At 48.3% G+C, this 72,089-nt stretch overlaps 1 protein-coding gene across 1 annotated transcript; it reads left to right on the top strand.

Moving 5' to 3' along the window:
• Window positions 1–12,159: 12,159 nt before the first annotated feature.
• Window positions 12,160–41,681, top strand: LOC149361062 (cytochrome P450 3A4-like). The gene is made up of 4 exons (XM_089572582.1): window positions 12,160–12,359; window positions 13,567–13,756; window positions 16,707–16,918; window positions 40,684–41,681. The coding sequence occupies exons 1-4, from the start codon at window positions 12,177–12,179 to the stop codon at window positions 41,659–41,661; spliced, it is 1,563 nt and encodes a 520-aa protein (XP_089428708.1). The 5' UTR covers window positions 12,160–12,176; the 3' UTR covers window positions 41,662–41,681.
• Window positions 41,682–72,089: the final 30,408 nt, after the last annotated feature.

Here is a 72,089-nt window from a genome sequence, read left to right as displayed (position 1 = left end):
TCCTTTTTGAGGAAAGGAAAATGGCAAAACATCTGTCTCTCATATCTCATCTGTCTCTCATATCTCGGCGGACACCTGAACCGCGCCGTAAGGGAAGGGGGGAAGGTGGGATTGAAAGAAGAAAGAGAGAAAGAGGTACCGTAGTGGAGGTCTGCGGAATAATTTCGACCACCTGGTGTGCTTTAACGTGCGCTGATATCGCACAGCGCACGGGCGCCTTTTGCCTTTCACCTGCATCGAAGTGCGGCCGCCGCGGTCGGATTCGAACCCGGGTACTCTGGCTCGGTAGACGAGCGTCTTAACCAATGAGCCACCACGGCAGTGCTCTGATGATCAGTTTTGATTTTGATGCATTCCTTCTCTCCAGTTTCCGAAACAATTAAACGAAACGGGTACCCGCGTTTCGGCTCCTAGCGTTCAGAATAAGGGCCGCCATACCGAATCTGTGTGTCCTTCATTAGCGCATCGTTTCGATGCTCACAATGAGTTGGCGGCGTTTCACCAAAAACTTCCTATACCGCGTTGGTGGCTCTCGACCCATATTGTTCCGAAGGTGGTAGCACTCGGAGTTTCACCGTGCTTTAAGCTTCCAGCGTGCAGTTGGGCTGGCAGTAACTGACTCTGCGACTACTCGACTTGTATTTAAAATGCTACTTCGTCAGCTGGGATTCCGAGGTACTTAAAAAAAAGGAAATGACTATAATCTCCAGTGCAGCGGCTACTTCAAGTGAACTCGTTTATGATGGCACACTGCCATAACGGGTTTCAGGATGCTGTTTCATTATTAAGGTGTTTCGCTTTTTAGACGACTACCTCGCCCTAGTAGCATGCAGTAACGGTGGTCCCAAGAGAGGCCTCTGAGATTCTTTGTATTCTGAATCAATGGCCGCAAGCTCGTATATGGCACCTCAGTCCTCTGAAGACAGCTGGAGAGAATCCGTCGACGTGTGCTTCCATTTTTCTAGTAGGCGTACCTGCTAGTTTCGTGAGGTTAAAACGCGAGGTTAGAACAACTCCTTCCTTTCTCTTCTGCACCCAAAAAGCTTCTGAACCAAGGAATAAAGAACTAGTGTTTCCGAAACGTTTTAAAAAAAAAAGTCTTGCGAGCCCCTGCTTCAAGCAGGTTCAACTAAAAGAACTGTTTTCTGGCAGTAAACTAACTCCTGCCTTCTATGATTTCAGTAGTCGGCATATTCAAGAAATGTGGAAGGGAGCATTTATCTGCTTATAACTGGAAGGAATGTAGTACCGGTAGCATATAAGCAGAAAGCAGGTCGTTGTCTAAAAAATCTAGAATACACGCAAGCGTGGAAATAACTTTCCCGCTCCAAACAAGATTCCAAAGCTCTGTTTCAAAGTTTACAAGAAAACCAACAAGAATGTGGACAGATGCATTGTGATAAATATGTCGCTTGCGTCAGAGATGTTTTCTGTATTGTGGCATTGTCATGTTAGGGCAGATATATCGAACAAACAAGAGGGGAATTAGTGTTATACGAGGTCACTGTAACAATGCCAGCATCGATGTAACGTCTGGGCGCCTCGCCAGACACTCAGAGAAATGAGGCTGCATCCTTTGCAAGCGTCTCTATCGAAAAGGACCAGATAGATAATTGACGAACGCAAATCAAGCCTTAGAAATTTATTGCGCAAGAAAATATCGCATAAGGGAGATTTGCTTTCTTTTTGCTTATCACGGAGAGAGCTGTAGACCGTGGAAACACCTCGGGGTGCGCAGTAAGTTTGGCCGTTTCTCTCGTGGCTGGCGCGTACTTCATGTTTCGTATTTATAATATGGTATTATCATTGGTGATAAGGTGGCCTCGTCTCACTTTAGAAGTCCAATGTCTCTAAAAGGTTGTCTTTGATCCGACGTTTTGCGGAGACTTTACGTTGTGTCTACTTTTACCTTGCCCCATTGGCCAAGTTTGGTTTTTTCGAATATTGTAACTTTTCTTTCCAGTGTTTGTATGGCATGGAGGATAAATTATTAGACTTCTTCATTAGCTTTTAATCATTAATTAGCCCATAACTTTTCTTCGACGAATACTAACAGCTGAAATCCCGCGGTTGCGAAATATTTGTTTTTTCCACCCGGTTTATGTTTTCTTCCTATATATTTCCTTGTCCAGCACAATAAATTGCAGTTGGAAGCTGGGCTTATTGGTATTTCCTGCTCTCCGTCTCTGCTCCGTCTGACAATCAGTCAAGTGATTTTATAGGCGCAATACAAGCCTTAAACAAGTTTCCCTAATCTCTGATGTTGAAAAATGTAACTTACGTACTTTTATAGGTCGCCGTCATCATTTTCTTTATCCGCGCAGTTACGTTCAATGCATCCACTAATCTCCGATTAATCCTTTCCTGCGCCTGCTGAGGCCGGCTATCGCCGTCAACTTTCCAATCTCATCAGCCCATCTGCCGCCCCTGCTGCGTTTGTCTTTCCATAACTACAGCGCGACGAACGGGACATCGAAGAAAGGAACACGTAAGGAGAAACCACAGCGGTGACTCACAACTGATATCTTTATTGGCTGACTAGCCGGAATCCAACTGGCGACTATGAAAGGAAAGTGATGCACACAAGTCGTGCGCAAAAAAAAAAATCTCAAACTACTGAAGGTAGGTGTCCACATTCGCAATCAAGGTTGCACATTTGTTTTTGCGACAAAGCTATAGAGGTTGCGGTAACGAATTCTCCGGGAGCATTGCTATCTTATGTGCTTCTGTATTTTCCATTGCCACAAACTCGCAGTTCCTGCCTAGTCATGGAATGACGTCACCAACTCGCCCAACAAATTACCTTTTCGGATGTTTGTCTTGTCTTGAAATCCGCTTCATTACCTCGTGCGACCTACAATTATCGACTCTGAGTATAGGGAATAAACAGCGCTCAATACGAGGACGAAGAGCAAACAGGACGAGCGCTTACTCGTAACTAACGTTTGTTGAGGGAAGTACAGAATATATACAACCAAGCCGCACCAAAAGCTCACAATCATCAAAAACCAAAAACCATGTCATGACGATCCCCTACATATGCCCTGTTCAAGACATCTAGCCTCATTATCTGTTAAATCAATGGAAGGGTCACTGACACATTCTTCCTCTAATTTCATGTTATGCTTGGCCTCTATGGTTTCCCGGTTCATCTTTGCCGAATGGGCATCCAAAATAGCTGTCTGCGATAGAAAAGGATGGCTGTCATCACACCCAAGGAGGTGTGACGGCCACCACAGCCGTGGCCTTGTTGTAATAAAGAAAAAAAAAGCAGCCGTGGCCTCGTGGTAAAACACCCGCCTCGGCTTCGTGAGGTGCTGGGTTTGATCCCCAGAGCCGTCGAGTACCCACCGGTTTCTTTAATGGCTGCAATATTTCCCCTTTCCTGGTGCTCGGCTCTTCTAGGGTGAGATGCTTGGGAAAAGGGAATTAGATTACATTTGCCCTGACGGATCAGAGATAAGTTCCGCCGTCGAGCAACCCTAAATCCACCTCGTGCGGTAGAAGCCCATCGTGTGGCCCTTTTTCCGCTTTTTTCACCGTCACACCCCAAGGGGGTGTTATGGCGGCCATCCTTTTCTATCACAAACAGTTATTTTAGATGCCCATTCGACAAAGATCAACCGGGAAATCATAGAGGCGAAACATATCATGATATTAGGCGAAGAATGTGTCCGTGACCCTTATATTGCTTTGACAAACAATGAGGCTAGATTTCTTGAACAGGGCATGTGTAGGGGGTTGTCATGACATGGGTTTTGGTATTTGATGGTTGTGCGGTTTTGGTGCTGCTTGGCTTAGATATATTCTGTATTTTCCTCAATAAACTTTAGTTGCGAGTCAACGCTCGGCCTGTTTGCTCTTCGCCCTTGTCTTTAGCACTGTTTATTGATTATGTCATCGTACCAACAAGCCCAGATATCTCTTCTCTGAGTATATGGCCCGGCTATTCGATTTATTATATTCGATTTCAGCTAAAACGTCACAAACGAGTGTCCTCGTAAACCAGTCGCAAACGCCATCGGCTCTCTTCCTGTACCTTAACGTTACCCCCAACACATTTCTTTCGATAGTTAGCCTTGCTGTCCTAAATTTAATTTCGGGCCTATTGCTTAGCCTGCAAGTTCCGACCCTGTAGGTAATCATCGGCAAGATAAAACTGTTACCGTTTCTGGTATGTTATGGGTTATGTTATAAAAGCTTCTATTCATGACCGGACAGTGGCTTCCCGGTGCACTCCACCAACTTGTATTCTCCTACTCTGATGTTCATAGGCTTTGGTACGTATTTACGTGCAACTAGCCCAGGGTAAGGAGGGCCAACCGTTGAGCCACCGCAGCGAACAGTATCGGTGTTTTACACGATCGACAATTTTCAACAAGCCCTGCGCTGAACCTAAAGGAAGCACACAAGGCGGGTACTAAAGGACACGCACAAGATGGTTTCTACGCCAGCTTTGGTCCGTAGCTTGTTAAAAAATGCTGCCCATATGAGCAGACGCTGCAGCAAAGACAGTTGTCATTTTGCGCACAAAGCTCCCGCTAGGCGCGTGTGGACGTCATTGGACGTTCGGCACTCGTGTGGTTGGCAGCCTACATTCCGGTCGTTATACTTTTGCGCAGGTGGGTCGTCTATTTTTATCTTCCAGCCAGTACTGAGTGGCGTGAAGTGCGTCGGAAATAATTTATAAGCAATTAGGAAAAAAAAAACACGTTGTACAGGCTCTGTCGTTCAGCGCAACAGTGTCTGGCGTCCTTGGACCTTCGCCGTTCACTTGTTTTCTCATTCTGCGTGCGGTGTATAGCTGTACTGACTTGACGTGCGGCATTTGTGCTTCTACCAAGTATCGCACTGTTCGCAGAAGTTGCCAGCGTCGTTATGTTAAAAGCTGTACCGCACTCGAATGCACGGGTACGTGCGGGTGACCGTGTGTGCTCGCAGAGGTGTCTGGCTGCGTTGGCATCTCGAAGAAGTTTCAATGCGAAAGCATTATATGGTTAATCGGCGACAAAACCCGACGTTGTCGTCATTGGCCGCTAAAGTCACGAAAAATCCCTGGCGTCGTCACTGGGGAATAATTTAAAAAAAAACCTTCCGAAGGTGCGCGAAACTGACCCATGGACATTGAGGCTACAAGGCGAGCGCGCGAATCATGGGCAACATGACCGCATTGCTACTTAGCGAAGAAAGGTAAATCGATAATATGCGTTCGACTGGGTGCTGATGAGTAGCTGTGCTTATACTACGGTTTATGGGCGTTTAACGTTCCAAAGCGACTCATTCTATGAGGGACGCCTTTATGGAGGGCTCCAGCAATTTCGACCACCTGGGGTTTTAACGTGCGCTTACATGGCACATTTTACGGTCCTCTAGAATTTCGCCTCCAACGAAATTAGATCACAGCGGCCAGGATCGAACTCACGCCTTTCGGGTCAGCAGCCAAGCGCCATAACCACTGAGCCACCGCGGCGGCGATGAGTGTTTCAGTAGGAAGGAAGAAAAAAATAAAAAACAATGCTTTCGCGTCCAAAGCACGTAAGTGCCCTCCGTAATTGTTATTCATGTGTTTGCACAAGCAACTACCCGAAGAAAGTAGTCACTGGTGTTAGGGATTCGTTTAGTTTTTCCTGAGACAAGATGTTAAGACAAGGGTCTCTTACGAGTCCCATAGAGAACACCGATATACGGCATTACATCGTACCAGCCTGGCACTGTAAAAAGGTAGTGAGGTGGAGGGGGGGGGGGAAGCTAGCCTGCTATAGGAAGGATGAGAGGCTCTGATGTGATGAATTAGTGGAGTTCAGCTGAGCACAGTTGCTGTTAGCTACTGGTGGCGAACGTTAGCCTTGTAATTATTCTGCTAGCGTATTTCTCCACGTAGCGACACTTTAATATTAATTGCGAATGTTTTGGCACAGACTTGTGATCGCCAAGCACACAAACACCCACAATACTAATTATTCGCTTCTGTCACCGTTCTGAGTCCAGATCAGTGTCCTCAAGGAAGTGTCCTCAAGAAGAGAGCGGGAAGCCTTCTTAGTATAGGAGCGCTTTCCGCGCTGGTAAATAATGTCTTGAAGATAACCGTGCGACACTCCTGCCCTAGTGACACCTCTCCGCGTTGTAATTTTGGGAGCATATGAGGTAATCATATGATCGCTACGGAGCGCTGACGTGACGAAACTCGTATTACGCATCCACGCTTGGGTGCGAGCGCAGTCCGTACGAATACGGTGCGGCAGAGTAGCTTAAAACCCTTTGTGGGACAGCGGGACTCATATGTCCCACTTTTTTTTTGGTAATGTTTTGTTTTTTGAGCTGAAAACCGATAAATTAATTTCGCTTAAATTTTCACTGCAACTTCTTGGATGTCCAAGGAAGCTGTTTTAATAGCAATGTGGTATTCAGTGGCGCACTTACCACACAGGTGTGCGTCTCAAGCGAACTGTTTTACTTGCGCGCGGTGCATGCTATTTTCAGCAGATTTTGGCACTCTGTCCAGCCGGTTGATTATGAACGACAAGTTTCAAAAGTTTTCTTTTTACTGACTAGTTCTTAAATGTGCTTTATACATCATTTTCGTTTGTCCTGTGTGTACTGTTTGCAAAAAAGTTTTGCATAGTCAAATTCAGCATTCCTCATCCATATATTTCAGGAAGCATATCCAGTCTAAAGCTCTTTTGCCGCTCATCGGTTGATGGGAGTTTCATTCTCTTTCATGCACGGAAGTCTCTGTCCATACAGGAAGTAGTTGAGCTGGTATTTAGACTCCTGGACGACTTACGTGGTAATGAAATACATGCCGACAGGGCGGAGAATCAGGATGATGCAAATCCATCGTTAGCGACTCATATGTCCCACTTTTTTCGTGGTTACACTGACTTTTGTGGTTAAAACCGCTCGAATCAATTTCGTTTTTGCTTTTACTGCCATCTCGTGGACGTTCAAAGAAGCTGTCTTGATGGCTCTTTACAAGAGCGCCGAGCGGAGGCAGCACATACCTGTGCCTCAAGCGAACCGATCCTCTTGCGTGCGTTGCGTGCGGTTTTCAGTAGATTTTGGCGCGCTTTTCAGCCGGTATTCGCCATGAAGGGTAAATTTCAACCTTTCTTTTTACTGACGAAATCTGCAAATAATGCCCTTTTGTGCTATGCCCTTTTGTGCTATGTTCATTCTCTGAAAGTGACTGAGTGGTTGACATAGATCGATATTTTTAGATTTTTTATCATAGAAAGTAGGCTTTTGTATTTTCCGTACTTTGTTGTTGGTATGCGCACCCTTCTGTAAAAAATAAAATTACTTTTTTTCTTGAGCGACTGTGCTTCAGAGGTCAGCGGGACACATATGTCCCACTTTCTCAAACGCACTCATGGTGCGGTGGGACTCCTGTGTCCCACTTTTATCTCGAAAACCGCTAACTCTAGAGAACTCAAAATTTGCATATTTCATAAAAAGCTGATAAGAAAAAGAATCCCGCCCTGAACAGCCGGTGTGCATTGCTCACAACTTTATGTCTCATAAAGGGTTAAAGTTTGCTTAGAACAGACAAGGTTCATTATTTGGTCACCACAGGGATCCTAAATGATTTCCTACTGTATCTATGAGCCCCGCCGCGGTGGCTCAGCGGTTACGGCGCTCGGCTGCTGACCCGAAAGACGCGGGTTCGATCCCGGCCGCCAGGTGGTCGAAATTTCCGGAGCCCTTCTCTACGGCGTCCCTCATAGCCTGAGTTGCTTCGGGACGTTAAACCTCAATAAACCAAACCAAACCAAACTGTTTCTATGAAGAATCTTGTTTTATCTAGAGCGGCCTTTATTTGTGGATCCGGAAACAGGGCTTCATGGGCGAGTCTGTCCGTCACCCGGTAGCCCAAGACACCTATGTGCGAAGGGACCACTGGAAATGTAAAAAGAAGCCTCTGCGGTGCAGCTGCTGCACTAAGTGCAGAGAACTCAAGGGTCAGCCTTGCAGAGGAGGGAGACCTCACTCTCTAACCATTTTCAATTTTTATTTTCCATTAAACGCGGACTGCAAAGCAAGACACAGTTTTATAGAGGTGTCACCAAATGCAGGAAGGTCATTTACATAGAAAATGTAAGGGACATAACACAGGGCCCTGAGGTACACCAGATTTTACTAAACAAGGTGTAAGGACCTCTCATTGGCTACTACGTACTGAGAATGATTAGTTAGAAAGCATTCAGTACATCTTAGTACTCCGTGATAAGTATATATGCGCTGATCTTTAGTAAGAGCAAATGAGTGACCTTATCAAATCCTTCGTTGAAGTCGAGAAAAATGCAGTCAATGCGTGAATCACAGAGAAGGTCTGAAGCTATCTGATAACTAAAAGAAAAAGTTGGGCTTCACAGAAGAAGTACTTTCGAAAACTGTAATAAGCGGAGCAAAAAATGACTCATTCCCGAAAAGAGAGAATATTTGATGTGTTCTCAAAGTTTACAGACAACGGTAATTTATGAGATCGTCTTTAATTAAGTGGGCATTTTGCATTGCCTGATTTATATACAGGGGCTGCCTTCCACCTTTCCAACCGTGCGGCAAAGTGGAGCACTGGATTGGCTGCGTGAAAATGTGCCTTAAAAGTATAGATGAGAAAACTTCAGTACTTTTCGTGAACTTGGAATTAATTTCGTCGCTGCCGGAACATGAGGAAAGTTTTAGTTCGCGAATTAATTTCATTATTCCAACAGAGTCGATGACAGTGGAATCCATAGCGAAAAATTCGCGGTTGCACAAAGGAGTTTCAGCAGTCGTTGAGTAATCATTGAACGCGTTTGCAAATACAGCATTTAGCATGGGTTGGTTATTTCGGTCAACAAGTGATATGACAGTTTTCACTAACGGTTCACAAAGTTTCAAAAACTTTGATTATATTAAAAAGTGACGGTACCGTTTTCTGAAAAAAACAAATACATGATTGGCTTCTTTGACAGCTAGGTGATAAGAATGCAGGATTTCGCGATAAGCGTGCCAGCGGTCCGGTTTATTTGGTCGTTTTGCTGAATGAAAATGTGCTTTTTTAATTGAGTAGTCCTTTCAGTCTTACGGTAAACCATGACGATCGCTGCTTCCCGGAGATTTTTTGCAGTGGTGCGTATCTGGTCAGCAGAGATACGACTTTATTCTTCAATAGTATCCAATTGCCTTCTACTGTGCGGTCAAAGAAGCCTGGCAAGTATGGTTCAGGAAAAAATTCCCGGTATCGGCTAAGTCAAGTAAAGGTGGCTTTACTGTAGGTTCTGATGGTCTTGGAAGAAGTAATTCGAGGAGAAATGGGACTCTATACGTTGCAATTCAGGCAGCAATGGTCGCCTAAGGCAGCAAAAAGCCATGATAAATATGCAATCTCTGGCTCTATGGGGAGAAGTAAACCTAGCCCATTAGGGGAAGTAGGGCCCAATTTGGTAGGTTTATCACCTAGCTTCGTGAGACTGCATAAATAAATAGATAATAAACTTTCAGGCGACGGTTGAAAGACAGTACGGCAGTTCGTTGTGTAGCTGATTTTTGGAAAGTTAAAATCGCCGAGCAGTGTTAGTGGAGTGAGCAGAAACAGCAAATTAGATTGTACAGAACGTCTTGGAAATAATCATTAGCTCTGCATTCAGAACTAGCTAATCGGTGGCATGCACACTCCAATAAATCATGATGGTTGTATTGGATATTCACACAAATGAGTTCCAGGGGAGTGCCTATCACGATCATCTCTGAGAGAAATTTATAAGCCACGCAAGTTAATACGTCTCCTTTAGTCCTGATCTTCCTATCATAGCGGCAAACAGAGAAATTATTTTCAGAGTTAAATAAATATGGATGAACAAAGAAAACTCAAAATCAGGAAAGTGCGTCGTTGTATTCAATGTCATTTGCCTCATGAGTATAATGCGGAATGTTCTTGCACTTCGTAGACAGCAAGTGCAGCGCGTCCTAGAATATTTTTTTTACAACAGAATTTGTTCCCTAGTCAACGGAAGTGGGCTCAGTCTAGGACACTGTAAATATTTTAGACCGCAGTTCGCAGGCGCGCGTTCCTGTATTTCGCACTGTCATCGGCGTTGTCGGTGAAACCGGTGGTTCAAGTCATGTCGAAGTCGCAGAGCAAAACGTCCCCTTGAAGGCGGTTGCCACGCAAAAGAATGGTGGCCAGCAGCGTAACCTGTCATCTGCCAGCTGCGGAAGGTGGCATGTGAAGAGCTGTGCTCAAATTTCGCACTGCCGACCATCGTAATCATCTATCAACGTTTTCCTGAAAAGTACAGAAACTCTCTGGCAGCTGCGTTGCCAGAAATTTTCTGTAGTGCTTTGTTTTCTGTTGTGAGCATTCGAAATTTTTTTTGTGGTTTTACTCATAGAAAATGGTTATGAAAAGTCTGTTTTCTGCTTACGCTTTTTCTACTGTTTCAAGGATTTCTGTTCTTGGTTCACTGATGTCTTCTGTAAATGTTTTCTTTTTTATTTCATTGTTCTTGTACGTTAGACGTTGCATTATGCCCCATAGGTGGTTAGTGCAATATCATGTTTAGGTGAAGAAAACAGCCTAGGAAATATTGAAAATATCATGTTCAAAGTGGGATTATCGCAAGAGCTTCCGATGCCATGCCGTGCAGATCCTTGCGGGCTCCTCCTTGGTGCCGCTGCCCAAACTCCATAACTTCAATGGCTTGAAGGAAAAGAAAGGCTTACGATTAGCATAGTAAAGCTATCTAAACCACTTAGGCGAGGTAGTAGAAGTTTAATAGTAGGCGCCTCTTTCAATGTGCATGAATACAACAATGCACTCGTTTGGAACCGCTCTCAGAGTTACCAAGATTAGGTATCAAAAAACGACGTTTGCAAATTTACATGTAACAACCAACTATTAAGGCCCTTATCGTTAACGACAGCACCCCATGTTCTCTGTCAGCACGATTTTTGTGCACGCGTCGGCAGGCGTCAGCTGCGGAGAACATGAAAGGTTCTTTGCGAAAGCTCCACAGGGCGAGGTGGTCGCGCGCATGTCGCGCGCTGGTCATAGACACGAAGGGCTTCACTAAAATTTCCAGCACTTTGGCTTCCATTCCACTAAAGATAGTACGCTTCGATCGAGCCCTTCAGCGTGTACTCCCTCCTTGCATTCCCGGATAGACGACGCGCGTACCTTCAACGCCACTTGCCTCCATACCTTAATAGCGGGCGAAGGCACCCGGACGGCTAGCAGCGCCACGCACTTTTATGTTTCCTTTCGTACTGCAAGCAGTTCTACTCGTATTACAAGAGCGCGTACGTACACTGATCGCCCTGGGTGCATGCTCTCGAATACCGGATCTCTTCTGAATTGCGTCGTCATGAAGTGTATTCTTGCACACCGCAAGAAATATTTGATAAAGATAACGGCCACAATTTCTAGCGTGCACGCATGTGCTATGTGTGGTTAGTGTCCAGTGACAACAAATTCAGTCGGGCAGGATCACGTGGTGCCTACACAATAACAGTACCAGCTGGCAACAAGTCGCTTAGGAAAAGAAGAATAGCACGTTATTCATACTAAAAATGAGGAACTGGCACCGCTTTGCTTTTTTCGCAAATGGTCCGATCGGGAAAACCATGCACAAAACGCACCGGCTATGTGGCTAGTACGACGGCGGCTATCTTGAGTGCAGGATCGTAGCGAAGGAAGAGACCTCAGAGTCACTGCATAATAATTCAACCCGAATATTCCCTGTGCTCGCTCTCGCTCTTTTGACCGCCTTGGTGTATAATCAGCTAGACACTAACTCAGCCGGCATTGTTCGTTGACTAATAAAAAGATCTTCATAAGCCCATAAGCAATAGGCACTAGCTCATAAGAAAAATATAACATGCGGCAAATACTGTACCGGCCAATCTGGTACGTGACAACTCATCACTGCTGCTATTTTCTCGGAGGCTTTGAGTCTCCATGTGTGTTGTCCGGTATACTTGAATCTGTAACGGCACACATTGTGCAACAGGCGTGGTACGACTAGCACTCGCCTGTTCATGTGGCGTCGCATCAAATCTCAATTCTTATTCTGAGCGATGGATTAGACTGAAAGAATCTGTTTATTGAAGAGCTGCAGTAAGTGCACTTCAGCTTGGTTTCTGGTGGTGAACAGTGCGCCCCACTGTTCTCGCAGATCAAGCAAATCCTCTGTGAAATGGAGCTGAGTGCTTGCAGCGTGGTGGCCGCTCTCCTAACCGTCATGGTCGTCGGTGTGATGGCTTGGCTCCGAGAAAGACGCCGACAACAGCGCCTCTTCCAGCGGTATGGGATACCGGGACCCGAACCTAGCAGCATATTATTCGGGAACTGGAAAGACTTTCGAAGAGACCCTCTTGAGGTAGGAGCACCTGATGGACACAATAATGCAGAAGGTGTCTGGTTAAATACTAAGAACTCAAAACAGCTGGTTGTTAGAAGTAGTGCCCAATTTATGGAGCGAAAAACAATTCGCTAGTTACCGGTAGTCAATGCGGATCATAGTCGTTCAGGCGTTCACAAAGGCACAATTTTATGTGCATGACTTGCAGAATGAACACTCCTGGCATTTTAGTATTCGTGCTTATACATGCAGCCTGAGTTCAGCCAGAAAACCGCGCATGCATATTCATATTGGAAGTTCACACTCTAAGACCTCTCGCGGCTGCCAAACCACTTTCACACTGCCTTCAATTGATCGTGTTGCAAGCAACGACGACGCAGAACATATGTTTTGAAATGGTTATGCAAATCTCCGCCCTGTTTACGAATGGGTGACTATATACACAGATTTAACGCCATTGTACAGAGGCAAAAAAATCGAAACATAAATCTAATCGGCAGTGAAAGTAGCTAAGCTATGAGGCTTTTGCTGCGACATCAATTCATTATAACTCTCAATCTCTAAGCGCTCGCGGGAGCAGCTGCAGTAACCGTTCTGTGTAAAATATTCCTCACTGCTGTTACATAAACTTCCACTTTAATCTCATCGTTCGAACTGTAGGAAATATATAGGAAACAATCTATTGCTTATCGGCCACCGCTGTCAAGAACTGCTTTCTTCTGTCTGCGCAGTCCATGCGAGCGATGTGGTTGATGGTTGAGAGAGAGCATTCGTCCGCATGAGACTGCTTGTTCAGACTACGGGATTGTACGTACGCAAGGGTGTAACACTCGTGCTATCAGAAACTACTTGGTGTCGTGGCTATGTATTCATTTCTGCCACAATATGCCTAGTACTTAGCACCGCCTGGCTCTCGTTCCCCTAATCGCGTACGCGTTGGTTGCGCATCGCGGTGTTGGGAGTATCGCCTTCAGACCTCTCCATGAGCCTCGGAGCCACCGGTTTTTGCGCTGTGGGTTGGACATGGTGGGGCTTAATCGTCAACATTCTCCTGTACTGCGAGCACAGCCCGGTGTCCTATATGGAAGCGTATTCCACTCTCATTTTCAAAAGGTCTATACGTATGTTGCAGTTTTGTTATCTCTATAATTTTTAGGTGCCTGAAGAAAAAGCGCAAACTGATTAGTAACTATGTTGTCCAATCTTCACTGTTTTCTCACTGCAGGTGACAGCCGAATGGATTCGAAAATACGGGAGCTTTTTTGGTTTCTACCTCGGTGAACTGCCGTGCATCGTAATGACCGACCTGGAAATGATCAAGCAGTGTTTTATCAGGGAAGCTCATATTTTTCGTGATCGGATGCCTATGATATTGGAAGTGGAAACCTTCAACAGCAGTCTGGTGGGACTGAAAGGTACACCGAATATTGTACTAGAATGTTGGTGACATTATTTATGCTGCAGCGTTAAGCCCCCCATTCAGAGCAAAAAGAAAATGCGGATTCGTCGAAGAGGTGGTGACATCACACGCGGAGGGGCGGGTTTGGTTTATTGCGGTTTAACGTCCCAAAGCAACTCAGCCTATGAGGGACGCCGTTGTGAAGGCCTCCGGAAATTTCGACCACCCGGGGTTCTGTAACATGCACTGACATCGCACAGCACACGGGACTCTAGAATTTCGCCTCCATCGAAATTCGGCCGCCGCGACCGGGATCGAACCCGTGTCTTTCGGGTCAGCAGCCGAGCGCCGTAGCCATTGAGCCACCGCGGAGGAGCTAGGAAGGGCGGATTTGAAAAGTGATTAAAACATCGCATAAATTGTGAATATATGGTCGGAACATTACTCTACTACATTATGACATGTAATAACGCGAAGAAAAATAATTTCACTCAAAATAAACCTGGGGTGAGATGGGAATAAAACCTGTGTCCGTTGGATCTCGAGGCAGACATGCTGCCCCGAGGCGATTAAGGCATGTTTGATTTGGCTTTAGCGTGGCCTTCGTGCCTTGTTCGAAAGCGTCCGTACCTGCGAAGATATATGCGAAAATTACTTCAAGCCGCTGAAGGGACCCATACACTCTATCGTACCATGCCCTTAAGGAGGCACTTGAGTACCCCGGAACTTTTTCGCCCTTGAATAGCCGATATGTGCATTTGTCTTTTATTCCTTGGATCTAGATGCGTCATACCCACATGAATTTTTAAGCACCAGGCAGTTTGCAAAACGCCGTGGATCAGAAACAATGACGGTACATGGTAATGAGATATGAGATTTCGAGAAATTTGCTGCAAAGCTATTGATCGAAAGAACGCATACAAATACGTGTATGTCGGGCAAGTGAAGCGATTATTTTTCACAATGCGCTCAGGGATCGGCACGCTGTATTTCATCCAGTAATGTAATTCGTTGCAAATGGTTGCAGATGCGCGCCTAGTTCACTCTCGTTGCAAACATGTACACATACAATTACAAGAAAGGTTAAATATGCACCTTCAAGATATATACTTAGTATTCCAGCATGTCCTTTCAAAAATTAGTTCACATAGGATGGTTCAATCTGCAGAAAAATCGTTTCTGATACGAACTGTCAGACACGACTGGCTTTATTTAATTTGAAAATCGTTCTAATTATGAAACTTATCACCTAACGTTAACTTGTCGAGTTTTTAATTGCCATAGTCTTGTTGTAAGGACCGACAGGGGAGTTCGTAGCCATAGAGAAGTCGATTCTATATAAGCTTTTGAAACGAAGAAAAAGTCGCCAGCGCGACGAAATTCAGTGCTTTTTTTTTGCCCAGTAAACCGAAACTGATTCATAAGTCACGCAGGAAGTTTAGTGCCTACGCAACTTGAGCTAGTGAAAGGTCCGTACTACGCTATATTCGAGCTTCCTGCGGCGTTTTACCATAGTATACACTGCCAGGATAGTCATCGCTAAATAAGTGGCATTCAATTTAGCGTACACTTTCTTCAATGTAGCATTGTACACGGGAGCGAACGTCAGCAAACAGCTGAGACGGGTTAAGTAGCAAGCCGGTTAACTGTGTCATATTTAACTTCCTGAGTATTGCAATCAGACACCTCATTCACTCATGTATTTGTATCTCGTCACATGTAATACAAATATTAGTTTTTAGATTTTCGAAAAAGCGGCAGTCATCGGCGCTACCGCGCTTGCAATTTCCCGCCAGCGCAGGCGTCAAATCGCAACAGCGGAGTTAAGGAGCTTCCTTGTGTAATTTTTAGCCGCCCATTTCTCACTACATGCCTAAGACTGCGAGAGCGAATCCGAAATACCAAAACACCTTCGTGCATTGCGATGTAACTGCCCGTGAAAGAACCTCAGTTGAAGGAATTGGTGAGCGCTATAAAAACGCGGAAAAGGGACGAACACACAGGACGAAGCGCTTTCTAACAACTGTTTATTCTCTGAAGGAACATGACTATATGCCCACATTTGACGTCATATCATACACAGAAGACGGAGGAACGCACGCGCTGACAAGAACGGAGGAAAAAAATTCGTTCGCTTACAACAGCCGAAGATTACTATTCTTGAGGTACGATAATTAAGTTCCCCCTAACATCACCGAATGGGAGCTGACGCATTGCTTATCTGGAGCAACGTGCATTGCGAAAGCTTCGATAATTTCTCGCTACTAATACCAGAAATCCTGCTGCGCTTCGTGATAAAATAACCGCAATGCTCGCCTTGTGTCTCAGTTCAGTTTTCTTGCGAAAAATCTTTTATTGCTGCTTAGTGTGAACTGACTTGTGCACTTTTTAGCCTCACTGCCAAATCGTGTTCCGTTTCCATGTTGCCACATTTTGAAACTTATGTAATTATTGTTTATTATATTACTTTTGTATTCTACTCAGTGCCTCTTTCTAACTATTGTATAACGTTTCTCTTGAGTCGTGTTTTTTTGCGCTGTTCTCTAACTTCTATGTACTGACCCACTCACACAATGCTCCAATGTAAAGGAGTCTGTGAGTAACTTGAATAAATAAATAAAAATTAAACTACCATTTCTAGGTATGAATATCACAAATCCTGGAATTATGTTAAGGCAGTTTCCAGCGGTTCTGAAAGTTTGTAATAAATTTTGCACATGCGTGTAAACAATTATCCATTGCTATGCTCCTCTGAAAAAAAAAAGGGGGGGGGGGGGGGGGGAATTGGCTTTGTTATGGCCTGGCTATGCTATTTATTTTGAATCCAAATGATGAATGGCACGCTAAATGGTCAAACCGCTGATAACATAGCAGAAGATTACATTTCGTACTACGCGGCACAATTGGGAACCTCGCAAAGTGACCGCGTTCAAGGCGAAATGACGATGCCCACCGTTCTCGCGCAGGAGACCAATGGAGGAAAGTGCGGAGCGTGATGAACCCGAGTTTCTCGGGCGCCAAGTTGAAGTTGATATCGAAAATAATGAACGGCTGTGTGAACGACATGCTGGAAGTGCTGGACGAACGGCTGGCGAAGAGCGAGACCGGCGCGGACGTGTCACTCATGACCCAGGGGCTCACCATGGACGTCATCGCAAAATGTGTTCTTGCATGGGAGGTGCGTTGTTTAAAGCAGCCCGTTCTCAATCATTACTTGCTTTTGCTTTCCCGAAAACAAAAACGCCTTGGTGTTGCATTATAATACTTCACAAAATAAGAGAACAATGCAAGGCTCGCTGGTTTTGAAAGTTCGGTGTAAGGCTTGTTTTGTAATGAGCATTGGCGCTTTTGCTGTCAATCGATGAGTGGTACCTAATTGTCGTGCGTGCTGGAGGAGTTTAAAACAGAAAATTTCCGTTTACATGGATCAAGGATAAGAATTCTAGTGAAGACTTGTCTTTAAGAGCAAGATATCGGCACTCATACATTCGGGCTGACGGAGTGATCTACCGGTACAAAGGTCTGCTGACGAGAAGCTGTATAAAGGAACAGATCGCTAATTCAGCTAAAAGGTGGCACCACTCATTCCATGAAGTGTCCAATTCGCACTGGTCAAAATATTCCCATTGGTGGAGGACATCCCCTTTTAGCCGAGTGTTGGCACATGAATCTGCGGCGCAGTGGTGTGTTCTCTAAAAACAAGAGGTGGGGTGGGGGGCGTGAACAATTCATGGTAATTAAAAAGGCGAAAACAAAAATCGTTTTTAAAGCTCCCTTCTTTTTTGCTGCTACACATTTGGGTTGATAACGCAGAGTCAAATATGCCGCAAGTCTTGAAATTAGAACGTGTGAACTTTGGCAGCCAGTACTTAACTTGCTGACTTAATAACGCGTAGCATACATGGCGAGCTCAATAATATGCCAACTATAATTTAGTTGGCAGGCGACGAGGAAACGCTGTGAAATCAACACATTTTTACCAGCACCTACGGGCCAGATTAAGTAATCCCGTGGCGTTAGTTTTGTTACTAGCCATGAAAATAGTTTCACGCTCGGTACCATCAAGAGCCTACGCGTACTTTTTATTCCTTACATTTTAGCAGCACACATCACGGGCAGCGGCCATCAACTCAGAAAGAGGTTGAGAGGCCGGCATCGCAGATTTACTCCAGCTGCTTTGCTGCTGTTTTAAGGTCTGTAAATCTTCATGAGCAGTAATGCCACCGAATACCGCCTGTTTACTGGTGGTGTTCAGAGACCTGAATTTGGAAGAGTTGGGGAGAAGAGTTAATGGAGAATGACGGATTAGCTGATTATTCGCTGATTATATTGCCTTACTAAACATGACGGAAGCCAACAGTCAGAGAAACCAAGGAGCATAGGGGATTTTTCAAAAAGTTTCTGGTGTTCATCAATGGGAGATTAAGAGAGTAATTATTCGAACCCAAGTCCTCCGACTTTTCACGTCCGGTGCCCTATTCAGTTACTCAGGAGGAGAACTCCAAGACAAGAATAATAAGTCAGGCAGAGCAGTACGGTTTGTCTAAAATTTAATATGATGATAACCAAAGTAACGTCGTAGAGTCTACTAAAGGAACAGCAGCTTCCAAATGGTAGAGATGTGCTGGAAGTGGCAAGAGGGTGCTTCTGCTTAGGGCAGGCACTAAGCCCCTATCCGGATCATGAGGGTGGATTACGGAAAAGGATAAAAATGGGGTGGCGTGCATTTGGCAGGTTCTGTGAAATCATTATAGGCAGTTTCCCAATATCACTCAAGGGTAAATAATATAGCAGTTTTATCTTACCGGTACTCAGCTATGGTGCAGAAACCTCGAGGCTAACTAAAAGGGTTCAGCTTAAGGACAACGCAGCGAGCTATGGAAAGGAAAATAATAGGTGTAAAGCTAAGGGGCAGGAAGAGGACAGAGTGAGTCAGAGAACAAACGCGGGTTAATGACATCTTATTCGAAATCAAGACGAGAGAGAGAGAGACCTTCTAATCAAAAAAACAGAGAATTTGGTCATCGTTTAAAAATCGATGTCATGCTACTCTATGTGGGAAAGGACATTCGGTAGGTAAAGGCGGAACCATAAGTGTGCAGAAAGGGTAAAAAAAAGAAAAAGAGAACATAAAATGTGTCCACGAACTACGTACTAAGGTGCATCGGCGAGAAATTATGTAACTTGAAATGATGAAATGCATAGACGTAAAAATCGGTAAACAAAGTTCATAGCTTGAACAATGCATGAGGGTAACACGCGAGGTAAAATCAGAGCGAGCTTGTTAAGACGTCCAGTGCATTTTAAATGCACTGCCTGCATTTTAATTGCATGGCTCTGTTGCCCAGGGCAGGCAAAGGGACTTTAACACTGTTAGCTGTCAGAGGCACTGGGGAGAGCTTCTCAATGCAATGTTCATAGTACGCACGCTCGTTAGCATATGCAGGGCACTCAGGTAGGATATGTTCCACGGTTTCGATCGAGCCGCAGCTGTGGCAGAGCGGACTCTCTACTTGACCGAAACGGTATCGCAAGCTGTTCGTAAATGCAGTGTTAAGGCAAAGTCTGTGCTAAAGTTTTTACAAATGAGTAATCCTGAGTTGGAGTTTTGATCTGATATGTGGGTCGACAAGTGATGAAATTGGTAGTGATGTGTCGGTAAGCCCCAGAGCCCACACGCTTCTTCTCAATGAAATATTTGAGCCATTTTGGACGCATAACATTTCGTGAACAAAGTCCGAATGGGTCTACTATGTTAGTGGCCTTCACGGGCTGCTTCATGTGCTTTTTCAGTGGCCAGAATGTCACAGTGTGCTGGTATCCACTGAAATGATATGCCGTCACCTGCGGCAATAGCCGAATGATGTATATATCCAATGTCAGGGAGCAGTAAAGCAGAAAGTTACGCTAGTTGGTAACGATCCATCTAAAAATGGCGCACAAAAAAAAAACGCGGAAAACACAGGGAGAACGAACAGGTCCTGTCCTGTCCGTTCTCCCGGTTTTTTCTGTGTTTTTCTGTGCGCCGTTCCCAGATGAATTTCAAGGGAAACGAGCCATGAATTGGTTTTCTTTGGCAGATAGGACAGGATATGCAGAGATTCTTTTCAGTCCGTGAAGACAACCCATCGGCTAAGTGCTCGGTTCAGGATATAGGAAACAGCATCTTTAATGCCGTGAAGCTCAGCTGTCGTTGAGGATGTCCCCGCTGTAGCCGGTAAGAAAGGACACGGCTTGTTGCGGGCATATAAATGCCACAGGGAGAAGTTTCTTCAGTAGTTGAACCGTCGTTGAAGGTATGGGTATGCTGCATATATTCCTCGGTCAATTAGGCGAAAGTAGCTTTTAGGTACGACTCCTGCGGCATGCGGCTCTTTGGATGCATTCCTGGAACAGACATCTTTACCTTTAGAGGCGAGAGTGCCCAGGGGGAAAGGTTAGAGGTAGCAGTTTCTTAAACTGATTAATAGTAGAGAGGGGGAGGAGCTGCACGACATGGCCACAGCTAGAGCTACAAAGTGCTAAGTGAACACGGTGTAGGAAGTGCTCCTTCCCTTGGAGGACATGGCAGAGATGGGTACACAGTCTCCTGGGAGGCAATCACACCTAGCGGGAGACAGCCTGCTTCCCCTACTGTTCCTGATGCAGAAGAACCCCTTGAGAGGCCAGGGCATATCCGCAGGCAGTTGTTCAGCGCGGCCTCAAGAATCTTCCTGCTTGTTGGAGATAGTCTTTGAAGCACCGGTAGACAGTAGTGGAAGGTTCCTTCAATGTAGGCAGGGCATGTAATGCGAAGGCAAGATAACCCATGCTCCTAAATAGTTACTGACAGGTTCAAGCCGTCCGTGGCTCTTGTGTCGCTGCGACGCCGACGTCCTCCCTTGTTGGTTAACGTAACTGGGAAGCCGCATCGCGGGGAAGCCCCCCCCGCCCCCACCCGAGCTTAAAAAGACCCACGCGCCTGAAAGTACATGCTATGGAAGAGTCTCCTGGTCTTCATGCACTTGAGAAACGTGTCAGCGGGCTACCCCTTGTCGGTCGTGACTTCTGTTGCAGAAGCTTGCCTGAAAAAAGTGAAGGCACGCACAGCGAACTCCAAGAAGAAAGAGAGGAACATGAACCTGCGACCGGAAGTTGCCCCCTACCTACACAAGGTGTCGCATAACATGAAGAAGGTTGCGAACAGGTATGGGGTGCCGCTCGTTTTTTCGGCTCCGATGGAGCTGTCAAAGTTGTGCCCTCGTATTTCCGGAAGCGAAACAAGGAGAAGCGCGTGTGGAAAAAAGCACACTACGCCCTATGTGCAATGCGCTTCTGAGATGGTATACGAGCTGCCACTTTCATCTGGAAAAGTGTACATCGGTCAAACGGGGCGATGTATTAACGACCGGCTAGGGGAGCACCAAAGGATTTTAAAGAACAAAGAGAATGTGCACTTGGTTAGTCACTGCCAGTCATGCGTGACATGTTCGCCACGTTTCGATAGTGTTCGAATCCTAGGCAGAAGCAAGTATAAAACGGCACGTGAACTCCTGGAGGCCTTTCATATAAAGGAAAAAGCAGATTGCTGCATTAGTGATGCATCCCTTTTTTGTACGCTTCGGAATTCAACCTTTTTGCGGCATTATGATAAGATGTTATTTCTTGGCACGTGTTTGTTATGGTTTTCTTTCTGTAGTGCGCAGATGCGTGAGCCATTTTGAGCTCGAAATCTGTTCGCAGTAAACCAGTTGTGAGTACAGCGTTCGTCCGTGTTTTTTGTGTGTTCCTTCTACGTGTGTTTGTACTTCTTCGCTGCAATATGAATAAAAAAATACGTATGTATGTATGTATGTATACGTACGTATGCACGTATGTATGTATGTATGTGTGTACGTACGTACGTATGTATGTATGTACCTATGTGGTTTGGTTTGGTTTATGGGGTTTAACGTCCCAAAGCGACTGAGGCTATGAGAGACGCCGTAGTGAAGGGCTCCGGAAATTTCGACCACCTGGGGTTCTTTAACGTGCACTGACATCGCACAGTACACGGGCCTCTAGAATTTCTCCTCCAAAGAAATTCCAGCCGCAGCGGCCGGGATCGAACCCGCGTCTTTTGGGACAGCAGCCGAGCACCATAGCCACTGAGCCACCGCGGCGGCCTGTATGTACCTATGTATTTATGTACGTATGTACGTATGCATGTATGTACGTATGTACGTACGTACGTATGTATGTTTGTACGTATCTATGTATGTACGTACGTATGTACGTACGTACGTGTGTGTGTATGTATGTATGTATGTATGTATGTATGTATGTATGTATGTATGTATGTATGTATGTATGTATGTATGTATGTATGTATGTATGTATGTATGTATGTATGTATGTATGTATGTATGTATGTACTGTTGGGACTTTGGCATCCCACCGCTGCCACCACTGTTGGGACTGGGTGTCCGAGCCAGGAAACGGTCGAGGCGACGGTGAGTAAAAGGACGTTTATGTACAGTATGTACAAGGGCTTTTACATGATACAAGGGCCAAGAGCACCACGGGCGAGCACAAAGAAGAAGGGCGGCCCCGGCGGCGAGCGTAGCTCCGGCGTGATGGCTCTTCTGCTGCCCGTCTGCTGCTCGGGTTCAGCGCGGCTCCGTTTTTATAGCCGCTGGTAACGGTTACGGCAGCCAGCCGTTCAAACCCTCCAATCACTGGCCACCGTTCAAATTAGACCAATGGTCGAGAGCCGGCGAGCGTCGGAGGAATTCGCACCGACGGAGAGGAGGAGAGGAGGAAGGGTCCGTGTCGGCGCCGCGGCGGGGGGATGAGTCACGCTGCATGTCGCGACTTGTCCGAGAAAGTCTGGGCCTGCTTTGAGCGCCGGCGGGCGCGCAGCGCTGGTTTAGACAGGCCCGCCAGCGAAATAGGAGCTCCGGCACTACAGCACCACCGCCGCCAGACAATGCGCCACGAAGACGAGCTACTTCCGCGTGGCTCGGATGCGGGGCGCGCTCGTACGCCAGGCTCCTCCAAGTTCTCGTCCGGTGTTCAGCCGCAGGTAGCTCCAGGCTCCTTTCCATGAACAGGTCTCGCTCGTCAGGACAGGATCACTGCTCCGCAGCTTTGTCGCCCAGGTGACTGGATCAGCTTCGCTCGGTCCTTCGGAAGAGCTTGCTTCACAGCATCAGTCGTTGATCGTTCTGCAGGTTGCAAAGAACCGACCGACAACAGGCAACACCCAACACGAGCAAGTGCCTTCTGTCACCCGTCAATACACCAGACTTCAAGTAAAAAAAAACTCTGCTGGCTATATTTCTGTCCCCTTTTGTTCCCTCCTCTACAAGAGACACATGTGGGATACAAGAACTCCAAAGTAATTAACTCAGACAAAGTGTCAAACACATGAAACTCTCGGAATGAAATGAATGCAAAATAAATTCGCTTTCTTGAGATCACTCGGCCAGAAGACACTCAGCTGAGGCCGCAAATGAGGATATCAATTTTTCCCCGATCTACGAGCGAACTTAACAGCTGTTCGCGAAGAGACAAAATGTAGGTCACGAGGAGACGAAGGCAGCCTTGCTTAGAACACACGGCTTAGTGCGTCCACGTTCGCGTTTTCCTTGCTTCTAACGGACGGTAAACGACACCCGCTACAGCGGAAACTAGTGACTCTGCCTCTTTCGCTGTGCTGCGCTTTTCTCTCTCTCTCTCTACTACCGTGGTAGCTAATGTCTCTGCCTCTTTCGCGGTATACGCGTTTTTCTTTCTGTACTTGTCTTTCCAGTTTCTACGGGAGCTACAGTACGAGAGCGATTCGCTTTCATAGACTGGCAACTTGTCCCTTTCTTTGCGCTTCGCGCGCCAGTCGCGACGTCCCATAGCGAGTGCGCAACGCTTCCGATGGGGCCGTTCTTTCTTTCTCTCTGTTCGTGGGGGCAAGTCAGACATTGCACGAGTCTTGACTTTCTCGCGCATCCGTTTGCCTTTCCGCTTGGTGTGTAGTTCGCCTCTACACGGCCTTTTGATTTTACGCCTACTAAGTGGCGTCATTTCGAATCGCGGCTTTCTATCGCGATAAATGTGCTTGGCTGAGCGCTTAGACGGTTTCTTCTTGGCAATTTTCTTGCCCCTGTCACTGCGGCCTCGTACAATCTTTCGCTCTTTGAGCCGTACACGCGCTTTCCTTCCGCGCGCGTGACGCTTTCTATGGGAGCGCGGTTTCTCCCGTGAATGCAGCGGAAAGCGAGAGCCCGCATGAGAGCACGTGCCTTTGCGCGTCTCGCTCTCTCTGTGCTGGCGGCAAGATTCACACTTGTCCCGCTCCTTAATTTTTCGCCTCCCGGGCAGCGCTCTCTTGAATCTCGGTTTGGTGCCTTGGTGCACTTTTCCGCGCGAAAGTTTGCACGATTTCTTTTTGCAGTTTATTCTACTGCCCAGACCTATGTGCCCCGACACACTTATGCGCTTCGCTTTGCGCGATAGTAATGCCTCGCACATTTCTTTAGCTCTGGTTCTGACGCTAGTTTCAGGGCTGACAACGTGAGTGACTTTACTGGTCATTTTGCCGGCGACGCTGGCGCTTCCGATGGTGGCAACCCGTTTTCGCGCGTTTGCCCTTTCTCTCTTTTCGGCGGCGACCGTCTTTCTTATGCCTTCCTTTCATCTTTCGGCGGCACCACTCTTTCTTTTGCCTGCCTTTCATCGTCTTTCGGTGACAGCTCTCTCTCTCGAGCTTGCCTTTACTGTCCTTTCGGCGGCAGCACTGTTTGTCGGTCACCTTGTGGTGATAGCTCACTTTTCGGAACTGGCTGTTACTTTCCTTCCGGTTGCAGCTTTCTTTCTTGTGCTTTCCTATCATTTTCTCCTGAGGAAGCACATGCTGCTTCCGTCGTCTAGGTTCCTGTTCTCTGACAATGTCACTATGATTCTCAGCCGATTCACGTGCGCTACCTAGATCAGACCTGTCTTTGGCGCCTTCACCAAGTTCCTCAAAGCTGCGCTGTTCCTGCTCAGCGTCTCTGAGTGCGCATTCGGCCTCATCTTTCTCGGACGGGTTGACGTCTACCGCCGCTATGTTGTCTGGAACGTTCTGTTCTCCACTGTCGTCCAGCGCCTTAGCTTCTTCAGGCGCAGACGAACCAGTGTTTTCTCCTGACATTAGTGTTGACACGCAGCTCGCGTCGTGCTCCTGGCGCGTTTCAGCTGATAGCGGATGAGGGTCGGCTGGGCACTCAGTCGCGGTGTTCCCGCTACTGCAGCTGCTTTCTGGAAAGTCGCAAAGCTCAGAGCAGTGCGAAAGCACGGGACTCGTTTCGCATCGCTCGCTGTAAACACCAGCGCACAACTCCGCGTCCGCAAACTCTATATGCGTCCGCATCCGTTGATCGTAAGTGTCGGGTTTCTGCATTTCTGCCGAACGCGGTGTGCCGACCTCATCTACTTCGCTTGCGTCGGCGCAGGCGTTTTCATTCATGTCCAGACGGGCGTCCTCTCTGCCCTGTTCGGCAACTTCTCCTGCTTTCGACACGCTAGGAGATTCGCTTTCCGGTAACTCCGCCACAATTTCAATGGGCGAGACCTCTGTAAATGCATCGTCCGATGCTGTGACTACCTTATCCGATGGCATAGAGGTTTTCTCGGTTGGCGAATGCGGGACAATTCCCACTGTTACAGCAGCAGTTACATCTGCCAAGTACGGACTACGTTCCTCTGTGCCGCACTGGCAGCTCTGCTCTACAGCTACGCACTCTACCTCTGTGTCACGACCTTCCGACCCTTCAGCATTTTCGAGCCACTCTAAAATGTCGGCTTTAAACTGGTAGGGAAAATCGTTAAACGATGGGGTGCTATTCTCTCGCAGGTACCTTTTGCGAAGGTCCAGCGGTGACACGTTATATCTCGCCAGTAAGAAACTTTTCAGCTCATCGTAGTCCGCCAAGCCGTCGTGCAACAGGCGCTTGACAATGTCATACGCTTCGCTGGAAAGCCGGGCTACCAACTTCCGTGCCCAACCATTCCGCTCAACGCGCTTTCTCTCGCAGACGCGCTCGAAATCTGCCAGATATTTCGCCATATCCTCGGCGATCACGAAGCGCTGCGGCCTGTCTCTCAACTGCTGACCGTTGGTCTCATGCAGAGCGGACAATGTTCTATCTCTCTCATAAAAGATCTCGTGTGCTTCAAGCTCCAGGTCCATAAGTTTCTTAGCGCGAGCATGCCGTTTTATCTCAAGCTGCCTCCGTTTTTCTGCCTCCTCGCGCTCACGTTCTGCCTGTTCGCGCTCAAGCTGCTTCTGTTTTTCAGCCTCTTCGTGCTCACGGCGTTCTGTGATCTCTTCCCAGGCCTCATTGGCTTCCTCAGCCGTTACTTCCTCTTTTCGCATGATCTCGAGAATCGCATGCTTTCGTTTTGCGGGGCCCAAATCAATGCCCAACTCTTCACAAATTTCGATGAGTTCCTTCACTTTGAAGTTCTCCATCGCGCATAATAGCCTCTTGTAGTTTGCCCTTTTCTTAGAATTCCCTTGCCGTTCACTACTATAGCGCTACTAGCATGACACGCGCAAGTAATTCTTTCCAAATCGCCTCGTTAACTCCCTCTGCACCAGCTTTCGTTTCAAAGCGCTCCGACTTGGCTCGAAACAGCAAAGCTCTCCTACAGTGCTACACACACAGCCCTACTCTAGACTACAATCACGTGTGCTAGAGCAGTCTGGCGAATTGAGGGGAAAACATCAGGCACTCACCGCGCCGAGGTAGCTGACGCCGGTCGATCCCGCAGCTGCCATCCACTGTTGGGACTGAGGCATCCCACCGCTGCCACCACTGTTGGGACTTTGGCATCCCACCGCTGCCACCACTGTTGGGACTGGATATCCGAGCCAGGAAACGGCCGAGGCGACGGTTAGTAAAAGGACGTTTATGTACAGTATGTACAAGGGCTTTTACATGATACAAGGGCCAAGAGCACCACGGGCGAGCACAAAGAAGAAGGGCGGCCACGGCGGCGAGCATAGCTCCGGCGTGATGGCTCTTCTGCTGCCCGTCTGCTGCTCGGGTGTTGTTGTTGTTGTGACTGAGAGAAGAATGAAAAGGAAATTGCATGGGCCTGCTACTGGCTCTAGCCAAGCCACCACCGCTGCCACGTGCAGATAGAGGAGAGGTAAGAGATCAGCAGAAAGAGAAAAAGGCAAGAAAAGACGCGCGTCGCCGCATATCTGAGCTGCTCGGGTTCAGCGCGGCTCCGTTTTTATAGCCGCTGGTAACGGTTACGGCAGCCAGCCGTTCAAACCCTCCAATCACTGGCCACCGTTCAAATTAGACCAATGGTCGAGAGCCGGCGAGCGTCGGAGGAATTCGCACCGACGGAGAGGAGGAAGGGTCCGTGTCGGCGCCGCGGCGGCGGGATGAGTCACGCTGCATGTCGCGACTTGTCCGAGAAAGTCTGGGCCTGCTTTGAGCGCCGGCGGGCGCGCAGCGCTGGTTTAGACAGGCCCGCCAGCGAAATAGGAGCTCCGGCACTACAGTACGTATGTATGTATGTATCTATGTATGTATATATGTATGTATGTATATTCCGGGGCTGTTTCCGGCTGTTTCCGGGGATGGTGCTCTGGACCACTCGTCGCTCCTCCAGCACATTCAGCAGTTTGTCCGTGAGGAAGTCGCACGCCAGCTGTGCTTGACTACCTGCCCACCTACGCCTGCGCCGCCGATCACTTCCAACCTCCAACGTGTCATACAGGAGCAGGTCGCCGAGGTACTGCCCTCTCCTCGTGCCCCTCAGCAGTCACTGATCGGCGCTCCTTTAACGTACGCTGATGCTGTGGCGCGACCGCTGCCTTCACCTGCTGCTCCTGTCTACAGGCCTCCCCACCAACTGTTCGAACCCCAGCGACCTGCACCTCCCACTTATCGTCCGGCTGCCCGACCACGATTGCAGCCGCAGCCTCTCAACCCCTGGCGCACGCAAGACAATCGCCCTATTTGCTACGCCTGCGGGGTCGCTGGCCACGTGGCTCGTTTGTGCCGCAGTCGCGACCATCGTCCGTACATTTATCGGCGTGAGCCGACCTACGATCTTCCGCCGTCCTCCTCGCCCGTGACACATGAGCCGGCTCCGGATCCCTCTTCTATTTATTTATTTATTTATTTATTTCATACTGCAGATCGTCTTACAGATCCAAGCAGAACAAGATAACACAGATACACGAGTAACAAGTAAAATAAAAAGAAATAACAAGTAAAATAGAAAGAAAAACTAAAACTAAAAATAAAAAAAGCATGCAGGATGACTATGCGCTTACATTTTATCATGTCAGAGAATTCCACTCACTGATGGTACGCGGGAAAAAGGAAAATTTAAAAGTGTCAGTTCTAGCAAAGTACGGGGTAAGTGAACCGGGATGATGGTGACGTGTGATGCGTGTAGCTAAAAACGATAAGTAGGGTGCAGGATCAAGAGCCAGTTTGTTATTTATGAGCAAGGAAAGAAATTCTCGTCGAATATTTTTTCTTCTTATCTCAAGAGGTTGGATACGGTTAGATTTCATTAGCTCAGACGGAGAATCAAAAGGTGAAAATTTAGAATAAATAAATTTTATGGCTTTTCTTTGGATTCTTTCAATTTTCTTAATATTAGTATTAGTATTAGGATCCCACACCACGCATGCATATTCGATCTTAGGCCTGATTAGTGAGTTAAACGCGAGAAGTTTAACCTGAGGGGGAGCTTTGGAAAGTTTATTTCTTAAAAAATAGAGTTTGCGAAAGGCGGACGAACAGATATTTTCCACATGTGAATTCCAGGACAGATTGTTAGTTAATGTTACACCCAGGTATTTAAAACTGGAAACTTCCTTTAGTGGTGTTTGTCCGAGATGGTACCTGTGCTCAAAAATATTTTTTTTACGTGTCACGCGAAGGAAGTTTGTTTTTTCTTTGTTTAAAGCCATGTCCCATTTCTGGCACCAGGTAAGGATGTTAGTTAGAGAAGTGTTTAGGTCAATCTGGTTATTTGAACATGTAATATCTCTGTAGAGCAAGCAGTCATCCGCAAACAATCGAATCTCAACGCCCGGAACAGTTGTGTCGACGATGTCATTAATATATAGTAAGAACAATAAAGGCCCAAGTACGCTCCCCTGTACCGCCCAAGTACCGCTCGCCGTCTCCTGGCCGACGTCCCCTTCTCCGATGCTTCGCTGCCCACCCGCCGCGCAAGCGGAAAACTAACGGCCGCAGTTCCGGAGGCAAGAACTGCGCCGCCAACGACTCGCTCAAGACTTGTATCCGTGCCGGCCAACATCATCACCGTGTTCGTTGAGGGAGTCGCCGTCGAAGCACTTGTTGACACTGGCGCAGCCGTATCTGTTCTTAGCCACATCCTCTGTCGCAGACTCAAAAAAATAACGACGCCTCTTCCTGCCGTTTCTCTCCGCACCGCCAGCGCTGAGCACATTCGACCATTAGCCGCTTGCATCGCCCGCCTGCTTATCGCGAACGTCCCCTATACAGTCGAGTTCATCGTCCTCGCCCGCTCATCTCACGACGTCATCCTCGGTTGGGACTTCCTTTCCACACATCACGCTGTTATTGACTGCGCCTGTGCTCAGCTTGAGTTATCGCCCTTCAGCGACGCTCCCTTGCACGTACCTGGAGCTGCTGCCGCTACTGTTGTCGTCTCAGAGGACACTGACGTTCCGCCTTTTTCTTCAATGCTCGTGCCTCTTTCTTGTGCTGCTCTCTACGACGCAACTGTCACATATACGCCCTCTTTACGATGCGCTGACCAGAAATCTGTTTTGCTGCCTCATGCCGTGCTGACAACTGTCAGCACGGCATGAGGCAGCAAGCGCCATTTATGTGGCTCAAGCGCCATTTATGTGTCTAACCCGTTCTCCTGCCTTACCACTTTGCTCCGTGGCCAATCGCTTGGTAGTGTAGCCGTGCTCCATCCCGCTTGAGCATATCCCCTCGTCGATAGCACGGCCGGCCTTCACGTCAGCAACATTACGCCTGTTCCCATCGCCAATCTGTCTTCTCTCGATGTTTTTCACCGTTCCGTCGACGCCGCCTTGACGCCTACCCAACGGTCCCAACTTGTCGCCGTCCTGCACCGTTTTGCAGCTTCGTTTCACTACCAGCAAACTTCTTTGGGCCGCGTAACCACCGTTACCGACTGTATTGACACTGGCACACATGCCCCTTTGCGCCAACGTCCGTACCGCGTGTCAGCCGCTGAGCGCCGCATCATTGACGAACAGGTGACCGACATGCTCAAGCACCACGTGATACAGCCGTCGCAAAGCCCGTGGGCATCGCCGGTGGTCATTGTCAAGAAAAAGGACGGTTCCATCCGGTTCTGCGTCGACTACCGTCGTCTGAACAAGATTACACGCAATGACGTTTACCCTCTTCCTCGTATCGACGACGCCCTCGACTGCCTGTAGGGCGCTGAGTTCTCTTCATTGGACTTGCGCTCTGGTTACTGGCAGGTGCCGATGGCAGAGGCCGATCGTTCAAAAACTGCATTCGTCACATCCGACGGGTTCTATGAATTTAATTCCATGCCATTCCGCCTCTGCAATGCCCCCGCCATATTCGAGTGCATGATGGACAACCTACTCCGCGTGCTTAAGTGGCACATATCCCTTTGTTACTTAGATGATGTTGTGACCTTTTCGTCGGATTTTTTTTCTCACCTCCAGCGCCTTGAGACTATTCTTCGCTGCCTGACCGACGCTGGCCTCCAACTCAATTTAAAAAGTGCCCGCTTCGGAGCCCGGCAGCTCACCATTCTTGGACATGTCGTGTCCAAGTATGGCGTTCTCCCGGACCCGGCAAAGTTTGGAGCGGTAGCAGAATTTCCGAAACCCACTTCTGTAAAAGGCCTCCGCAGCTTCGTGGGCCTCTGCTCCAATTCCCGCCGCTTTGTCCGCAACTTCGCCACTATCATCGACCCTCTGACCAAGCTCCTTTCCGGCCACGACCTTTAGGCCTGGTCGCCAGCCTGGGATGAAGCCTTTACGACACTCCGTCGCCTCTTGACCACTCCGCCAATTCTGCGTCATTTCGACCCTCGTTCTTCGACGGAACTCCAAACCGATGCCAGCGGCGTCGGCCTCGGTGCAGTCCTCGCGCAGCGCAAGCCTGGCTTTGACGAATATGTTGTCGCTTACGCCAGCCGGACACTGACAAAAGCTGAAGCGAACTATTCTGTCACTGAGAAAGAGTGTTTAGCCATCCTGTGGGCGATCGTCAAATTCCGACTTTACTTGTACGGGCGCACTTTTGACGTTGTCACCGATCACCACGCCCTCTGCTGGCTGTCCTGTTTGAAAGATCCCTCTGGTCGACTGGCGCGCTGGGCTCTGCGACTTCAAGAGTACGGCATTCGCGCTGTATATCGTCCCGGCCGTAAACATGCCGATGCTGATGCCCTCTCACGTTCCCATTTGCCGTCCGAGACAGGGCCTTCTATATGCGCCCTGCATTCTTTGACGCTCGACTCCGCTGATATGGCTTCCGAGCCACGCAGAGACTCGTGGATCGCTTGCCTCTTGAATTTCTTATCTGACCAATCGTCTCGACCTCATTCCCGTGCTCTGCGTTGTCAGTCCCACCATTTCGCCATCACAGACTAGCTTCTTTACCGCCGGAACTACGTTCCGGATGGTCGCAAGTGGCTGCTTGTCATTCCGACCCATCTACGCTACTCCATTTGCTCCTCCTACCACGATGATCCCCAGTGTTCCCATGCCGGCTTCTTGAAGACCTTCACCCGCCTACGACATCGGTACTACTGGCGTGGGATGTACCGTTATGTGCGCAAGTTTCTTCCGTCCTGCACCGCATGCCAGCGCCGAAAAAACCCACCTCGCCGACCCGCCGCACCTTTGCAACCACTGCCTTGCCCAGCGCAGCCCTTCGAGCGTGTTGGCGTCGACCTCTACGGCCCTCTCCCCAGCAGATCGGCCGGGAACCGCTGGATCATCGTCGCCATCGATAGTCTTACCCGCTACGCCGAAACTGCGCCTTTACCATCTGGTACAGCCCACGACATTGCATTCTTCATCCTCCATCGCATCATTCTTCGCCACTGTGCTCCCAAAGAGATGCTGAGTGATAGAGTTCCAACCTTTCTTTCTGAAGTTGTCGAAGCTCTCCTTCAGGAATGCAACATCGTTCACCGCACCACCTCTGCCTACCATCTGCAGACAAATGTCCTGGTCAAGCGTTTTAACCGCACTCTTGGCGAAATGCTGGCCATGTATGTGGCTTCCGATCACTGCAACTTGGACCGCATTCTACCCTTCGTCACCTATGCTTATAACTCCGCTGCTCAAGCCACCACCGGATTCTCTCCATACTTTCTCCTCTACGGCCGTGAGCCTTCTTGCACTATGGACACCATTCTTCCTTACCTCCCTGATGCTTCTGAATTTACGACTTTTTCTCAAGCCGCCACTTATGCCGAAGAATGCCGCCAGCTTGCCCGGTCTTTCACTTCACACGCCCAGCAGCAGCAGAAAACCACCCTTGATCCCTCTGACCTTCTTCCCACTTATCTTCCTGACTCTTGGGTCTGGCTCTGGGTTCCTTCCTCAAGTCCCAGCCTTTCCTCCAAACTTCTCAGCAAGTACCAGGGCCCCTGCCACATTCTTAAGCAGACATCCCCCGTCAATTACCTCATCGAACCCCTTACGCCGTCTACTGATCATCGTCGCCGAGGCCGTGAAATTGTGCACACCGACCGCCGCAAACCATACTACAACCCCGCCGTCGTCACATCACCCTAGGCCGCCAGGATGGCGCCTTTTCGCCCGGGGGGCAGTCGTAAGACAGGTCTTCGGCTCCCGAATCCTCGGTGGCTGACTTAAGGAAGCAGAGGACGAAGACAAAGGCGCCGATGCTTGTGCGTGTGCGCTGATCGCTGCCGCTGGGACTGATCGCTGCCTCTGGACTGAACCGAGGCGTACCGCTAGCCGTTCGCGAAGCAGCGCCTTCGAAGACGTCCTACACTACAGTTTGTATGTATGTATATGTGTGCGTGTGCGTGTGCGTGTGCGTGTGTGTGTGTGTGTGTGTTTTAAAGACTGAAACAGACGCGCTGAGCTGACCGTCCGCTCGATTGCCTAGCCTGATGATGATGTCCTCGGGCTGACTTTGTTTTATTCCACTTCCTCGTCTTTTTCCGCGCGCTCCTCTCATCTCTACTTTATCTTTGTTGTCTCGGCATCACACTCGGCCACGACTGCGGACCTCAAAAGAAGAGACAGCACAGTCCTAATCAGTCTTGCAGGCGAACGACCCTTTTCTTCAACCCCGACACGTGCACTGCGAAATTGTTTCTCCTCCGCCCGTCCGAGCCTGCTTGAAACGCCGCAGTACACACCACACGCCACGTATGCCACCTAAGCGCTCAGTGATTACGTAGGACCCATCACATTTCGCGGTCAGCTTACGCCCTGTTGATTGTAGGCGCGTCGCACCCAGACCTCGTCTCCAAGTCTATAGCGAAGAGCTGGTCGATGTCGGCGGTCATAGTTGCGTTTTTGTGCCTGTTGCGCACGAGACGCTCTTTTCCGTGCTTCCGACCTGATGCGCTGACAAGCTGCCTGTCGCGGTACAAGGGTCTCGATTTTGACAGGTGTTTCTAAGTTGCACGTTCCTGCAAGTTGAGGCTATTGTCCGTACACAATCTTACAAGGCATTGTTCCTGCAGAACATTGCACAGAAGTGTTGACAGCGTAGGCCGCCGCTCAGAGGTGCTGGTCCCAGTCTGCCTCACCTTTTTGTTATTCATGCAGAAGGGAGCGAGTCGCGATTGTATGGTCTGGTTCGTCCGGTCGGTGAGACCATTCGCTTGAGGGTGGTATGCCGATGCGAAGTGGTGCTAACTCCCACCCGGTGCAGGTAGGCACGGATTTGGTAACTCCGGAAGGTGGTTGAGCGGTCCGATATTAGTTTTCGTGGAAGCCCGTGCCGCCATTAGAACCGATCTTGTAAAAATTCAACGACGTAGTGTGCAGCGAGGGAAGGTACAGCAGCAACCTCTACAAATTTTGACAGATAATCTACAGCCACTAATATGTACCGGTTGCCTACGGCTGATGTCGGCAGAGGTCCAATGTGGTCGATCCCTACGGTGTCAAATACAGTCTCAGGCAAAGGGATTGGCGTTAGAAGCCCGGGTTGACAGCCTGGAAGATGCTTGTCCTGCTGGCAGACCTCGCAGCTGGCAACGTGGACGCGGATGTTGCTGCTCATCGTGGGCAACCAAAAGCGTTCCTGTGCCTTTCGCAACGTGCCTCGCTGACCAATGTGCCCTCCTGTGGGGGAGTCGTGAATAGCGTGGAGCACCTGCCCGCGGAGAGCAGCAGGACGTACGAGGAGATGTTGTTCTTCCTTGCGGTTTTTGAGCCAATGTCGGCGGTATAACGTAGCTATCCGCAGGACAATCTTGTAGTTGCTTCCAGTGTCCCCAAGGGAAGGCATGATAGCCACCAAATCTCTGTCCTCGCTTTGGGCCTTCTTTATATTGTGACGGACTAGAAGACGACGAAGCGGGCAGTGGCATGGGCAGGAGCGCTCGTGCTAGGCTCGCAGACATTAAATCATATCATCGCCATCGGTCATGCAGCCCTTTCTTCATCGGTTGCCGTCACGGAACATTTGGTGTAAAGTGCTGGGTACCTTCTTCATCCCGGTCCCGGAGCTTAGGAGCCTGCTGTACACCGAGGTCTTCTGTGGAGAGCTCACGGCTTCGCACCTGCCGGCGCTTTCCCAGCCTGCCAGGTATGCCCCGACGCCGCCGCTCTTCACCGCCCCACCCCAAGACCCGACCAGAAGACACGACGACACAACGACCGCCGCAACTGCCCTGTGACCCCACTCACCGCCCACATGAGAACCCACATGAGACCCTAGAAGACGCAACGACCTACGACCCCACTGAACCGAGACCGCCGCCACTGACCAGAGAACCCATTGACCACCGACACTCACACGAGAAACAAGTACCCCAGTTCCTGCCGTTGGGTGTGTCCACGGGCCTCGACATTGACTTCCAGAAACCGGTGGCTCCTCAGTCTTCGTGGACCTGGCTTCACCCGCTCATCATCTCTTTCATCGTGACGGCAAGCCCTTCATCTTCTCTTCTCTGTTCATATGTTCTGCCACGCCCATCGTCGCGTCCTGCTTGTCATCGTCTGTGGCATTCTTCTAGTTCGCGCGAACGGGACGATCGCTTCGTGGCCACGAGTCATGTGATGGACTAGAAGACGACGAAGCGGGCAGTGGCATGGTCAGGAGCGCTCGTGCTAGGCTCGCAGACATTAAATCATATCATCGCCATCGGTCATACAGCCCTTTCTTCATCGCTTGCCGTCACGTAACAATATCCTGCTGACAAAACAAGAGCCAACTTTCGCTGTGCCGAGCTAGAGAGTAGCCGTCACCGTTGGGATGTCGCGGCAAGGCATCTGCAACAAGGTTAAGAGCCCCGGCCCGATGCAGCACACCATATGTGTATCCTTGGAGCGTGATAATCCAGTGAGCGAACTTGTGCTTGAGGTCCCGCTTCGTGAACATCCAGGCGATTGCAAAATTATCCGTTACGATGGTGAATTTCCGTCCGAAAAGGTAGTGGCGAAACTTATCGTCGACACTCCAGACCACCGCGAAACATTCTAATTCGTTGGAGTGGTAATGGCTTTCGGCAACGGACACTTTGCGACAAGCGTATGCCACGACGTGCTGAGCACTCTATGAGTCGCGCTGGAGAAGAACCGCCCCCCGGCCGACCTGGCTGGCGTCAGTGTGCACTTCAGAGTGCCAATCTCCACGAAAGTGGCTAAGTACTGGGGCACTGAGTCAGTTGATCTGTGAGCGCTTGAAAGGCTCGTTGCTGCCGTTCAGCCGATATAAAGTTCTCGCCCTTCTTTAACATATTTGTAAGGGGAGCTGCTGTGGTGGCAAAATTGGCTACGAATTTCCGTAAATAGGAAGCCATGCCAAGGAACGTCTGCAGCTGCTTCGCACTGTTAGGTGTGGGGTAATTCGTGACGGTCGCTATTCGCTCTCGGAGCTGGTGAATGCCTTCCGCAGAAATTTTGTAGCCAAGGTAGGAGATCTCCGACATGCCAAACTTACATATCTCGTGGTTTAGCCGGACGCCAGCTTGGTATACCAGGACAAGAACATTATCCAGATTCCGGAGATGCTCATCTTCGCTGGCGCCGATGACCAAAATGTCATTGAGGTAGACGACACAGGCGTGGTCTCTGAGAGAACCGAGCACCGTGTTCATAGCGCGCCAGAAAGTGCTTGGAGCTGTACGTAGCCCGAAAGGCATGCGAGTGAACTCGTATAGCCCGATAGGGGTGCGAAAAGCAGTCTTGTGTTTATCCTCTTCGGCGACGTTGATCTGCCAGTACCCGGAGCACAGGTCGAGAGATGAAAAGTATTTTGCGTGTCGGACGGCGTCAATCGTGTCGTCGATACGGGGAAGCTGATAAGAGTCTGAGATCGTGTGCTTATTGAGCCCTCTGTAGTCGACGCAAAACCTCAGAGTGCCGTTTTTCTTGCGTGCGAGAACAACAGGAGCTGCCCAAGGGCTCGTGGAGGGTCTTACGACCCCAGAAGCCAGCATGTCGCGTACCTGGTCAGCTATGACCGCTCGCTCACGCTCTGAATAGCGCCGCAGCGGAATAGTTATGGACGGGTCATTGTCGGTTGGTATGTGGTGGACAATCAAATCCGTGCCAAGAAGCTGTGCACTAGTCTCCGCGAAATCGGACCTGTGCCGATGCACCAGGGCATTCAAGGTTTGAGGACCGGAAGGCTCACCTTGAGCACGCTCGTCCACGGGCGGGCTAGGGACGGTACGGCATGAGCGGAGTTGCACTTCGCCGTTTTCGATTGACAGCTGTTACGTCAACGGACATGAGGTAGTCTGCGCCCATGATGAGGTCAGCAGGCAAGTCCGCAAACACCGGAACGCCCACCAGGACCTTGCTGCCAGCCTCAGTCCGGATGCAGATATCGACTGCGCCAACGGGAACAGCGCTTCCCCCCAAGCCTTGCAGAGGAGACGAGGTCCATTGACTCATCGAGCCCGGTGCATGACGTTGAAGCAATGCCGTTCGCTGAATGCCGGTATCAACCGATACCGTTAACATGCACCGGCAGGAAAGGAAGAGGATGATTCCGGAATTGTATGTGTGAGTGGGCAGCATAAGGACAATCCTTGAACATGTGGCCATGTTGTCCGCACGAAAAGCAACCGCGGCGTTGCTGTGGTGCTGCGGCAGATGTTCCGGCGGCAGCAAGTCCCGCGACGACTGGCGGTGTCATGCAAGGAGACCGCTCGGTAGACAGATTGAGAGGATGTAAGTGTCCAGTGTGGACATAATCGACGCGTGGGTGGCATCATGAAGCCCGTCGACAATGTACGGTTTGGCTGCGGACGCGGGGCACTCGATGTTGCAGGCCTGAAGAAGACGGACCTTATAATAAATGTAACGGGCGACGTCTTCAACTGGAGCCTGGCGCCGCGCTCTCATTGCGTGAGTTTGGCGTCGTGCACACTGGCCAGGGGTGTAAACGCGTGAAGAAGGGCAGAGCTCCAGGCCGACCAAGTGGTGTAGCGGCGGCCTTCGTACTGGTGCCAGGCGCGGGCGGCACCACGGAGATGGTCTTCAGCGACGGCGAGCGTGGTGGCTGGAGATCAGGCGAAACGCCGGGTAGCAGCGTCGACCACTTGAATGCACGCTTCGGCGTCGTCAGAAAATCAGCGGAACTCCGGAATTAGTACCGGAGGTACTGGGTACCCAGAGGACAGCGAATCGCGGCCAAGCGCCGCAGTGAAAGAAGCAGATAACTGCCGTAGGGTGGAGAGGGCTTCGGGAAGAAGGGCCAAGGCCGAATCCGCCTAGGTTGCATGGACGCCGTTCTCGGGCCGAATAGGGGTCCCAGGCGCCGAGGGAGCCGGCCGTGTCACTGCCCGGTCGTTTCGAAGGAGGAGCGGCGGGTCGTGGAGGTCCGGGTCGGGCTCGACGTTGGTCGGCTGCGCCATTGTAAACACTGAAACTGAGACGCGCTAAGCTGAGCGTCCGCTCGATTGCCTAGCCTTTGTTGTTGTTGTTGTTGCCTTGGTGGCATGGCACATACCCACGACAGGGGAATGGCCAGGGTTCAGTGAGGAGAGCCCAAAGAAGGTAAATTGGTGTGAACCTAATGGATTTCCTTTTGTTTCCAAGCTAATGATTTAACTTTGGGTACGTATTCCGAGGAGTTAATGATGGAATTCTAGATAAAAGGAAATTATGAGAAGAAATGAATGGGAAAAATAAACCATATAAACATAAGAGAATTGAATACAAGAAAAATTCTAAATGATTTTGGACTGCGGAAATTTTGGATACCATTAGCAAGTAAACCTGCCGGTAGCAATTATGTAATTGTGGAAGAAATCGCAAACATGATGCAATGTGAAACCTCGGGCACATCACAGTATGCATATATGCATGCTTCACTCAACGGGACGCTTACGGCCGTTTCTGGTCTTGTTCATTAATATTCACATCACACAACATTAGCACATATCACTGGTTACTTCTGGCTCTCCTTTCATTAAGCAAGAATCAGAACTTGGCACAGATGGTGGTTCCGGTCCTAAGACTTCACTCAACCAAATGATCTGGCAGGCTTTTTCGTAAAGCATACTAGACAACAGGCCGTATTCGCACTATCGATCAGGTGATAGAGAAATGCGCAGAATATAACCGACCCATATATATAGCCTTTCTTGATCAAGAAAAAGCATTTGACCAAGTGGAAACCTCAGCTGTCACAAATGCATTGCGCATTCAGGGTGTAGAAGATAGTTATATGAAAATATTGGAAGATAACTATAACGACTGCACAGCTACCATAGTCCTCTATCAAGACAGCAATACAATTCCAATAAGGAAGGGTGTCAGGCAGGGCGACATGATTTACCCAGCGCTATTCATCGCCAGTTTACAGGAAGTAGTCCGAGGCCTGAATTGTGAACAGTTCGGGATAAGAGTTAATGGATAATGCCTATGTAATCTCTGATTCGCTGATGACATCGCCTTTCTAAGTCACTCAGGACATGAATTGCAAAGCATGATCAATAAGTTAGACAGGCATAGCAGAACGGTAGGCCTAAAAAGTAACATGCAGAAAACGAAAGTAATGTTGAAGAGTTTAGCAAGGGAACAGCAGTTCGCACTTGTTAGCTAGGTGCCAGAAGTAGTAAGGGAATATGTCGACTTAGGGCAGGTAGTTACCGCTGATCCGGATCATTGAGAGGGAAATGCCTAGAAGATTAAGGATAGGGTAGAGCGCATATAGCAGGTTCTCTCAGATAATGAATGGCAGTTTGCCAACATCACTCAAGAAAAAACTGTACAACAGCTGTATCTTACCAGTACTCACCAATGGGTCAGAAACGTGGAGGCTAACGAACAGGGTTCAGCTTAAGCTAACGACTACGCAGCTGACTAGGGAAACAAAATGGATACGTGGAACGTCAAGAGATCGGAAGCGGGCGGCGTGGGTGAGGGAACAAAGGTGGGTTTATGACATCGTTGTTTGAAATCAAGAGGAAGAAATGGACTTTGGCAGGGCATGTAATGGGCAGGCAAGATAGTCGGTGGCCCTTAAGGGTAACGGAGTGGATTCCAAGAGAAGGCAAGCGAAGCAGGGGGCAGCAAAACATTAGGTGGGCGGATGAGATTAAGAAGTCTGCGGGGATAATGTGGCCGCAACTGGCAAATGATAGGGTTGGAGAGACACGGCAGAGGCCTTTGCCCTGTATTGGGCGTAGTCCGGCTGATGGTGATGATGGTTCTAGTGTTCTGGCGCTACGTTGCAGTACATGGCACGTGACATCGTCTCGGCGCCACGATCGAGGTAAAACTCCGCACTGGTATTATGTCTTCCAAAGTGGAACTGCTGAATGCGCTAAAACATCCGCACCACAAACGCGCTCTCTTCTACCGTCACTCGCAGCAGCTGCGAATGCAGGCGCATGCACAACTGCTGTCGTCTTCAAAAATACAGGTGATTTTGCGGCGGTAGAGGAAAAGAGTAAAGAGAAAGAATGGAAATGCGTTATCTACAAAAAAAGAATGCAGCTCATTTTGTCGAAATTACTGTGTGAAATTACCGGAATGCAGCAGGCGCAGGAATCAGTAGTTTCTAAATTTCGGTTCTCGACCAGTCACCCGGCGCTTCGAGGCAGACCACACCAAAATTAACTGGAGTTGCTTACAGTTGTCCCAGTTAGCTAACGCACAACACTTATGTCTTACGGAAGCTAGTGTCTTTTAAGCGTCGTCAGGTGACGAGGAAAAGTGCTATGGGCGCGCCTAAAAAAGCTTTCTTCCTTCGCTAAGTTGTGTTACGGCACTGCAATCGGCTCCGAAAACATCGCAGGTTGCGCTAAAGTACGATGATGGTAAAAAATTTCGTCGCGCGGTCAATGGTGTCAACGTTTGTCACAAGAGCACAAAGGAGCGCTACAGGTAGAGATGTCGAATTTGTAAGAGAGTGTGTAAAGTGGCGATTAGTGGGGTAAATTTTCCGCAATGAATGCACCTATTAGGTCGAGCTTTTCCGGACACAGTGGCATTCACTTCTTTTCGCACAGCGGCTGTATTCTGCCTTTTCTCCATCTGTGTATTCCCCACCTGTGCAAAACTGAGGACAAAGTAGCTACTTACTCTAGCGAATGGCACACGTTTGCGTCGGAGATGCTAATGTTTAAAGGAATCAACTTCTATCTACGTAAGGTTTTATTCTCTGCAAGCTTTTTAAGAGAAAAAGAGTGAGTTTTTAACTGTCCCCAAGGTGTGCTAAGAGTAGTTTACGCAAGCCGAAAATTGTCTCTCATTCGTGTTCCTTTTCATTTCCCATGCAACAGGCTGACTCCCAAAGGAACCCGGAAGACCCGTTCGTCAGCAGCCTGAGGAAGACGCTGACTGAAGCCGACACGCTGATTTTCAAAGCCGCCGTCGCGTTTCCACCATTTCGATACGTGGTTCCGTGGGTGTTCCCCTACGTCACTTACGGCAAGCTCTTCGGGCGCATCTGCGGCCGAGTTTACGACGTTATACGAGCGCGAAGAGCTCAGCCTGAAGCGCGACACGTGGACATGCTGCAGCTCATGTTGGACGAACAGGCCAAGAGTAAAGAAATCAGCGGAGGCGGCGAAGCTTCAGGACGGGAAGATTACGGTAACAGTGGGTTCACGATCACCGACGAGCACATCGTGTCAAACTGTTTTATAACGCTCGCCGCGGGTTTTGAGACAACGGCAGTGACATTAGCTCTAATCCTGGATGAGCTGGCCAGAAACCCGCTGGAACAAGAGAAGCTATACGGTGAGCTGGCCTCCGCGTTTCCGGCAGGTGTGGGCGAAGACATCAGCTACGATCAGATAAAAAGCTTGAAGAGGCTGGACATGGTTGTGAGTGAGGGCCTCCGGAAGAACCCACCGCTTGTGCTTTTTACGACGAGGTTGTGCGAAGAGGAGGCCACGGTCATGGGTCGCACCATACCCGCTGGATGTTCGCTGCTGGTTCCGGTGTGGAACATTCACCGCGATCCTAAACTCTGGCCACACCCCGAAAAATTCGATCCTGAAAGATTCAGTGGTGACAAAGATAAGGAGAGGCACCCGATGGCGTATGCTCCATTCGGCATCGGACCCCGACAGTGCGTGGGTCAGAAGTTCGCCCTGCTTGAACTCAAGACAGCCCTCTGCAAGCTGATCCGCAAATACCAGATCTCCTTGTGTGATGGGAGCGAGGCCACCGTAAAGCTGACAGTTCCTTTCATAACCATCTGTCCAGAGAAGAACATTGTGCTCAGTGTGAAGTTAAGGAGTAGTTGTAAGTAAACGCTCGTCGTAGGCTTTGTAGGTACTATTGTAATAAAGTTGACTCTTACAAAGTTATATTAATTTGGTTTTGTGCCTTCTTGAGGAGCACTTACTTCTTGGGACCAATAGTGTGGCTTTCTTGGGTTCCATTTTGTAGCCCTGGTTCCATTTTGTAGCCCTGGATGTAAAGCAGTTTGAAACCATTCTATCGGGGTCAGGCCACATAGCTTTGTTGGGAAAGACCATACTCATCATTTCTAAGAGGCTTTAATCGCTACAAAAGGCTTCGTTGCTCTGGGGCGGGCGGGAAAGACTGAGTATCGCTGGCTGGGCGTAAAGCCTCTCAATGACGGGGCGATAGTAGGTTCCGCGTTCACGTTATCACTTCGTTCGCAGCGCCTGTGCGAGGAAGGCATCGGCTATACTATCTACGCCGATGATATCGCAGTCTGGTGTACCCGGGGCTCTCTTATCGACAAAGAAGACATCCTACAAGAGGCAGTCACCTGCGTATAAAGACGAGCAGGAAACTGCGGCCTCCGCTACGCACCGGAGACGTCCAAAATTATCCGCATTTAGGGCTATGCCGGCAAACCTCTAGGAGACATCGAAATTAACGACACGTTACAGCTTCTCCGGACTACTGCCCTCCAGGACTTCCGCATGATTCAGCGCATCACCCGCAACCGAAAGTCATGAGAGAGGAGAACACCATCCGACTGATACAGGTTATAGCTTGTGGGGATTGAGCTTCTTGGGCTACCCGAGTGTGCGCCCGCTTCTGCCGTTTCGTTCGTTAGAGAGACCCCCCGTGGGGTGTCCGCGAGCGGAATGGGGGCAGCCGCGCTGCTTGTCCTCCCTTGCAAGGGAAGCTCTTCCGAGAACCGCAGTAAATCACCCTCCCTTCCGTTCTTCCCGCTTCGACCTCGCTTCCCCATTGGGTCACACCGAGTGACAGTTGGGCGGCGTTGTTTCGGCGAGAGGTCTCGAGCGGGAAATGAACGGGGTGATCGCCACCGACTCGGGCAGCAGAAAGGTGCGTAGAGTTTGGCTCCCGGGTGCCCCGGCCTTTGCCGGGGGCCCAAGAACGCGGGTGCTTTAACGTGCGCATCTAGTATGTATGCTTGAGTCCAGGCCCGAACCTCTGGAGTCGTGTAGCCCGCCTGTGCGGCGCCGACGCGCTCCGGATTCGGGAGGGCCTGATTTGGCTGGTTCTCAGTCATCGCCGGGCCATTGCCGGTGACGACGCGCGATGAGCCATCGATGTGCGACCTGCGTCGTCAAGATGTGCACCGCGTAGACCCCATCCTCCCTCGTGTTGCGCTGCGCGCGATTTAACCCTTTGGTTGGCCGCGAGGCATGCGATCGCCCTTAGCTGTGCTGTCCCGCGTGAATGTAGTCTTTGCTTTGCGCGCGCGGCTCTGCGGGCCCGCTTTCGGGTGCTGCGGCGGGGTTACGGGTTGCACCGAGGTCTGGGGATTAGTGCAGTGTTATGTAATGCAGCTTTCTGTGTAATAAACACTTGTGCTCTCAAATAACTGCGCCTTCCTTCCTTCGGAGCGAGGGCGCAGGCGCGCACCAAACACTGACAGTGCCCTGAGCTTGCTCCGGCCCGAACCCGCGATATGTGGGCGAAGTGCTTCTTAACTAGCACACCGTCACTCCGGTGTTGATGACCCCACAAGCTATAACCTGCCCGTCATAGTCTCCCATTCCTACTACTTCTGGGAAATGAACAAGACAAGGCGAACGCCATTATCCGTACCGCCTGCAAGCGTTCATTAGGCCTCCCGATGTACATGGCCAGTTCCACCTAGAGGACCTGGGACTGACCAACACCATTGAAGAAATCCGATAAACCGACCTAGTTTCGCAAAAGGAACACCTCCCCACTACCAAAGCTGGACACGCAATCTTGGAAAGCGTGAGGTCCTCGCATGGCATACGCGCCATCCAGGACAACCAAGATATACCCTCCAATCTTCGAACTTGCGTGTATGTGGACCCATTCCCGAAGAAGAAAGATGTACTCGGACCCACAAAAGGGACGATAAAATGCGGGAGTGTACTAGCTGCGCGCACGCACCGACCGGCAACAAATCCTGTATACGTCGACGCAGCCATGCACCCCATTTCTGCTAATGCGGCAGCGGTCGTCTTGGACACAAATTTCAAGGAAATCGCCAGCGCCTCACTACGAAACTGTTCTCTCACAGTAGCAGAAACTGCTGTAATCGGCCTCGCCATCCAGGACGGTGATATCACCGGAAATTACGTAAAACTTGTTACGGACTCTGAGTCGGCGTATCGGCTCTTCCTTTCCGCAGATTTCCACACTCCATCGCTCCCATTTTAACTAAACCACAGGTTCAAAATTCCACATGCAAGCGCCAAATCACTTGGTCTCCTAAGCACGAGAGAAACGAGGCCGCGGACAGTCTAGCCGTGGATACACTGACCGAGCGACTAACCTCCCCGACCTACCCCTCTACCTACGGCGAACGCCTCTTCCTTCTACCAACACAAAAGGAAGCCCATGCCCCACTACACCGTAAGTTAGCGACGGCAGAGGCGAGAGACTGGAGACAACAAAAACAAAAATGATTAAATAACACGGAATTTTGTGAAACACAGTCATCGTGAAGACACTAGCAATATATTTTACAGGATAATTTGTAATCTATTCTTAAGGACCAGCACCACATTAGTTGCAAAGTGGAATTTAATTTACTAAACTTTCCTTATACCAAATGGTTTAATTTAGCTTAATGCGTCGTGTCGCGCTCCCAGTAAATATATTCAATTCGAGATAAGCAAATTAATGTGATATTGAAAACAGATTAATGTATTATTTTGTTTTAATATCATAACTCGTATCTCTAAATTGCGAGCTAATTTTTTATTCAAGTAAATGTGCACAGGTTGTAGCGTCTCTTCCACATGGACGTCAAAACAACATTTTTGATTAGTTTTATTTAATGGGGTTAGAAATGCGGCTTGCGATTTTTGACGAAATACGTTGAACGCAAGGAACTCAGGGCACCTTTGTTTTACCTTAGTTGCTTCGCATGCATGGCATAATTGGATTCGAAACTGCAACTTGAAAACCACACAAAAATACTAGTCTGGTAGTCCAGAGTAATGCCCTTTTTCATTGCGAGAGAACTTGGGCAAAAGCTTTAACCAGAAATTGCGGATTTTCTATTGTGTCTGCAAGTGCAGAAGACAAAAAGAAACATTACGGAAGTATTACACATATCCTTACCAACTAGTCTGCAGTGGAAAATTAAGCGGTTCTGATTTCCGTCGTGCATAAGCGGTAAAGGACATATTCCCGAATGCATCCTATCTCAGGTCATATGAGTTCAAACCCGCTGTTAGCCAAAGTAGTGAATCTTTAGTGAGTTCATCTCACCAAAGACGAAAAATTAAATTCTCACCATTTGGCCACAATTACACTGCGCACGACGTCAAGCAAGCGATTTCGCAATGAGAGTGGGTACACAGAAGTCATCCTCATGCTTTTTGGCTCGCTCTCTTCGCCTGCCGAAAAAATAAAGGCGCATGTAGTCAAAGCAACATTTACTACAAAAACAACTTTAACTTCCAGACGTATATCAAGATAAAACAGTTTTAGTACTTACAAATAAGATCTGGCAGGCGGTACGAACAGCGTCGGAGCTCTCCTGATATATGAGTGTGGCTTTTCGCGTGCACAGACTATGAACGGTGCTAGCTCGAGTGTGCATGCATTTTCGTCGCGTTGGTTGTGCACGTGGTTGAGCTCCGCCGTGCAGTCATGAATGTCTTATTGTGATGAGTCGCGCGGTTCCAAGACGAGCAGTGGAGACGATTGTGTGGGGGGGGGGGAATGGCTGAAGGGGAGAGAGTCATTTTCCTTTACACAGGTTTCGTGGTTCCGAGAAAATTCCTCGAGCTGAAAGGTGGAGACAGGGAGGTGGAGGAACAGCGAAGCGCGTAGCTGCGCGCGAGGGAAAACAGCTTTGAGAAAGTGACAACCAAAAAGAAAAAATAGCGCTTCGCGGGGTGGGGGCTTAGCCCGCTACCTGGAAAAGGGCACGGCCGGGAGAACAGGTGGGGAGATATTGGACTTAAAGACTTGAAAGAGAGAGGGAAAGCCAAAACACGTGAAAAGAGTTTGGAATTTTTGGAGAATGAGTCACATGACCACAGGCAGTACAGAAAGCAATATCTACAAGAGAGAAGTGGATGGGAAACACGGAAGCGTCAAAGTATTGCTACAAAGCTGCAGCAAAAGCCTGAAAATTTTGAAGTGAAAAACTTGGAGCTTCAAGATGCATTTCGCCAAAACGACTTGAGACACTCGCGTATTTTGTGGGGCCGTATGATGTGGCTTCTGTTAGTTCAAGATAGCTTAAAATGTTTCCTCATAATAACAAAAATATAAAGCAAAAAATATCCAAGCAGAATGCGCGCTCTTTCATAGTTTCATGTACCGTACATGCGCCAAACAAGCTAGGTTAACATGTGTCTAACGCCAGTTGTCAGTCCATTTATTCAGTGCTCGTCGAAGAATCCTCAAATTGTTTGTTGTGTGGAAGTTTCGCGCAAGAAAAGCAAATACAAACAAAGGCATGTTGAATTGTGGTTCGCAACTACTTTCGATGGTTTTCATCAACAAAGGTGATGTTCGAAAGAAAAAAAAAACTTGCGAGTAAATATGCAAAGACGTGAGCAAGAGCTATATAGCCCCTAATGCAAATTACGCAACAGAAGAATAAAATGGTCAAAAACAACAATTTCCAACACTACGATTTGCAGAAAAGGAAGGAAATAGCAAATTAGGAAACACGGGAGAGGCGCGATCACAGGGCACGACGTAGGGAAGCGTAGGAATCGCTAAGCACGTGTCCGCGTGCGTTTATGAAGCGCCCGCCTAATATTTCACTAGCGCAACGCATAATTCGAAATTACGAGGCGACTGCTTCGTTTCTGGACGTTGCCAAAACTGAGCACAATTTCTGTTTAGTGAATGCACTTGCGCTAATCTATTACGTTTGTATCGCGATCTCCATGAAGCAGACACCAGCTGCGCACTGCGGCAGTGAATTCCTAGAGCGAATAAAAAAAAGTGATTTTTTTTTTCCAAAAATTTAATCAAATGAAACTTGTTTGATTTTCGTTGAAGGCGCCTGTTGACAATTTTTGTTGAAGGCGTCTCGGGTGTAATCAGAACGTTAATTCTGATCAACAGGACTTCGATCGCAAATTCTCCTAAACGTATTATTGCTGCTCACTGCGCAACCAGAGTGCAGCTTTTCCAACGGAATCATGGGTAGCTTTGCTCACAAACTGCAAAAGTGTTCGGTTAAAATATAATAATAAATAAAACCAAATCTTTGAACTCGCATGTTTTAGCGCGTTCGAAAATTATGAACTCCCGATATGGTACTCGACAATAAAATTAATTTTGAACCCATCTTAATGGATGACACAATGTTTACCAACGTTTGCCAGTATACTTTGAACACTGGATAAGCGGTGGCAATCCTAGGCCAATATAGCCAGCTCCCGGAAATGGCATAGCCAATTCTGGCAAACAGTGGAACAACACTGGCTAACATGGCCCATGATAGCCATGATTCGATGATGGCACAGCCAGCAATGGCAAACAGTGGGGCAATCCTGGCTAACCTGGCCCATGATAGCCAGGATCTAATGACGGCTCAGCCGATACTGGTAAAGCGACGGACAACCAGGGCCATTGTTGGATGTGCTAAGGAGTGGTACAACCAATATCGGATGCTCACTGGCAACTTTGGACCTAGTTAGGGCAATGCTTTGCCAGTGGATTTCCAATATTGGCCCGCTGTCGTGTGCTACCTGGGATGGGGCTGCTCCGGTCCCACGGCCCTCGATCTAGACAAACATCAATCCGAGGAAGAGTGGGAGTCTGCCCTGCTCAGCTCTGATTGGACGACCTTATCCTCCAGCACGAGTTTCTCCTTCAGCACCCCCCAGGCAGCACAAACCGTTGGCCCAATATTGGGAGTCTGTTGGCTATGTGTGGCCCTATACAGGACCAATGTTGCCTTCATTGTTCCCATATTGGCACTGCCACAATGTGCCATTTCCAACATTGGCCCTACTTGTCCGATGTTTTCCCCATATTGGCAATGCCGCTTAGTTACACCTCCAACGATGGCCCTACTTGTCCGATGTTTCCCCCATATTGGCAATGCCACTTAGTTACACCTCCAACGATGGCCCTAAATTTCTGCTGTCGTCCCCATATTGGCAGTGCCGCCTCATTACACCCGCTATGATGGCCCTACTTGTCCGCTGTTTTCCCTGTATTGGCAGTGCCGCTCCACGACACACCAAAGGATGTCCCTGTGATTATATGTGGTTATTTCTCTCAATCCGTTTTTTTTTAATATTCGGACTTGTTTATTTATTTATTTTTTATGACCAACAACAGCGCTAGCGTCGAACTCTGACGCGAAATTACAATAAAAAGCGCGATGTAATTGATTGCGCGAAAGTGAGCAGAGGTCAGATTCATTCACGAAGGTATACGAATTTTGAAAAGCGGCGTCTTTTGTAATTATGGTATGCAAAAAAAAAGAAAGAGAGAAAGAGGTGCCACAATCAAGAAAATGAAATTTCGATTCGAGGAATGGTATAATAACGCACTAATTAACGTACTGCCTCGCATATCTCTCGCATGCCTCGCATACCACAGCCCCCGATTATAGGTTGCCGGTTCAAATTCGTGTCTCAAGATATAGGCTCAACTTAACTAATAAGTTTATGCTGCACGAAACGCTGGATCGTATTACACAATCCGGAATACAATGCCTCACCCACAGGATGCTCACCCTAGAAAAAAACAAATAAATCGCTTTTTCCACTAGGTCACAAATTATTGCGTGGCGCATTTTGAGAAAAGAAACGATGTGAGTAAAACGGGATTTTGGTTTTATCGCAAATAAACAGTTGACGTGAACAACTTGCTGCGCATTTACTGCGTGAAGAAGCAGCAGACGAGAAAGAAAATGTAGATGTATGTTAAATTTAAAAAAAATAATAAGGGAACAAACGGCTCTGCTTCCGGAAGCCGCGAAGCTAAGGTGGCTAGGTTTTTTTAATGTCGCAAATTGTTTTGTTATTCTGCTGTGCTTTTTGGGTATTCTATAACGACGGCTCTAGCATACGTTTTTGCTTTAAATTATCACGTTTATCAAATTAAAGATCGGAACTTTTTCCCGGTCGCATTTCCACTAGTTTTTTTTTTTTTGCCTTTTCTTTGCGCGTATCCTTAATACCAATGAGCCATAACAGATGCATTGCTGATTAGCGCGCCGCGTCATTTCGAGCTAGCGCAGACACGCACGGGTGGGCCGCATGACGGCTTAGACCGACCTGCCTACACTGGTGTGTATAAAATGTAGGGTATTCGTCGCTCTAGAAGCGAATCATTGGATTATATTGATGAATGGTGTTGCTTGGACGTATGTCATATACTTTGTCCGCCACAAGTATCATATATGAAACACTCAAAGAACACGCATTGTTCCCGCTAATTTTATTTATTGTTTTATATTTCCGGTATTTTCATAGTAACACGTTTATCTCAGCTTCAACCAAAGAGGCACACGACCGCAGAGATTACGCTAATGTTTGGAGCCGTTTTGACGAAATTCATGCCCAAGCTCCACGTTTCCACTTCCAACATCTCCGCATTGTCGTTTCCTTGCCGCTTTTCACGTGCTCAACGCCTATGGCGCACCCTCCGGACATTCCGGAATTCTTTCACTCATTTCACCCCCCCCCTCCTCTCCACCCCCTTTTTGAAGTCCCATACAGCCGCCTTTTGCCGGGCTGAGCCTCTTTGTTGGAAGAGCGCTGGCCCTCACCATGCTAGGAGTTTTTTTTTCTTTGTGATTTTAGGTACACTGACCTTCTCTAACCTGTTTTCCCCTCGCGCCCAACTAAGCGCAACGCCGCTCATCCACCCTCCCTAGATTTTCTTCTACCCCTTTTCCAGCTGCCGTTTCTCTTGCTGCAGCAAATTCTCCGAAAAATATAAGAAACCTGTCCCATCGTCGTCTCCTCCTTTCCCGAACACTCGCCCAACGAGTATCGCCTGTAGCTAGCAAGGCGGCGAAAAGCCACACAACCAGCGTGCCGACGAAGCATGCGCGCTCAAGCTGACGCCGTTCGTTCTCGAGAATCCGCACCCGATACGATTTGACAATTATGACGGAATTCAGTAGCCTGGCCTGCAAGATTCTATTTGTGAGTACCACCATACTTTTATATTGAAATCTGTTCGGAAATGAATATGGTTCTTGGCGTAATTGCCGCTTTGAATCAGCGCCGACCTTTTTTTTCTCCGGCACTGGCGCCAACATTACAATTATGACGGAATTCAGTAGCCTGGCCTGCAAGATTCTATTTGTGAGTACCACCATACTTTTATATTGAAATCTGTTCGGAAATGAATATGGTTCTTGGCGTAATTGCCGCTTTGAATCAGCGCCGACCTTTTTTTTCTCCGGCACTGGCGCCAACATTACAATTATGACGGAATTCAGTAGCCTGGCCTGCAAGATTCTATTTGTGAGTACCACCATACTTTTATATTGAAATCTGTTCGGAAATGAATATGGTTCTTGGCGTAATTGCCGCTTTGAATCAGCGCCGACCTTTTTTTTCTCCGGCACTGGCGCCAACATTACAATTATGACGGAATTCAGTAGCCTGGCCTGCAAGATTCTATTTGTGAGTACCACCATACTTTTATATTGAAATCTGTTCGGAAATGAATATGGTTCTTGGCGTAATTGCCGCTTTGAATCAGCGCCGACCTTTTTTTTCTCCGGCACTGGCGCCAACATTACAATTATGACGGAATTCAGTAGCCTGGCCTGCAAGATTCTATTTGTGAGTACCACCATACTTTTATATTGAAATCTGTTCGGAAATGAATATGGTTCTTGGCGTAATTGCCGCTTTGAATCAGCGCCGACCTTTTTTTTCTCCGGCACTGGCGCCAACATTACAATTATGACGGAATTCAGTAGCCTGGCCTGCAAGATTCTATTTGTGAGTACCACCATACTTTTATATTGAAATCTGTTCGGAAATGAATATGGTTCTTGGCGTAATTGCCGCTTTGAATCAGCGCCGACCTTTTTTTTCTCCGGCACTGGCGCCAGCACTGGCGCCAACATCTGAATGGCAACTTTCACAGCGAAATGTCTAGCGCAAAGGCATGCACAGAATGGTGAGAACTTTATTTTGCAGCTTTGAAAAAATGGATTTACCGAACGTTGACTATCTCTTCAATCACCGTGGCGGAGTGTTGTGTGGTCCGACTCATGTTGCGTTCATTACGACATTGGTCGGCTATCGTTTGTGCTACATGAGTACCAGAAGCGCTTATTCTTTCACTGCAGCAGTTTTCTGGCCGCGTGTAATATTCCCGTGCCGGGTGCCCTTGTCTAGGCCAGTCGCAGGCGTACGAGAAAAAGCGGAATTCCTGGTCCCAGCGAACTTTATCCATGTTGTCTCGGAATTAATCACCCATGGACTAACGGAAGAGTGATTTCGTGTGGTTTTCAAGTAAGATTTCCGTCTGCCCCGTTACATGCATGCCAAGCGGCATCGATAATCTGCTTACTTTAAAAAAAGTGTATTCGGTCTCCTGCGTTCAGCGCATTTCGCAAAACTGTGCAAGCCGTCTTTGCATGGAATATTATATTTCATAGCGAAAAAAAAATTGCTCACAGCTGTTCAATAGGGAGGAGCTGCTACCACCTGTGCCATACTTTGCTGGAACAAAAAGGCAAACAACCAGCTCGCAATAGACATATAATTTTGATATGAAATATAAAAATAGATTGATTTGTATTAAACACTATATTTATCTCTTTTTGTGACTTTTAATATGCATTTGAGGGTGTGACACGGCAAATTGGGATTAGAAATTAGCAATACGGTGGGAAAAAATTGTTAAATTCAATTCAACATTTTGCTATTAGTGTGGGGATTTATATTAAGAGTCATTTAGAAATTATACTTTCAACATATGTTGCGAGTACCTTCTCGCACACTGCGCGCCACTAAGATCAATGTGTTATTTTATTTCTTGTCTTTTTTCTGCGATGGTTGTACTTACACTCATGATCACATCATGCACCTCTTTGCAGCTGCGATGTACAGCCAGGTCATCGTGCAAGAGCTTGGCGAGGAATTTGTTTCAAGGCACTGCAAAAGTTCTCTTACAAGAGGAGTGCAACGATTAGTGCCGATATGACTCATCGATTCAGCGGCTCCGGCACAATGCATTTCACGTTGTACTGGCACCGTAGATGCAATAAATTTTGTTCTTTGAATCCGTTCTTTCTTTTTTGTATGTCTGCTGACTGCCCATATGTAAAATGTTACACATACAAGCTCCGGCTGGTGGAAAACAAGCGGTATATGTCTGCATTGTTGCTGGCCAGCAAGAGGTGTGGTACAAAACTAGGTGGGATCCCCGATCGCGTACAATTTCCCACTGGCCTTGCAATTGATATGCCGCCTATAACAGTTAGATCAAGGGTGGAAAAGTGGGCACAAGTCGGAGCAAACCTGGGACTATTATTGATACTGGCGGAATGTGGGCATACTATTGGCGCGAATTTCGGGCCATTATTGACAGATCGACTGAATGTGGGCATACTATTGGCGTGAGATTGGCTGAATATGGGCATAGTATTGGCACGAATGTCGGGCCATAATTAATAGATTGGCTGAACATGGGCATAGTCTTGGCACGAACGTTGGCCATTTGTGGATAGACTGGCTGAATGTTGGGTCAATGCTGGCAGCTAGACTGGCTGAGTATAGGCACAATCTTGGCATGAATGAAGGGCCATTGTTGGAAAAAGTCTCGGATTGCTCAAATGCCAGTGTAGGACCAATATTCATGCCAATTTCCGCCACTCTTTTGCCACTGTTGGACCAATCAATTTGTGCTGCTTGGGCCGCTGCCTAGCAGGCGCGCGCGGTGCGGGAGGCGAATCTGTCGCGGGCGCTCCAAGATAAGCCATGGCCTCTGCTTCGCGCTATCGCGGACTGCCCGTCAAGAAACTGGGATGTTGAGAAGATTGCGCGCGTCCTACGCCAGTGAAAAAAAAAACGAACAAGAAATTGTCTCAAGCCCGCTTAACGCCTGGCAGCAAGCCATGCGCTGCACTTCATCACTTTCAGGCTACTTCTCTGTTATTTGGCTCTGTTAGCTGTCCTTTAGTGATCTTTTCATTTCATTCGTCACCTTCACGTAGCGATCTATTTCCAACTTACTCTGCGGCATACCCTGATGCATTGCAAGCAACGAAACCACAGTTACGTCTGGCAGCTTGTCGTAGCAGATCAGTGTAAAACTCCTTATTTTCACATATCGAGTAAAAGTCGCCTCATTTCGTTAAAATATGGTCAATAGTACCCAAAGAAGCAATAAGGAGTCGAAATACAAATGAAAACAGTTTCAAGTTCAATACAACTATTTCGTACAGAAGAGGTTGATTTCGCTGTTTGACACGCACTGCTGGATCAAATCTGACAGTATGTAACCTGTTCAGCAATTTCGGTATTGTGTAGCATAGTGACTTTATATATAAGTAGTTGCTATGTACTGGAACGATATATTTTTCTTTGAGTCGTGTTTGTCTATTTCTAACATTTCCTCTTCAGTCGGCAAGTAAGATGATTCATTGACAATACGATACAGCACACGGTTATTTCAGGCCCTCATAACATCGAATCCGCTTTTTGCCGAGTCTACCGCGGAACACATGAAATTTTAATTGGCGCTGTGTATCGTCCTCCGGGCGCAACTTCAGACGTCATTGATGCATTGAACGACTTTCTACACCATTTGCGAATTCAAAACAAAAACGCGATAATAGCGGGGGATTTTAACGTTGCGGATGTGAAATGGGATGAAATGATGCCGGGGCAACGTGAACGAGAGGCAGCGCTCGGTCTTCTAGACTTGTGCTTTTCTCATGGGCTTCAGCAGGTAGTACGAGAGTACACAAGAGTACAGGGTAACAGCAAATCAGTTTTAGACCTTCTTTTTCTAACTCAAGGTCTTTTGTCAAAGCCCGTCGAGGTAGAAGTGTTACCTGGTCTTTCCGATCATTGTTTAGTTAGTATGAAATTGTCCTTTGCTTCTTTTCGAAAGAAGACGATTGAAGTGTCATCTTATAGAGATTTTAACAGGGCAGACGACACCGCCGTACTTGACGAGCTAGATTACTGCTTTGGCCCGTTTAAAGAACTAAGCTGTAACGAATCAGTGACTGTTAATGAACTATGGTTAGAATTCAAATCTTTAGTCCATAGGTGCATAACTCGTTACGTGCCACTGGTCACAAAAAAGAAACGTGCGTGCAGTCCGTGGATAACAAGGAACATTATTCAACTAAAAAGAAAAATCGGCAGGCGTAGGAAAAAGTACCGACGCACACTCGATCCGGCTGCGTTGAGTGATGTGCTAGCTCTAAGTAGTAATATGAGGTCACACATAAAAGAATCTAAATTTAAGTTTTATAACGTTACATTGGAAAAATTTCTACGAGAATCACCTCAAAAGTTTTGGAGACACTTGGCAGTACCAAAGAAAAAAGTCGTGGAGATAAGCTCAGAGAGCGGACCTATAAGTGATAAGACTGAAATGTGCGATCTTTTCAATAGATACTTCGCAAGTGTTTTCAGTGAAGACGATAACAAGCCAGCGGATACTAGGTTCGCTGCTGAAACACGCGCAATTGACGACATAAGCTTATCGATTGAAGGCGTACTGAATTTATTGTTGAGCCTAAAAACATCAAAATCAATGGGCCCTGATGATATTCCTAATCTGTTTTTGAAGCGATACGCAGAATGGTCAGCTAGATACCTCGTACTAGTGTTTAGGAAGTCACTATCAACAAGCACGGTTCCCGATGATTGGAAAACTAGCAAAATAGTTCCTATTCTCAAGACTGGAGATTCAAAAACGGTCAGTAATTATCGTCCCATCGCACTAACGTCAACCTGTTGTAAGCTTCTAGAGCACATTGTCTCAAAGCACATTCGACAATACTTAACAGATATTCAATTCTTCAATAGGTGTCAGCATGGTTTTCGACAGGGCATGTCGACGGTTACACAATTAATAGAAACTTTGCACGATTTTAGCGAAATCATTGACCAGAAAGGGCAAATTGACATAATATTCCTAGACTTTAGGAAAGCCTTCGATCAGGTAAATCATAGAAAACTTTTAAGCAAATTTCAATCAGTACTCAAAAACTCAAATATAGTTCGTTGGCTGGAAAGTTTTCTTGTGGGCCGCAGGCAATTTGTAAGTATTGACGGGAGCGCATCCCAAGTGTGTGACGTGACATCGGGAGTACCACAAGGCTCGGTACTCGGACCGTTATTGTTTCTTGTTTACATAAACGACCTCATTGAAGATTCAGAAATCAAGGCCAGATTATTTGCAGACGATTGCATTATTTATACTAATGTTAATTCAGTTGAAGATCAAGTTAAGCTTAATGGTTACCTTAGCGAATGGTGTAGAAAGTGGCAAATGTCTTTAAACCCCAGTAAAACAGCATGTATGATAATTGCACACAAACATCAGCCACTCGAATTTGACTACTCATTACAAGAAAACAAACTTAATCGGGTAACAGAATATACATACCTGGGAGTGACAGTTACTTCAGACCTGTGTTGGAGCACTCACGTACATAACATTGCTGCTAAAGCAAATAAAAGATTAGGATTCATTAGGCGGTCACTTAAGCATGCTACACAGGATACTAAACTTACGGCTTATAAGATGCTCGTACGCCCGATAATGAAATATGCGTGTGAGCTGTGGGATCCCTACACTCAAACACTTGCAGCTGAACTGGAGCGAGTGCAACGACGTGCACTTCGCTTTATCTATTCTCGCTTCCGAAGACAAGATCAGGTAACCCCACTTTACACTTTAGCGAACTTGCGCCCTCTTCAATGTCGCCGGAAACAAAAGAGACTCATTCTTTTCTATAAGATTATGAACAACATGGTACATATCGATAAGCAGCAATACATAAGCCAAACTACTTCACGTATCACTCGGGGTAAACACTGCAGACACGTAAAAGAACAAAAGTTTTCTAAGCACTGCTACAAGCATTCCTTCTTCCTGTCCACAGCGAGAGAATGGAACAGACTGCCAGAGAATGTGGTGCTCGCATCGGGTGTGGATGTGTTCTCTGCTGGAGTTCGTGATTGGTTGGTATAGTGCCTGATATAATGCGCCTTGAATTTGTGTTGGACATGGTGTTTTCACATTGTTTTCTGCTTCGTTGCAGCGATATTTTTGCGCATTTTTATTTGTTGCGTAGGGGTCAATTCCATTTTTTTGATATGTTAAAACTTGGCACCGACTGGATGGTGCTGGTGTTTTGTTTGTCGTGTTCCGCCTTTCTAATCTGTACCTTGTATCACTCCTATCTTGGTCCTGACCGGACCGATAGTATCTCTAATAAATAAATAAATAAATAAATAAATAAATAAATAAATAAATAGCACTCCCATTATATCTAATGTAGGATTTATATGTTATTAGCAGTTTGTAATAAAAGAACTGGAATAGAGGAAGTACATCAAATTTGAAAAAATAGCTCTTGGGTGGGATGAAAATAGTTAACGCCAGCGATCTACCGCGCGGCTCTTTTTGCAGTAAATGTAATTTAGATAAATTATTCACTCCAGTGGTACACAAAACTAAGAAACAATATTGTAAAAAAGGTAAGACAAGAGCCTTGTATAAGAGAAGTTTGATTCTTAAAGGTAAAAGATATCTTGTTCGTGCAATGGCGCCAACAGCTGATGATACTTTAGATTGTAGGTAATCTATGTGGTCCTTCCAAGTTAGATGCCGCGAAAAAACCGCTCCGAGAACTTTCAGCGAGCGTGCAAGTTCAATTTGATCTGTTCCTAGCCTTATGTTTATAATCTCTGATAATTGCTTCCCTTTTGTTTTGCGTGTGTTGGTTTTCAAACAATTTGCTTTTACCCAAACATTTAAATCGTTTAACGCGGTATTTCCCGTTCTTCAATGCCCGTTTCCGTGATCCGTGACATAAAAATAGTTGTGTCATCAGCATAGGAATTCAATACTACACCCTATGTGCAATGTCCAATATCATTAATATTGGCTAAAGAAGATGCGTCTGATGGTTTGCAAAGACGAAGACGAGGTGACAGTGCTCTCGAGAGTCTTTGGCCAGCGCTACGCTTGTGTGCCTTTCGCCGACCTGATCCCGGACTGCTGCCGTTGCCATTCCCGTCGCCCCAGCACCTCGTAATAAACCCCCCGTTACATTTGGTGGAGGTGCGGGGTAAAAACATCGGCCCTGGAGCTCCGTAGTCGCGCTCTCCCGACGCGCAAGATGCCTGAGGACGTCCAACACCAGGCCGTATAAGTGGGCCAGGCTGTCATCTGTGCCGGCTCCCTTCGTCAACGGGACCCGACCATTTTCAGCGGCACCGACGAGAACCATGTTGAAGATTGGCTCACGTCGTACGAGCGGGTGAGCGTATACAACAAATGGGACGATGTGACGAAGCTAAACAACGTCATCTTTTACCTCGCCGGTGTGGCTAACCTCTGGTATCGCAACCATGAGGCAGATATTCAAACCTGGTCCACCTTTAAGACTAAATTTTCCGAAGTATTTGGTCGGCCGACTGTCAGGCAACTCCGAGCCGAACAGCGATTGCGCGAACGATCTCAGCAGGCTAGTGAAAGCTTCACTAGCTACATTGAGGATGTCGTCGACTTGTGCAAGCGGGTCAATGCTCGTATGTCGGAAGCCGACAAGATCCAACACATCTTGAAAGGCATCGATGACGACGCTTTTCAGATGCTTCTAGCGCGCGACTTGCGTACCGTTGCTGAAGTTTTCACGCTCTGTCAAAGCTTTGAGCAGTTGCGCAAGCAGAGGATTCTGGCACGCCAGCGGCCACAGCAGGTTGAGTCGCTCGCTGGGCTCACGCCTGCTCCTGACCCATCGCTGCTACAGCAGATTAAAGACTTCGTGCGGCAAGAAGTGGCACGTCAACTTTCCTTTCTGCCGAGCGCTCACGACCGACCATCATATCTGGCTCCAGCCCTCCGACATACAATTCAAGAACAAATTGCTGAGGCTCTTCCACCGGCCCATCCGTCACCACCTGTCACGGTTCCGCTGACATACGCTGACGTTGTCGCCAGACCACAACCTGTGGCGGCTCCGCTCACATATGCCGAAGCCGTCGCGAGACCGCCTCCTGTCGCGGCTCCAGTGACGTATGCCGATGTCGTCGCAAGACCGCAGCCGCAAATCTATAATGCGCCTCCGGCGCATTTGCGAGGGCCAGTGGCTTACCGTCGACCTACTCCAAGGGTCAGCGATTATTGGCGCACAACGGACAATCGGCCGATTTGCTTCTTTTGTGGTCTCCCAGGTCATGTATCTCGGCATTGCCGCCGTCGTCTCCCGGATGCGGAAATTCCTCCCCAAGCTCCTGGGTACTGGCCTCCACCGAGTCAGTACTCTGTGCCAGCTGCGCCGCCGCAAAGTCGTACTTTCTCGCCGGACCGTTCCACCCTCTCCAGCCGCCTGCCCTCTTCTCCACGACGCCGGTCTATCTCGCCTATGCGACGTCGCCCCACCGCTAACCAGGAGGAAAACTAGGCGCCGCAGTTCCTGAGGCGAGAACTGCGTCCACAACGAACTTCGAAAGGCCTCATCCGTCAGCCGCTAACCTCATTGAAATTTCCGTCGACGGCGTTTCTGTCATGGCGCTTGTCGACACTGGTGCTGCGGTTTCCGTCATGGACGCAAAGCTGTGTAGTTCTTTAAGAAAAGTAAGGACGCCAATTGCTGGACTCTCACTGCGCACTGCCAGCGCTCAGAACATCCAGCCGTCAGCAGCGTGTACCGCTCGCATGTCATCCAGGGGACCATCTATGCCGTCGAATTCGTCGTATTGCCCTGCTGTTCTCATGCTGTTATCCTGGGCTGGGATTTCCTATCGCGCCATGCTGCTATCATCGATTGTGCTCGAGCTGAAATCGAGTTCTCTCACCTGCCCGAAGCTGTCTTGGACACTGCCCTCCCTTCTGGTGCCTGTGTTAAGGCCCTCGTTGCCGAAGACATTGACCTGCCTCCCTGCTCTTCTGTCCTCGTACCCCTTTCTTGCGGCCCTCTTCGCGACGGCACTGTCCTCTTCACTCCGTCCTCTATCTTTCTGCACCGCAAGTGCCTGCCTCTGCCATACGCCGTACTGACTATATCCGCTGGCCTCTCCGTACTGTTCGTGTCTAACCCATTTTCGTTCCCCAACGCCGTGCGCCTAGGTGAATGTCTCGGCACTGTACAGCCATTCGCGTTTCTGCTCATCCGCGAAGAGGCGGACGACGCGCCGCACCTCTCCATAGCCGCACTCAGCCCACCTACTGCTGCGCCCGATCCCTCCTCAACCGAAGCATTCCTTCGCTCCATCGACGACAACCTTCCAGCGCCGCAAAGGGCACAGCTTCTCACTTTACTTAATCAGTTTCGCTCCTCATTTGACTCACATCAAAGTTCCTTGGGCCAAACTTCCACTGCCACCCATGCCATCGACACAGGTGACCACGCACCGCTGCGACAACGTCCCTATCGTGTGTCTGTCGCCGAGCGCCAAGTTATTGAAGACCAAGTCGACAAGATGCTCCAGAGCGGCGTCATTCAGCCCTCAAGCAGCCCATGGGCGTCGCCTGTGGTGCTCGTCAAAAAGAAGGATGGCTCCATACGCTTCTGTGTAGATTACCGCCGCCTTAATAAGATTACGCGCAAAGATGTCTATCCCCTCCCGCGCATAGACGACGCTCTGGACTGTTTGCAAGGGGCCGAACTCTTTTCCTCCCTCGATTTGCGTTCCGGGTACTGGCAAGTTCCTATGAAAGAAGCCGATCGCCCCAAAACCGCCTTTGTGACACCGGATGGCTTGTATAAATTTACGGTGATGCCCTTCGGGCTTTGTAACGCCCCCGCGACTTTTGAGAGGATGATGGAGACCATTTTGCGCGGACTTAAGTGGAAGACATGCCTTTGCTACCTCGACGACATTGTGGTCTTTTCCCCGGACTTTGACACCCACCTCTCCCGTTTGAAGCACGTCTTGACCTGCCTCTATGACGCCGGCCTGCAGCTGAACTTAAAAAAATGCCGTTTTGCCGCCCGTCAATTAACCATCTTAGGTCATGTTGTCTCTAAGCAGGGTGTCAGTCCCGACCCAACGAAACTTCGTGCTGTGGTTGACTTTCCCAAACCAACCTCCATCAAAGACCTGCGCAGCTTCCTGGGTTTGTGCTCGTATTTCCGCCGATTTATTCGCAACTTTGCGTCCATTGCTGCGCCTTTGACTCAACTGCTGTCTGGAAGTGCGGATTTATCACTGTGGTCTCCAGAGTGCGACGACACATACAACACCTTGCGCCGTCTCCTCACGGCGCCGCCCATTCTGCGCCATTTCGACTCGGCCGCTCCTACCGAAGTGCACACGGACGCCAGCGGTGTTGGCCTCGGCGCTGTCCTCGCCCAACGAAAACCTGGCTTTGACGAATACGTCGTTGCTTATGCTAGCCGCACACTCACACCAGCAGAACGCAATTACTCCGTAACTGAAAAGGAGTGTTTGGCGATTGTATGGGCCCTCGCGAAGTTTCGACCGTACATCTATGGGCGCCCTTTTGACGTTGTGACCGACCACCATGCGCTCTGTTGGCTTTGCAACCTGAAAGACCCCTCCGGCCGCCTCGCTAGATGGGCCCTTCGCTTGCAAGAATATGATATCCGCGTCGTGTATCGCACCGGCCGCAAGCATCAAGACGCCGATGCACTGTCACGCTGCCCCCTTCCAGCCGAGATCGCCAGCCTTTCCACCTTCTCCACCTCCGGCGCTTCTCTGCCCTTGCTTCGTCTCAGCGACATGCCTTCAGCGCAACGCATGGATCCGTGGATCGCTTCCCTACTCGACTTTCTCGCCAACCCGACGGCTGCTTCCCCGTCACGTGCGCTCCGCCGCCAAGCTGCCCATTTTGCGATTCGTGACAACCTGCTTTATCGCCGTAACTACAGCTCCGAAGGTCGCCATTGGCTGCTCGTTATCCCACGTCACTTACGCTCGGAGATATGCGCATATTTCCATGCTGCCCCCCACAGTGGTCACGCGGGCGTTTTCAAGACCTATACCCGCATACGGCTGCGCTACTACTGGCGCGGAATGTACACCTTCATCATGAAGTACGTACGCTCATGCATTCCCTGCCAACGTCGCAAGACACCTCCCCATCGTTTTGCTGCTGAGCTGCAGCCGTTACCATGCCCTCCACGCCCATTCGACCGCGTTGGCATTGATTTATACGGTCCGCTTCCCTACACTGCAGCCGGCAACCGTTGGGCTATTGTAGCGGTGGATCACCTTACACGATATGCCGAAACTGCTGCCCTTCCGGCTGCCACAGCGACGGACGTTGCCTCCTTCATTTTGCACCGATTCATCCTTCGTCACGGTGCACCTCGTCAACTGCTCAGTGACCGAGGCCGTGTGTTCTTATCTGAGGTGGTGAAGGCGCTTCTCAAAGAGTGCAACACGATTCACCGAACTACCACCGCCTATCATCCGCAGACCAATGGCCTCACTGAACGATTTAACCGAACCCTCGGAGACATGCTCTCCAAGTACGTCGCTTCTGATCACACGAATTGGGATCTAGCCCTTCCGTACCTTACTTATGCGTACAATACCGCTACGCAGTCCACCACCGGCTTCTCTCCTTTCTTCCTACTTTACGGCCGCCAACCCTCTGCTACTATCGACACAATTCTGCCTTACCACCCTGATGAATCTGAATATCGGCCTGTTTCCGAAGCCGCGCAACACGCCGAAGCCTGCCGCCAAATCGCCCGCTCACTCACGACTGACACCCAGTATCGCCAGCGCTCCCGCATCGACCAAGACCAAACCTCACCGAACTATTCTTCTGGAGCACTTGTGTGGCTCTGGATCCCTTCAGGCTCTCCCGGTCTGTCCTCAAAATTTCTGGCAAAGTACCATGGTCCCTACCGTGTACTGGAGCGCACCTCTCCGGTTAATTATGTCGTGGAACCCCTCACGCCGTCTCCTGATCTCCGCCGCCGAGGACGGGAGACCGTTCATGTCCAGCGCCTCAAGCCCTACTACGACCCCGCCGTCTTGCCATCATCCTAAGTCGCCAGGATGGCTCCTCTTGTCCCCGGGGCGATTGTAAGGCTAAAGAAGATGCGTCTGATGGTTTGCAAAGACGGAGACGAGGTGACAGTGCTCTCGAGAGTCTTTGGCCAGCGCTACGCTTGTGTGCCTTTCGCCGACCTGATCCCGGACTGCTGCCGTTGCCATTCCCGTCGCCCCAGCACCTCGTAATAAAACCCCCGTTACAATATATATAAAAAATAAGTGGTCGGAGTATGCTTCCCAGTGGCACGCCGGTATAAATATGATTGAACGTTATTTATTTCTACATATTGCTTTCGGCATGAGGGGCTTCGTTGCTCATGTGGTGCAGAAAATAATTTAATCTAAAATTACTCTATTGTCCGAAAATAAAATATGCTGGTACTGCTCATGTGCCATGTATCCTATCAATTTCCGTCATAGATGCGGCTAATTACTATGACTCGCCAAGAGCTGCAAAACATTCAGTTCCATGAACTGCTGTAAAAGTTGTTAACTGAAATAAAGTTGGTTGATTGCATGTCATGTACTGTTGCTCTGTATGATTTCTTGTATGTTTACAGCAATAAGAGTGGTTACATCGTACTTGTTACTCTTGCATGCTGCACTTCTATAGGAATGTGGTGGCCAATTAGTTATTGGAACTCATACTTCAAATCTTATACAGTGTCAAAAGCATCACATTGCAATGAAATGAACGCACTACAATGGATTTATATAAAATTACTTTAACTAGTTTTAAAAGAAAGCTGTTACAGTGTTTCTTTCAAAGGACGTTAGCCGTGTTCTTATAACCATGCGGAGGCAAATTAGTTACTCAAACACTGTACACAAATTTTATACAAATTAAAAAGCAGCACATTGCAATGAAATGAGTACACTCAAAGATTTTCTAAACAATTTCTCAAGGAGTTTCTAAAGTCAGTCATTACAGTAAATCCTTTAAAGGACATTATCCACGTTTCTATAGCAATGCGGTGGCCAATTAGTTATTGAAACACTGTACCCAAATTCTATAGAGATTCAAAAACAGCACATTACAATGAAATCAGTGCGCTCAAAAGGGTTTCTAAGCACACTCCTCAAGGAGTTTCTAAAGCAAGTCATTAGAGTGTTTCTTTTAAAGGACGTTATACCCCTGTTGTAACGGACACGTGTCGTGTTCGTGTTCGTGTCGTGTCGTGTTACAGCGTCCCGCTCGGCTCGCCCAGAACGCCGGCGCGCGTCCCGCTCGGCTCGCCCAGAACGCCGGCACGCGTCCCGCTCGGCTCGCCCAGAACGCCGGCGCGCGTCCCACTCGGCTGGCCCAGAACGCTGGCAAGCGCGTCCCTCCGGTACAGCGCTCTAGCTGGTGCCTATAAAAGCTGTGCCTTCAATAAACAGTGGTTCATTCTTGCACTGACCATGCTGCTGTAAGTGTCGTCCCTCCGGCTGGTTACATGGTGTCAGAAGTGGCCCTTTGAGGCCTATAAAAATCGACCCTGCGTCCGGCGTGCTATGGACCTGCTGAAGACACCAGAGCCATTGCGGCTGACTGGTAACGTAACAGAAAACTGGAAGCGTTTTAAGCAGAAATTCGAGTTATTTCTGCAGGCGACGGAGACTAAGGACCAGCCCAGATCGGATGCATCCAAGGCGGCACTCCTGTTGAGCATCGCTGGTGACGACGCTTTGGACGTCTTCAACAACTTCCAGTTTGGCGACAATGAAGACAAGACGAACTACAGCACCTTGGTGAGCAAGTTTGATGCTTATTGTGCCGAAGTTAGCAATGAAGTACATGAAAGATACGTATTCCGTTCAAGAAAGCAAGCGGAGGGAGAACCTTTTGAAAAATTTGTTCGTGACTTGAAAAAGCAAGCGGCACAGTGCAACTTTGGCACGCTGCAAGAATCGATGATAAGGGACCAGATTGTATTTGGCACGTGTAATCCTCGACTACGTGAGAAGATGCTGCGGGACAACCAGCTGACGTTGAAAAAAGCAGAGGAAATGTGCAGAGCAGCAGAGACGCTAGCACAGCGGAATGAAGTTTGGCACAGAGGGGACGACAGTGTCGACGCGATTTCGAGGCGCGCGGCTCCCTCGAAAGAGGGGAAAGAAGCAAAAAAACAGTTTCGTTGTCGTAAGTGCAACCGCTGGCACAAACCTAAGCAATGCCCAGCTTTTGGAAAGAAGTGTCGTTTGTGTCACAAGCTGAACCATTTCGCAAATTGCTGCGCGTCAGCCGGGGTCAGTGAAGTGCGAGAACAGCAAGACGCGGACTTTGACATCCTAGAAGTCACCACGGCAAAGCGCGAGAGGGATTGGATGGTCAAGGCTCAAGTTCGTAACTGTGCGATCCGTTTTAAAGTGGACACCGGATCGCAAGCAAGCTTGTTTCCTATGTCGATTTACCAAAAACTGCGGGGAGCAGAAGAACTGAAGCCGACTAATTCGATCCTGCGGGCGTATAACGGAGGCATCATAACGTGTTTTGGAACGTGTACGCTTGAAGTCCGTCTTGGGAACACTTCTGCCACAGTGAAGTTCTTTGTGGTGAAAAATGGGCGTCAAGCCATACTTGGGCTAGAAGCGAGTGAAGCTCTGGGGCTAGTCCAGCGTAGGGTATGTGCCGTAGACAAGACCGCAACTGATGACCTTATGAAAAATTTCGGGCACATATTCCAGGGCCTCGGGTGTTTGCAGCAGGCGTACAGTATGGTCTTGTCACCTGAAGCGATACCAGTAGTGCAACCAGCGCGACGAGTTCCGGTGGCGCTAGAAGAACCCCTTAAAAAAGAACTTGACCGAATGGTACGTGCTGGCATCATTGTGAGGGTGAACGAACCTACCGACTGGGTCAGCCCCCTAGTTTTGGCAAAGAAGAAAGATGGCACGCTAAGGGTGTGTATGGATCCCAGGGCTATAAACAAGTACATAAAGAGGCAGCATTTCCCGCTTCCTAGGCGAGAAGATTTGGAAGCCCGTTTAACAAATGCCCAGTACTTCAGCTGCCTTGATGCAAATTCGGGCTATCATCAGATACCGCTTGTTGAGCGGACTTCGAGGATCTGCACTTTTTCTTCGCCGTTCGGGAGATACCGTTTTCTCCGGCTGCCCTTTGGCATTTCTTCCGCACCAGAGGTATTTCAACAGAGTATGAGCCAAGTCTTTGATGGCCTACCCGGCGTACTGGTATATATTGACGATATTTTAGTATGGGGTTCCAGTAGACAAGAACACGATGAGCGGTTGATAGCAGCGCTAAAAGCCGCCGAGAAAGCCGGCTTGACTTTCAACATCCAGAAGTGCAAGTTTAGGGTGAAAGAAGTCAGATTCCTTGGCGATATCATAGGCCGAACGGGCATATCGCCTGACCCCAAGCTGATCAAAAACTTGGTGAATATACCAACACCAACGTCCAAGAGTGACGTTCAGCGAATGCTGGGTGTACTTAATTACTTTGGTAAATTTGTCCCACGACTGTCCGAGCGAACAACGCTTCTACGTGAGCTTATCAAGACGCGCTCAGAATTCCAATGGACAGATAACCATGCGCAGGAGTGGAAAAAACTAACACAAATCCTGACCACCGCCCCCCTTCTTGCAATCTTTGATCCGCAACGAAAATCCAAGATTACCTGTGACGCATCAAAAGACGGCGTTGGTGCAGCATTACTGCAAGACTACAGTGGTGAGTGGAGGCCCGTAGCATACGCATCTCGTGTTTTAACGCAAGCCGAGAAGAATTATGCCCAAATTGAGAAGGAAGCACTTGGGATATGTTTTGGCTGCGAAAGGTTTCACGAGTTCGTGTACGGTAGAAACGTGCTTATCGAAACGGACCACAAACCGCTGGTAGCGATAGCACGGAAAGAAATTGCTGACATGCCACCACGAGTGCAACGATTCTTTTTGCGTTTGCTAAAGTACGACTTTGTCTTGCAGTACATTCCAGGAAAACATCTCGTTCTCGCTGACATGTTGTCACGGTCAACAAAGGATCAGGTCGAAGAAAATGGTGGCACAACACACGACGTGGAGGTTCACGCCGTCCAGTCCTTGGGCTACATGGTCACCTCCGAAACGCTGCGGTCGCTACAGCTGGAAACTGCACGGGACTGCTACCTCCAGACTGTGATAGCATGCTTGGTGGACGGGCAGCCAGTGACAGGTGAACTCAAGCCATTTTCGCACGAACTCTCTGTCGTTAATGGAGTAGTGCTGAAAGGCACTAAAGTCGTCATACCGAAAAGTATGCGACGAATCATGTTGGAAAGAATTCATGCGGGCCACCTTGGGATGCAAAAATGTAAGGAGAGGGCTCGGAAACTTATTTTTTGGCCTGGTCTGAATGGCGACATCACTGCCCGTGTGGAAAGCTGTGCAACGTGCAGAAAATACGCGTACAGGCAGCCAGAAGAACCCTTGCTAATGCGACCCGTTCCAAAATGTGCTTGGTACAGGGTTGGAGTAGATATCTTTTCCTATGCGGGCAAGTCGTACGTGGTTGCGTACACTCTAAAAAAAAGGTAGTTGAGGTTACTACATTTTAGGGTAGTAACGACTGTCACATATATGACTACCTAGGTAGTAACTGTACGTAGTAACTGCAAGGTAGTAACGTTTACTACCTCTCAGTAACTGTACGTAGTAACTGCGAGGTAGTAACATTTACTACCTCTCGAGAGAAAACACCTTAAGAAATAATCTAATGACTTTTGACATTAGAATCGTATGCATATGAGATAGTAATAGTGCAAAATAAGATAAAAAAACTAGAGCAAAAACAAAAATGAAAAAAAAAACCTGCTTTCAGGAGGATTCGAACCGCGGACCTTTGACTTTCTATGTTGTTTCTATCCTACCATGCTAACCACTACGCCACGCCACTTTTTTTTCTTTATTGCCTGGCTTTGACACAAAAAACTGGACAACACAAACAATCAACAAAAGACAATAACTATGTACACACGACTTGTGGTCAGCCAGCATAAATCTGGCTTCGTCCAATTAAAACTCACGCAACGTACAGAGCGGCTCTATACTTGAGAGCCACTCCGGAGGCTCCGCAGCGGCTTTCTGAATGGCCAGAAACATCTCCATACTTTCGCGAAAGTAAATTCTGGCAGGTCTTGCGTCACTGTCACAATGCCAGCCTGCCATTCTGGAGCGCCATATACAGTGAAGGCCTGTCAGCATTATTAAATCGAAAGGCACCCCATCCTCATTTTCAACACATAAGAACCGGATGCCATACGGGTCTAGTGGAAATTCTTTCTTTAATGTTCGCTGCAATACATCCCAAAAATAAACCCCTTCCCAACAGTGTAAAAATACATGGTCTATTGTTTCCGGCTTTCTGCAAATTAAACAGTGAGATCCCCAGGGTAAAAACAATTCCTTTCCCTCTAAAAATTTTTTAACGGGTAAGGTCCCGGTGTGCAACTTAAAAAAGAAGGTTTTTGTTCCAGGCGGCACCTGCATTTTTTTAACTCTCTTTAAAACATCCTTGCCTGGGCCTCCACTGTACAAGGCCCTGTACAAGGGCTCGGGGAAAACTACATCGCACAAAGCACGGTACAGCTTCTTTCGTTTCACACTGGACAGAAAGTCATTGGAAAATCGCGCGGAAAGAAACCTTACACTGGCTACGACTTCCCGGTAAAAACCGGTGACCCTACTATACACCTCAGCAGTTCCGACTATGTACTCTGGAAGTAGATGCCGCAGCCTAACTTGGCATACGGTACGCAAAAAAGGGTCTCTTGTGTCCCTAAAAAACAAAAAACGATTGACCAGCTGTCGCAAAAACAAATGGCCCAATCCCAACCCGCCGTGTTGTACCCGTCGGAACAGGTTGGTCCGGCTGCAGCGCTCCCATTCAGACGACCAGATAAAGACGGCGAAAATTCGGTGTAGCTTTTGAATACTTAACCGTGAGCAGTGCAACACCTGCATTACGTACCAGAGCCTGCTGATAAAGAACAGGTTGCAAACAGTGGCTCTGGCGAAAATCGACAAGGTCGTTCCTTTCCACTTATCAGCTCTCTCCCGTGTCTCTTTGACCTGTCCTGTCCAATAATGTTCACTGTCACGGTAAGCATCGAGCGGAACGCCCAAGTACTTATCTGGTGTTGTCGTCCACGGCACACTAGCAAACCTTTCAGGCGTAGATGCCCACCTTCCATGCCAAAGCCCGAGGCACTTCGACCAGTTAACCCCGCTGCCTGTAGCTTGGCTGAAATCGCGTACACATTGAACAGCCTCGCTTATGCCTCCCTCGTCAACGGCAAACACAGCAATGTCATCAGCGTACGCCAAGAGCTTCACTTCGGCTGCTTGTAATCTGAATCCGGTAATACTCCTGTTTTTCAGTATCTTTAAACAAAGGGTCTCCACATAAATACAAAATAAAAGGGGGCTGAGGGGACAGCCCTGGCGCACCGAACGCTGCACGCTAATGGGGGCCCCCAGACTCTTGTTAACGATCAATCTCGTCGTGCAGTTCCGGTATGCCAGGGCCACACCCTCGCGAATAACAGAACCAACGTTAACATGGCCTAACACTGCAAACAAAAGTTCATGGGCAACGCAGTCAAAAGCCTTTTCCAAATCGATCTGTAGAATCGCCACCTGACCATTAGTGTCATCACATGTTTCTAAGACACTGCGCGCAACGTGAATATTTGTGAAAATAGACCGCCCTTTAATGCCGCAGGTTTGATGCGGACCAACTAATAAATGAATCACGGTCTGCAGCCTTCGTGCCAAAACCTTCATGTAGATTTTGTACTCGACATTAGTGAGCGCTATGGGTCGGTATGCTGTTACCATTCGTAATCTGTCTATGTCATCCGTTTTCGGAATCAGCACAGTATGGGACGAGCCATAGGACGGAGGCAGTGATTTTAGTTTAAAGGCTTCATTAAAGATGACCGTCAAGACCGGGGAAATTACATGTTTAAATTCTTTGTAGAATGCCACCAGACGTTAACTTCTGAACTTATGTGCCGTGATATGTGCAGCCACAGTTGTTTCTTGTTCTTTTCATTGCGTGTGAATGTAGCAGCAGCATCTACATTCTCGCACGCCACAACAATGTTGTTGAGAAGGACATTTCAGTGGGTGATGGCCAATGACATAAGGAAATCTTCTGTGTTAAAGAAAAAGAGTCTCTGCTGAGTTTTTATTGTCGAAAGACATGAATACCTAACTTCGTGGTGACTTTCTAATGTGTCACAAGGAGTGCATGAACATGACATCAGAAACTCAACGCCCATTTTTGTGCATCTTGTAGTAAACCAGAAGGAAAAATGAGCACAAGCCAGGCACAATAGCTTGGGGTTGGTGAAAAAGTGCAATTAAGAAATCAAACTAAAGAGTGGAACACATACGCGCTGCGTATATTGTATTGAAAACAAAAAACAGCACTGGCAATTTTGTTAGATTTGCTGCCAATTAGGAAACCCTTTTCATTACATAAAAACATGGGGCATTGAGTAGCAATGTCACCGGGAATGTTAGTATACGTACATGTGCATATTCCGATCATCCATTTCCAGATCAAGGTAGTAATTGATACTACCAGGGTTATAATGAGGTAGTACAAGTGTAGTAACTGCCAAAAAAACGTAGTAACAGCAGAAGTTACTACCTTGTTACTACTTAATTTTCTTTCCAGTAGTAACAAGGTCGTAGAAACATAGTACATAGGTAGTAGGGGTTAAAAAAAGGTTGTAACAGCAGCCGTTACTACGTTTTCACTACCTTTTTTTCTAAGAGTGTATGATGCATTTTCAAATTTTCCCGAGGTCGCCACGCTCGACAACACAACTGCGGAAACCACGATCGCAGCCCTTAGCGCCATGTTCGCCCGGTATGGTATACCAGTGGAAGTATGCACGGATAACGGACCCCAGTTCTCGAGCCATGAATTTGCCACGTTTGCCAGAGCATATGACTTTCATCATATAACATCGAGCCCCCGTTATCCGCAGTCGAACGGCTTGGCGGAAAAAGGAGTGCAGATCGTGAAGAGGATCCTGAAAAAGACCCTCGACGCCCGGGAGGACTTCTGGCTTGGTCTTCTTGCATATCGCTCTACACCGCTGGAAGATGGGCATTCTCCGGGTGAGCTTCTTCAGCGAAGGCGACTTCGTTCTAACCTTCCCGACTTCGGCAGGGTGACTCGTACTACAGTAAGGAAACGCCACCAAGCCAGGGCTTGGACAGCCTTTGGCAGCACTACACAGAGGCTCAACGGTGCGACTTCAGGATGCTGCTGGTTGGTCGCGTAAAGCGAAGGTCGTTGCTGAAATCGCTCCAAGATCCTACTTGGTACAAACCAAACATCAACGTATGCTGCGGCGGAACCGCCGGCATCTGCTTAGGACGGCGGAGCAGTACACCAGTGAAAGCGACGACGACACTTGTTCGGGTTCTCAGCCCCGTACACAGCAACCTACGACACCAGCTGAATCAGGTGCACAATCCTCTAGAGTGGCCTCTGCTACAAACGGTGAGGAATCTTCTCGACCAGCAAGTGGATACAATTCTCCGTCGAGCATCCCATCGTCGCCCACCGTGAGAAGATCAGCTCGGACCTCCCGGCCCCCACAGAGGCTACGCTATGACGAACACTTTAATCAAGTGCCCTAACTGTGACTGTTATATTGAAGTGTCTCATTTTGTTCTTTCCCGAGGGAGGATGTAACGGACACGTGTCGTGTTCGTGTTCGTGTCGTGTCGTGTTACAGCGTCCCGCTCGGCTCGCCCAGAACGCCGGCGCGCGTCCCGCTCGGCTCGCCCAGAACGCCGGCACGCGTCCCGCTCGGCTCGCCCAGAACGCCGGCGCGCGTCCCACTCGGCTGGCCCAGAACGCTGGCAAGCGCGTCCCTCCGGTACAGCGCTCTAGCTGGTGCCTATAAAAGCTGTGCCTTCAATAAACAGTGGTTCATTCTTGCACTGACCATGCTGCTGTAAGTGTCGTCCCTCCGGCTGGTTACACCTGTCACACTAGCAAATTTAATGTCATTCGAACCTAATGGCATTCGATGCATCGAATGTCATTCGGTCTCTTTCGGTGCTACATGGGAAAAAATAAGGTCATTCGAAAATGATGGCATCGACGATCAGTGGGAAAAGAAAGTCCAACTGAACAACATCAGCGCGCATAAAAGATGTTCGAAATTGTTGTACAGTGTTTCAAAAGCGGATGAGAACATTTGTGTGCCGTATTATAAGTTTAAAATAATATTTGCGGCCATTCTGCACCAATTTAGCCATCAAAAGCCAAGCCAAGTACAAAGTCAACGACAAATCCAATAAATGTAAACAAACAAAATGGCTGACATGGCGGCGCGCAAACACGCGAGGAGCTTGGAAATGACTTCCAAAACGTGAACTGCTAAGTTACGTCTTTAAGTACCTTCGAGCTTAACGAACATAGCACGCCAACCAACACGAATCATGCATCTCAAAATGACCGACGGTCGCGGGAAAGACGCTGCTTCACGCTCGGCCGCAGCGGTAGGTTGCTGAGACCGAGGGTAACAGCAATCCACGAAAGCCTCTAGTGTGAACAGATTCACGGAAACATTAACTTCTTTTAGCAGAACTAAATAAATGCACTTTCTAAGTTTGGCAGTGTGCACATTATTTTTTTTCGCGTCGCTTGTTCCTGCTGCGTATCTGGTGTCCAGAGTGCGCATTCGGTTCAAGATCGAATGCGAATGAGTTCCCCTAACTCCTTCGATGGCGAATGTCGTTCGAACCTAATGACATTACATGTTCCCGTGTAGCAGTCGATTAATGACATTAGGTGCTAATGTCATTCGATTCGAATGACATTAAATTTCCTAGTGTGACAGGGGTATTAGCCGTGTTTCATATATAACAACGCGGTGGCCAATTAGTTACTGAAACTCTAGACGAAAATTCCATACAAATCGAAAAGAAACACATTACATTCTAATGAGTAAATCTGAACGATTTTCTAAAGAATCGCAAACGCAATTTTTCTAAGGGAGCGTCTCCAGACCCGGTGCCATGCGCACGACGAATTGCGCTAACGAAAGTCAGTTTCCTCCTTCTGGCTTCCGTAAAGAGTTCGTCTCACCCTGTGACACACTGTACTT

This window comes from Amblyomma mixtum, chromosome 2, assembly GCF_055824585.1.
Source record: "Amblyomma mixtum isolate Tamu chromosome 2, ASM5582458v1, whole genome shotgun sequence".
Taxonomy (NCBI): Eukaryota; Metazoa; Arthropoda; class Arachnida; order Ixodida; family Ixodidae; genus Amblyomma; species Amblyomma mixtum.
This window is presented reverse-complemented; position numbering and strand designations above follow the sequence as displayed.

Coding starts and splice junctions, on each gene's coding strand:
- LOC149361062 (XM_089572582.1), top strand. CDS start 12,177: ATGGAGCTGAGTGCTTGCAGCGTGGTGGCCGCTCTCCTAACCGTCATG. Junction 12,360..13,566: donor TTCGAAGAGACCCTCTTGAG/GTAGGAGCACCT, acceptor TTCTCACTGCAG/GTGACAGCCGAATGGATTCG. Junction 13,757..16,706: donor CAGTCTGGTGGGACTGAAAG/GTACACCGAATA, acceptor GTTCTCGCGCAG/GAGACCAATGGAGGAAAGTG.